This window comes from Cantharellus anzutake (assembly GCF_015039405.1).
Source record: "Cantharellus anzutake strain C23 chromosome Unknown EI90scaffold_200, whole genome shotgun sequence".
Taxonomy (NCBI): domain Eukaryota; kingdom Fungi; phylum Basidiomycota; class Agaricomycetes; order Cantharellales; family Hydnaceae; genus Cantharellus; species Cantharellus anzutake.
Window position 1 is genome coordinate 6,356 of NW_024067150.1, and position 71,732 is coordinate 78,087.

At 47.0% G+C, this 71,732-nt stretch overlaps 4 protein-coding genes and 10 non-coding genes across 14 annotated transcripts; 7 read left to right on the top strand and 7 right to left on the bottom strand.

Moving 5' to 3' along the window:
* Positions 1–18,584: 18,584 nt before the first annotated feature.
* On the bottom strand, positions 18,585–18,666 carry EI90DRAFT_t309. Its single transcript has one exon. It is a non-coding gene; the product is annotated as a tRNA-Ser (tRNA).
* A 228-nt stretch (positions 18,667–18,894) lies between these two features.
* EI90DRAFT_t308 lies at positions 18,895–18,976 on the bottom strand. Its single transcript has one exon. It is a non-coding gene; the product is annotated as a tRNA-Ser (tRNA).
* Positions 18,977–19,183: 207 nt separating this feature from the next.
* EI90DRAFT_t307 lies at positions 19,184–19,265 on the bottom strand. The gene has a single exon. It is a non-coding gene; the product is annotated as a tRNA-Ser (tRNA).
* Positions 19,266–19,336: 71 nt separating this feature from the next.
* EI90DRAFT_t306 lies at positions 19,337–19,419 on the bottom strand. Its single transcript has one exon. It is a non-coding gene; the product is annotated as a tRNA-Ser (tRNA).
* Positions 19,420–19,490: 71 nt separating this feature from the next.
* EI90DRAFT_t305 lies at positions 19,491–19,570 on the bottom strand. Its single transcript has one exon. It is a non-coding gene; the product is annotated as a tRNA-Ser (tRNA).
* Positions 19,571–19,784: 214 nt separating this feature from the next.
* On the top strand, positions 19,785–19,866 carry EI90DRAFT_t300. The gene has a single exon. It is a non-coding gene; the product is annotated as a tRNA-Ser (tRNA).
* Positions 19,867–19,935: 69 nt separating this feature from the next.
* Positions 19,936–20,017, top strand: EI90DRAFT_t301. Its single transcript has one exon. It is a non-coding gene; the product is annotated as a tRNA-Ser (tRNA).
* A 72-nt stretch (positions 20,018–20,089) lies between these two features.
* Positions 20,090–20,171, top strand: EI90DRAFT_t302. The gene has a single exon. It is a non-coding gene; the product is annotated as a tRNA-Ser (tRNA).
* A 220-nt stretch (positions 20,172–20,391) lies between these two features.
* Positions 20,392–20,473, top strand: EI90DRAFT_t303. The gene has a single exon. It is a non-coding gene; the product is annotated as a tRNA-Ser (tRNA).
* Positions 20,474–20,547: 74 nt separating this feature from the next.
* On the top strand, positions 20,548–20,629 carry EI90DRAFT_t304. The gene has a single exon. It is a non-coding gene; the product is annotated as a tRNA-Ser (tRNA).
* A 1,855-nt stretch (positions 20,630–22,484) lies between these two features.
* On the top strand, positions 22,485–24,583 carry EI90DRAFT_3137761 (uncharacterized protein; the record flags this gene model as incomplete). The annotated part of the gene is made up of 6 exons (XM_039064864.1): positions 22,485–22,574; positions 22,632–22,722; positions 23,809–23,939; positions 24,000–24,057; positions 24,109–24,322; positions 24,376–24,583. The coding sequence occupies 6 exons, from the start codon at positions 22,485–22,487 to the stop codon at positions 24,581–24,583; spliced, it is 792 nt and encodes a 263-aa protein (XP_038907922.1).
* Positions 24,584–34,139: 9,556 nt separating this feature from the next.
* Positions 34,140–35,654, bottom strand: EI90DRAFT_3023282 (uncharacterized protein; the record flags this gene model as incomplete). Its single annotated transcript, XM_039057860.1, has 5 exons — positions 34,140–34,321; positions 34,454–35,161; positions 35,278–35,347; positions 35,454–35,504; positions 35,592–35,654. 5 exons carry the CDS (start codon positions 35,652–35,654, stop codon positions 34,140–34,142), a joined length of 1,074 nt encoding a protein of 357 aa, XP_038907923.1.
* A 10,174-nt stretch (positions 35,655–45,828) lies between these two features.
* EI90DRAFT_3023283 (uncharacterized protein) lies at positions 45,829–46,996 on the bottom strand (the record flags this gene model as incomplete). Its single annotated transcript, XM_039057861.1, has 4 exons — positions 45,829–45,948; positions 46,007–46,204; positions 46,246–46,414; positions 46,569–46,996. 4 exons carry the CDS (start codon positions 46,994–46,996, stop codon positions 45,829–45,831), a joined length of 915 nt encoding a protein of 304 aa, XP_038907924.1.
* Positions 46,997–51,364: 4,368 nt separating this feature from the next.
* EI90DRAFT_3137766 (uncharacterized protein) lies at positions 51,365–52,149 on the top strand (the record flags this gene model as incomplete). The annotated part of the gene is made up of 2 exons (XM_039064865.1): positions 51,365–51,612; positions 51,675–52,149. 2 exons carry the CDS (start codon positions 51,365–51,367, stop codon positions 52,147–52,149), a joined length of 723 nt encoding a protein of 240 aa, XP_038907925.1.
* Positions 52,150–71,732: the final 19,583 nt, after the last annotated feature.

The window sequence follows — 71,732 nt, forward strand, 5'->3', positions numbered from 1 at the left end:
CCTCAGCACCCTATGGGCAAGCTACCCTGCAGGGAAGTGTCCACATGCTATACGAGACCGCTGAACTCAACGAGTTCGGCAAAGTCGAAGCTCCAGTCGACATAACAATCGACCCCAACTTCCCCATGAGGAGAATAGCAGGGTCAGAAGTGGCGCATGACGCCGCATACCCTTGGTGGACAAGCGTGAGTGGGAAAGAATTCGTACACTGGTACGAACAGGCTGAAGCCACCTTCAAAAGCGGCAAGGTACATAGAACCCTTTGTGAAAAAGCGAAGGAAACCGAGAAATACTTCTTGGGACTCCCGAGTATCGCAAGACTTGCGGAGGAATATAATTCCCCAGAGAATAAGGGGAAAATCTCCTGGGAAAGTCTAGGCAAAGCTGCCTACTTACAGTCCCAGTTCAAACCACTCAGGACTCCTGAGGAACGCGCTGCAAGAACTGCGGAACGGGAAGCGAAAGCTTCCAAATACCGGGAAAGAGATGCAAGTCTCTGTGCTGGACAACCAGCCCAACGACCATCCTTCCCCATGGGAAGAACGGTAGACCTACCATACTCCACACCTGAGCCAAGCAGCTCAGGAACACAACAACCCGCTCCCACCCAGGGAGCACCCACTTCATCGAGCCCACAGCCCGACAATGTAGCCCAGGCTACATCATCGCATCCGACGCAGCAATTGGATGTCCAGATGAACAACCTGGAGGAAAACCCTCCTCTGGGGCAATGAATCCACCCTTGAGAGAAGGGAAAGTGACACAGTAATACGCCATCGAGGCACCCGTGAAAACACCTTCCCCCAACTCGAGGCCCCACACACAATACTGTATGTGAGGAACCGCAAGTAACAATTGCGGAAATCTCCACTCCATCAAAAGACCTACATCCACCACCACTCATGTGTAAACACCACTTACACACGAACCCTCACAGAACAAGTGAGGAACACCAAAGACATACAACCTTTGGGTTGAAATTCATTTTCGACAAACTCCACTTTTTTTTCTCTTCTCTCCCCGTGATACCAATGTATCGCCGTTCACTTCAAAGTAACGGCCCACACTCATTCATTCCTTAAACCCCTATGTACAAAATCGCCCACTTTAAAGTGGCGACAACAAAAACACTCATTGATAATTCCAACTCAATGTAAATCAACTATTAAAACTCTGTTTTATTCACTATCAACCTTGTATGCATCGCAAATGCAATGCAAGGGGGGAGAATGTCAGGGCAATAGCCCCGAACCCTGAGTCACATGTAAATTAGATACATATAGTCACGTGGGCAAGCGGGAACCTCCGAGTAACCGCTTACACACCACCATAAAATACACTATCTTGTATCACTTACGGCCTTGTGTGCTGAGCCACCCTAAGACCTCACAGAAGGCCACAATGGGATCAGGAGCATGATCAAGTTCCGAAGCTAAGAGTGAAGAGTATTCCTCATCAGTCCCCTCATAACCTAACCAACACACAGTGTAGACGAGGTTACAACCCTGTCTACAGCAATCAATCTTTGAGTCGAGGATTTCTCCAATCTCGAACCCAGGTTGTCCATCGATCACAATTGGCAGAGTGCAGTTCGGGATGACATTAGGAGTGGCTGGTTCGATTTGAGACACATGGAAGACCAGGTGAATGGCTCTCATGGACTCAGGGAGGCAGAGCGTGATGGAGTGACTACCCACATGGGCAATGATCTCAAAGGGGCCGAGATTCTTCTCAGACAACTTCCTCAAAGGTCTGGTGAGTGGAAGTACTTGGCCTTGACGTACCAACCTTGAAATCAGGAGCTGGGATGTGTCAGGGACAGCTCCGAAAGCGGTGAGGTCCCAGTGTGAGGGACTCAATGGGACAGGTGTTGGCTATGTGTAGCGGCGGTCCCATCATGGGGTGAGCATCCCTGACCACTTAGTCTGAAGTGGGAAGTTGAGAAGAAGGCCACTTCTTCTGTTCCACCCCAGGCGCTATTATATACATGCAGTTAGGGTCACATGGGGGAAGCTACATCATCTCCACACACAGCCACACCTCCCTGGGTGTCTCCACGGGAGATCCTGGAGGTGTGCCACTCTGTAGGCAGGAATGCACACAGTGGGTGCAGTGATCGGGGGAGCAGGGTTAGGTATGTAGAGAAAAGGGAAGTCAACCATGGAACAGAAATAGAGAGAAAGAAGAAAAGGGAAAGGAGGAATGGGGAGTGATAGTGGGGGGAGCAGAGTGAGGCAGGGCAGTGCAGGGTGCAGCGCGGGGTCAGGCAGGGTGTGCCCTGACAGGATGCGCCTAGCATCTGCCAGACCCTGATAACGGATCTGGGTGTGGTGCATCTCCTCATGGAGGAATTGGTCGAGAGAGTCGAGATCCACAGTGTACTCCTGTGCATGTAGTGAAGACAGATCTCGCTCTGGATGGATGGAGAGGTTTGGATGGTAGCCCTTGTTGGCAAAGAAAGGGGAGATGCTAGTGGTTGTGCTAGGAGCATTATTGTAGGTGAACTCTGCAAGAGGCAAGAGTTCAGCCCAATTATCCTGCTGATAATTGCAATAGATGTGCAAGTACTGTTCTAGCATCTGGTTCATACACTCTGTTTGTCTGTCTCCTTCTGGGTGATAACTGGAGGTGAAGTGGAGGCAGATGCCGAGGGCTTTACCAAGCGAACAGAAGAAGTGTGAAACGAACTCCGGACCCCTATCGGAGGTGATATGGGAAGGAACTCCATGTTTGAAAAACACATGGAGGAGGAACAACTTTGCCAGCTCCAGTGAGGTGATGGTATCATATGTGGGGATGAAGACACATTGCTTTGATAAGCGGTCCATGATGACCAGCATGGAGGTGAAACTGGAGGAGGAGGGGAGTTGTTCTATGAAATCCATGGATATGGAGTTCCAAGGACATTCAGGGATGGGGAGTTGTTTCAACAAGCTGAAAGGCTTGTGGCAAGGGACCTTGGTGCAGGCGCACAATGTACAAGATGAGACATAGTTCTTGATGAAGGTGTGGATTCTGGGCCAGGTGTAATCTCAACAAATCAGATCTAGCATCCAATTCTGGCCAAAGTGGCCTGAAAGTGGATGATCATGTTTGTTACGCAAGATCCGAAGTCGGAGATAATTCAGGTTGGGAACATAGATGCGGTGATCCAGCCTCAACAGGCCTTCAGCATCTAGTGACCAATGAGATTCAGGAGGTATGGGAGAGGAGAGATGTGATGATACAAAAGTATCTGAGGGAAGTGTGGAGATGATGTCCATGTGCAGTGTCTCTGTATCAACTGTGGAACTAGCTCTGATGACAGAAGCAGCCAGATAGGTAGCTCATAAGGACAATGTGAGAAATTCCAATGAAAAAATGGGCCTGAAGTTCTGCAGATTGACACGAGCATAGTCCATATCCCCTTCTTTGGGATAGACATCCCAACATCTAGTCAACCCATCAGGTTTGGCACCAAGTTTTCCAGGATGGAAGCGGACTATCATGTTGAATTGTGATAGAAACTCAGACCAATGGGCTTGATGCCACATCAGGAGCTTTGTAGTGGAGAAGTATTCGAGGTTCTTGTGATCAGTGACAATGTCGGTTGGGTCTCTGGATCCTTCTAAGTAATGACACCAACCTTTAAACACCTCGTGTATTGTGAGGAGCTCCTTATTGTGAGTGTCATAATTCAACTCCGGTGGGGACAATGTACATGAGTGAAAAGTGACAGGGCGTATCTCACCGTCAGAACAATGGATGGAGAGGATCCCTGATACTGCATAATCGGAAGCATCTGTCTCCATGATGAGCAGAGCATCAGGCACCCAATGAGTAAGGATGGGAGCAGAGGTGAAGGCATCTTTAGGAAGACAGAAAGTGGAGCGACATTTGTTGGAGAAGAGCCATGGATGTGAGCTGCATCAAGGGTACTACAATGTCGGAATACTTGTGGATGAAATGCTGATAGAAGTGTGCAAAGCCGAGGAAGGACTGGATGTCCTTAACCTTATGGGGCTCAGGCCAGTCCTGAACAGCCTTAACCTTCTCTGAAGACTGAGTCCAGCTGGAGATAAGCAGTAGCCAAGATACTCCATAGTATCAGTGTGGAATTCACATTTCTTCGGATTGGCATAAAGGCCATTAGCGCAGAGTCTCCAGAGAACCTCATGGACATGCTCCTGGTGAGAAGCAACGTCCTCAGAATAAGTGAGGATATCATCCAGATACACAACCATGGAAACGTCCAAGAAGTCAGCAAAGATCATGTTGACAAATCGTTGGAAGGCCACAGGGGCATTAGTCAGACCAAACGGCATGACTAGCCATTCATAGGATCCATAGTGGGTGCAAAAAGAAGTCTTCCACTCATTGCCCACAGCAATACAGACCAAGTGGTATGCATGGCAGAGGTTGAGTTTAGTGTAGACTTTGGCACAGCCAGGAGCGTCAAGGAGGTCTGATATGTGGGGAAGTGGATAACGATCCTTCTTCGTGATCTTGTTCAGTCCTTAGAAGTCAATGCAAAGGTGGAGCAATCCATCCTTCTTGCAGACAAAGAGAACTGGTGCTGCATGGGAGGATGTAGCGGGGCAGTTGAAACCAGAAGCTAAGTGTTCCTCCAAGAACATGCAAAGAGCTTCAAGTTCCAGGGGAGAGAGGGAGTAAAGGGTTCCTAGGGGTGGTGTTGTGCCTTCCTCAAGGTCAATCTTCAAGTCGTATTCACGATGCAGCACTGTCAGGGCACACCCCAACATGCCCCACCTGACCCCCGCTCTGCACCACTTCTTCTTCCTTTCCCCTTTCTTTCTCCTTTCTTTCTTTCTTTCTCTCTCTTACATGGACCACCTTTCCCACTGTTCAATGTATCACCAGCGCACATGCCCATTTCACCTCCTGTATCTTACCATCCCTATATCACCATCACCGCCACTGCCATGCTCACCTTGCACCTACAGCAGACCCTCTCGGGATTTCCCATGGAGGCACCTGGAGAGCCAGGGCTGTGTGCGAGGGTGACATGGCACGCCCCACATGATTGATCCCACATGTATATAATAACAGCTGGAGTGGGAACCGAAGAAGTAGCCTTCTTCTCACATTCCCGCTTCAGACTAAGTGGTCAGGGACGCTCACCCCATGATGGGACCATTGCTACACTGAAGGAGCGGAGCTGGATCACCTTATGTAACCAGTTTTCCTATGTCCAATAACAATATTAGAGTTTGTGCTGATTTGCATACTGACTGTGTTTTGGTTGCCAAATATATAATTGTTCACTGTATAAACAACAATAAACACCCCCCAACGATCTCACCTGATGTATAGATAAAATTCAATATTGACTTTACTATTATTTCTAGTCAATATTACACCTAGATATACCACTTTTCAGTAGGACGTGATTTTCCTGATATTTTACTGAAGAAAAACTACTGATAAAATAATTCCACAATAAACGTTACTCAATACAGGAGTAACCAAACTGCTCTTTCTATCGCTTAGAGTGCGTGCTAGTTATCTAGCAGGTTCAGGATCGCTCACTTTTCTCCTGTGGTGTGATAACCAAATATTACTGAGAGATTATTCAATTAAGAAGTCCCTCCACCAAATTCTCACTAATTCTCACTATGACACTTTTGTTCAGCTGTGTCTAACTGACCCTAACTCACGCTTAGAGTGACGTGTTAGTTTCATATTAGCTAACAACTAATATTTGCTTTTATCTTTTGGAGCAAGCAAACCAACCACTGGTGAGGAGAATTAAACTTATATTTCTACCTGAGGTTTGAGAGGGGGCAGAAGCGGCGGCCTTTTATTCTTTTCAGAGGCCTCTCTACTCCCACGCCTCGCACTAGTTACATGTGCTACATGTGTATTATAGATAGTTCTAGAATGATATAGGGGCTTGGGCTGTGTAAGCGTAATAATGGACTTAGGACATGACTCAGCAATAAGTAATTCAGTTCTTTGTCTTTTGGGCCGATCTTAGCGGGGTCTTGTAGTGCTAAAGTTATGCTCTACACCGCCTTAATTACGAACGGTTATCTTTAGAAATGACTTGGCTATAAAGGAACTTTCTAGACTGTTCTCTAATTCACCCCTTTTGGGTGGGGCTGCATCATTACTAATGTTCTAGAGCTTTCCCAATTAATTAACTGATCCGCGGACTTCTGAATCACTTTATGCTTATGATCCGAGATCCAGATCAACAATCATTCCTTTGTTCCGATTTATTTGAGCTTAAAATCAAAAGGTTTTGATGAATCATGGGAAAATATACAAGATCCGGTTTTTTTAGCATTTTCTCCTTTTCTGATGTGATCAAAAACTGTCCGCCCGCGCCGGGGGATACTCTGTCATATGGTATTTGGTCCGCCAGACTTCTGGGCGCCAATATATTTCCCTTGAGTCACACAACTTTTTGTAAGAATTAGCAAATAAATATATATGAATTATAAGGTGTTTCGTTGAAGCTTTTAGAATTAAACAAAATTGTGGATAAAGTTAAGGAACAGTCCTTTCAGATGGTAAAAGATTACAGTCAAAGGTTCTCTGGTTCTCGAGATATCCACATTTCTTTCCCAATGTTCCCTCTTATTCTGCTGTCTATGTGCTTTTTTCTTGTTGTAGGGATATATTCTCCCACACCTATGCCAGGTTCTAGGCATGCTTGTAGTAGCTTAAATCTTATGCTATATGGGTGTGGATAATTATAATGATTTTCTAATGTCCATCCAGTCTCATAAAGATCATGAGATCTGTTAGACATTTGAACTTGTCACCTGATTGTTGACTATTCTGATACATCATTGTAATATTCTTCGAATATTATTCTCCTACAACACATAGCCACTATCTGTCCCACCGAGTCCCACATGCCAGCACCTCACCACTTTTGGAGCTGTCCCTGACAGATTCTGGAGTGGAACCGGAGACTTAGCAAGGAGGGACCTTGGCCTCAGTGACTCAAGGGGAGTGCTGTGCCATTTCTGGTTGTCCTGTTGGTCCTTAATTTCAGACATAGTGAGTGAAGAGTCTCTGGGGGGCATTCTAGTCAATTTTTGACTGAGGGTTTCTCAAGTATGTACAAGCAACTATATATAATAGAGTGTCAGAAACATGAGAAAACAAAGGGGTTCCAAAGGCACCTGAATGGAGACAAAGGGAATTATGGTAGCAGAACTACACCGAGGGTCAAGGGTTAGACTCTATGGTGCATCTGAAAGGAGGTAAGGAGGGCAAGGCCCAGAGGGGCAGGAGGTGTCAGGGACTTGTCCGGGGTCGAGGAGGCCCAGGTGTAGTGCCCAGCGCTGAGAGCCTGGCAGGGTGTGGATCGGGCATGCATACTGACAGGGCTGATACCGGACAACAGTCCCTGGCCACTTAGACTGAAGTGGAAAGTTGAGAAGAAGGCTACTTCTTTGGTTCCCACTCCAGGTATGTTTATATACATGTGGCTTGGGTCACATGACAGGTGCCATGTCACCCTTGCACACAGCCATGACCATCCAGGTATCTCCATGGGGGTCCCAAGGGCATCCAGTGCAAGTGCACATGCTGGGCACAGCAGGAAGTTACCTGAGATGTCCAGGCTGGGTGTGTTGTATGCATGCTGTGGGTGGGTCAATGGTACATTGATACAAAAGAAAGTTGTCCATGTAAAATAAAGAGAAAATAAAGAGGAAATAGAATAGGGTGGAGAGAGGAAGTGGAAGGGGAGAGAGGGAAGGGGAAAGAAGGGAGAAGCAGGGGGAGTGGGTACCAGGGTACTGGGTCAGGTGGGTGCGCCCTGACAGGAGGATGAGGGGAAATGGGGTTGATGACTAACTGGCTCAATGTAAAGAAGCAGTAGTCCAAATAGGGGTGAGGGAGAAGTGTGAAATATACACTACAGGTGGTGAAAGTGCCAAAGGTAGATCCGTGAAGCTTGGAGGTAATGGAGCTTACAGAGGCAGGGTTGAAAGTCCAAGGAATATTGGCAATGGTGTTTATGTGAAATGAGGTCACCAATGCAATGGACTTGAGCCAAGGTGGAGTCAAAGTCTGAGGTTGGGGACATGATGGGATCTCGGAGTGGAGGTACAAGTGGTGTCCAAGTATGGGGTACAGGACAGAGGTGGGAGGTCATACCCTGGTGGAGGTTGGTGGAAGAGAGTCAGGAGGAGAGGAAGGTGGTGTCCGGTCCGAATGTTATAGAGCACAATATTTGTCTGGAAGCAGAGAAGGGACTCAGTAAGGAGAGACCTTGGCCTCAGTGACTCAAGTGGAGCGCTGTGCAATTGGTTTGTTGTCTAAGGTGGTCCTTCATTTCAGTTTAGCAAGGGGGAGTTGTTGGAATCAAGCATGATACATGGATTTACACATGTTTGCACTGATGTTTTAATTCTAGTGGTCTATCATTAACTGGTCCAATCCCAGCCCCGTTGTGGCCTCACTCCTATGGTTTCTATAGGAGTCTCTTAGGGGGACAATCCAGTCGATTCTGGTTCTCTAGTCATCAATTTCAGACTAGGTGTCAGGGCAATAGCCCTGAACCCTGAGCCATATGTAATTATAAGATACATGTAGTCACGTGGGTAAGCGGTAACTTCTGAAAACTGCTTACACACTCCGTAAAAACATCTTTGTATCACTTATGGCTCTGTGTGCTGAGCTACCCCACTGAGACCTCACACTTTTTTAAGTGTATGAGGTGTGTTTTACAACACAACCCACCAAATCTATCACATCTTAACAATTTGACTCAGTAGTGCTGATGGCGCTTAAACATGCCCACAAGGGCAAGGTCATGTCTGCAGCGATGATAAAGAAAAACGAGTGGTTTATAAAGAAACTGCAATCTCCCATCATGGGAGATTCAAATTAGCAGCCATCGTCAGACGACAACGAGGATCAACTCGATCCAGAGAGAAAAACCACCTCAGGGCTGGTCCCTGAAGGTTTTAAAAACTTACATGGAGTAAGTGTGGGGCCTGTCATATCCATCCCCGGCCATCAACTTCCGATCCCTCTGATCCCTCCGGTCTACCTCTGCTCCTTCTTCACTAACCTTGGAGCTCCCATATTCCGCAATCCCCTCGGTACCCCTCGATGGTCACCACCCCCTCCTTTCAATTTATTACCTACACCTCCCTAAGTACGGAGCCCTGAAGACTTCCGGACAGCTCCGACATCCGCTAACGCACTCCCACCTCCGCTGGGCAATACACTCGCCTGCCCTGCAGAGCCCACCTTTGGGCCTATCCCTCCTTTCCGTTTCTGGGTTATCGCCTGCCTTTCTGTTAACCCCATAACCCGACTTGTCGGTAACATTCAGTCGGCTAATGTCTAACCCCGTTATTCGCTGTAACTATATATATATCCAACTTGTACATAGGTTACACTTCAGTAATAAAATCGACTAGAGTTTACCCCCTTTCAGTTCTGGTTGCCAGCTTAGTAAGTTAGGGCATGGACGTGTTACTTGGCACAGCGCTGTAGGAGAAATAACGGCCACGCTATGGAAACCCATTATGGAAATATGTCAGATAAATCACAAAACCTCATACGACAAGTAGATATGAGAAAATAGAAGGACCTGAATTTTAACAAATTTTACGAATTTTTACGAATTATTATGACTATACACGATAAATCGAAAGAAAGAAAAATAGCAAAAATACTTCAAGCTCACTATCAATGAGACGGAATCCTCAGGGGAATTTATAGCAAATATTAAACCAAGAATTAGGACAATCGACCAAGATTTGACTATAAAAATAACCAGAGAACCTCCACGGAAACTACTTTCCCACGTCCACACACGTAGCCAAGGATGGAAGTACCACGGAACAAAGATTCCTCAGGAACTAATGCAAAAGTCAAAGTCGTGTTTATAATAGGAAATGTAGATGTCCCCCAAACGGACCCAATGAGAGTAATTACAGGGGAAACTACCCATAAACGACGGAGATATGACTAAAACTCCTGCAAAACGAGGACAATGTCTAAAAGGCAAGCGCGAAGATTAACTAGTAACGACCGAGACAAGCTTGATAGCCCATTAGAAAGGAAGGGATCTAAACTTAATCCTCCCAAAGTTTCATAATAAAAGGATCATGCGTTAATGAGATATCCAATAACGGGAATAGCGACATCAAAAGTCCAAGCTCAGGGAAAAGACGATGTTTGCATGGGATCCATAATTAAAACATACAACGAAATGTACACAGAAATTATTAAAAATGGGGAACTATAGTTATGCAAATTTTCAGGCCAAACGGTCCAGCCGTTGTGAAGTTATACCCATGACGGGAATATAGAAATCCACATCATGTGTAATGACATGTGAGGGTGGCGATGCGCAGGGAACCGGCCGTCGGAACCGAGATCCGCACTTCGGCAGATCACGAAGACCAATTTCCGTCCAAATAAGGAAGAGCCCGGTCAAAACAAAGCACGGAAAGTGCAAAACAACCTTAGATCATGAGGGAAAAATCTGAAATAAATCACAGAAGCCCATATGAAAGAAATAAACACCCACGCATATCATAAATCCCGAACAATTAAACGAAAATGGCTCCCGCATATGAATGACTATGGGAACGATGCACGTGATTACCGAATGTGCGCGCGAATCTTTGCTAACTCAACGAATACCAGGAAATAGGACACAAACTTAGTACCATTGGAAAGGTGGGAATAAATGAAAATTTATGATACCAAGAACGTGAGAAAACATCCAGAAATGAATGAGATATAGGGACATGAAGTTAGAAACCTGAAAATGCGCGGGAAAACAGCTTCAAGAGGTCCAGAGTCCTAAATAAAATACATAAAAATATGATATCTTCAAGGACGACCTACTATAACAATGAACAATACATATGGAGGATTAGGATGTGATAATACAAAGGGGAATCAGGGAATATGAACGAAGTTCACGAAAACCACTAAACTACGATAGACCATGGCGGGAATTTTAGGGAACGATATTCTAATGGGGTGGAGAGCTATAACACATTTGTTTGAGTAATTCTTGACTACTAGCAACTTTTTCTTTCAGTTTTAAACCTGAATAATTCACTCATTTACCATTTCAGTCTCATTTTAACTAAATGTCACTAAATAAAAATGGAATAAATCAGCTGAAGGTCTCAGCACAGCCGTACGCATAGTAATGCGAAGTTTGAATTCAGAATCATCGAGTCATAGCAAATTTAATGGTATATATATAGAATTTGAAATAGGTAACTGCGGCAAATGCAGCACAGCCAAGTTCCAATTAACCATTAAAATAGCTTAGGCGAGGGAGGACAATAAGAATTCTAGGCGCAGTCTGACCGCAGTAGAACCGCAGTTCAGCGCAGCAAAAGCGCAGTAGAACTATAGCATGAAAATTTCATTTTTATTCAGTTTGAGAAAAATACACTGTAAATAAATCCTGTAAATAGAAGGTAGAGCGTGAAAAAGGAAGGCGACCCAAGGAGTATAAAAGGGAGACCCTTTCTGCGACTTTTCGCCCCCCTTAGAGAAGTAAGAAAATAGAGTATTATTTTTCTCAAGCATTTCTGGTTGTCACTCCAGTGCGAAAAAGTGATATACAGTTAAGATTGCCACTGTAGGAAAGGCAGCAATAAAGGAGAGAAATATTAAGTAGATATTTCAAGAGGAGAGCTGGTTAACACTCCATATTTCAAAGTGTAAACACAAAACAGTTATTTTGCTACTGTTAAAACAAGCAATAAAATAAGACAAAAATAAAACAAACTCAAGGGACACTCCAGACACAATCCAAATTCATTAACTGAATAGAATCTTTGAAACTTCACCAAGTAGAAGATTAAATTCAAGTTTAAATCCAAATTAAACAATGCTACACAGAATTACACCTAGACAAATTGATAAATTCCAATAAAGAAACAGCTCCGCAGGGCTCGGTTTATCTGTAAGTCAATTCTCAGGAACTTTAAAACTAACCCATAAAAATAGAATTAGCCAAAACACTCGGATTGGTACTATATTTACAATAAATAACACTAGTCCACTTCCCCATCCTAACTAAAGAACCAGGGAACAGCTTGGTGGTGGTCACGTTTGAACCTCCCAACTGACCTTCCTTCGTTCTCTCCTTCAGCGCTCCTGGCACAAGTCGCTGAGGCCGAAGCCCTCCACCATGGAGACACTCCTTCATCTCAACCTGGTCTCTGACAGGGCCCAATACCCCTAGAACTCCACATCACATCGATCTCACCCAAGCTGGGGAAGATCTTCCACCTCCTCAGGAGGTGATCGACTTGCACAATAAATGTGTAAGCACTGAACAATCAGCCTGAAAAGCTGATTGGATAGAGTTGCAGGAAACTCCAGGGCCCCACTATCCCCTGGAGTCCTCCCCTATGTCCCCAAGTCATGCCTCAAAGGCAGACAAAGGGAAACAGAGGGAAGAACCTCCGTGTTGGCTCTCTGAAAAACTACTGGACTTGTTCCAGGTTCCGTCCGAATGGAGGATGGAAAATGAAGACCAACTTCTTCTCAGACTAAAGGCCCAAGAAGGCACAAAGAAACACCCTGAGAGCAGGATCTCCCAGAGTGTGGAAGCTCCAAAAGAACTTCCACTGTTTACACTACCCCATGCCATGCCAGACAAGGCAAGGTCATGTCAGGGCACACACCCTGACTAGCCCGGACCTGCACCCGTGTCCGGACCCGCACCTGGACCCACATGTGCACCTCCGCCCTGCACGCTCCACGCGCCGCATGCTCCGGGCCCGGTTCCCACCCTTCATGTGACTTCTGGGTATCCCCGGAAGTTTTCGCCATATTGGGGCCACTGTGGGAAAGTGAGAAGTTAACCTTCTTCTCACTTTCTTACCCACAGTAGGCAAGTGTATCTACTTGCCCCTTTGTTTATACCACTGTCTTACCCACAGTAGCTATGCCCTGAGATGGGCTGTGTTTACAGGCCAGACTGTGGACAGTAGAGAGGGGTCATGGGGACCCGGGGTCCGTCCCCTGACAGGTCACCAACCTCAGAGGAGGTCTCTGAGATCATGAAGAGGAGGCGAACTGAGATGAGGGAGTTTGCTGAGGAAGCCTTATGGAAAAGTAAGGAAAAACCAGCGAATAGACCCCTCCATGAAAGGGAAGCACCCTCCGCAACAGCCTCACCTAAACGAAGCAAGTGTGGAGTTTTTACTCCAAGAACCCCTTCTGGAACCCCCAAAGTGGCAATGTCAACTGGGGAGAGTCACTACTCGCCCAGCCAAATTTCCTCCTGGAAAACTGTCAGGGACTCGTCCAGGGTCGAGGGGGTCCGGGTGTAGCGTCCGGGACCGAGAGCCTGGCGGGGGGCGGATCGGGCGTGCGTACTGACAGGCCCGATGCGGGACAGCGGTCCCTGGCCACTTAGACTGAAGTGGAAAGTTGAGAAGAAGGCTACTTCTTCGGTTCCCACTTCAGGTTCGTTTATATACATGCGGCTTGGATCACATGATGGGTGCCACATCACCCTCACACACAGCCGTAACCACCCGGGTGTCTCCGTGGGAGATCCCGAGGGCATCCGGTGCAGGCACGCGTGCTGGGCAGAGCGGGAAGTCGCCCGAGGTGCCCGGGCCGGGTACATGGTGGGCGCGCTGCAGATGGGTCAATGGTACATAATTGATACAGAGAAAGTCGTCCGTGTAGAATAAAGAGAAAATAAAGAAGAAGAAGTAAGATAAGGAGAAACTGAGGAGGGAAGGATGAGGGGGAGAGAAGGGAAAGGGGGAGGAGGTGAGGAAGGGTGGACCAGCAGGGTACCGGGTCAGGTTGGGCCGGGTGGAGCCGGGTCAGGCAGGTGTGCCCTGACAAAAACCAGGAATCACGCATAATAAATGCAATAAACTTGATCCAAAAAAGATTGAGGAAACGAGCCATAATAGCACAGCTCATCTAGAGATAACTCTAGAAAGAATGGCCAATGCAATCGATGCGTTGACTGACAAAATCAGCAAGCAGATGGACTTGCTGAAGGAGATAAACTCCTCACAAAATAGTGAGGAAACAAAAAATATCCCTGGGCCACAGGCCAGGACAAAACCGGAACTCGTGAAAAATCCACGAAAAGAACAACCAGTGAAAGTACACTGGAGTATCATCAGCAAATCGACAGAGACACTAAGGAGATCCTTCTCCCAAGGATAGGAGAAGACGATGCCGAAAGAAGGCACTGTTCAGAAATCAGGAGGAGAATTGGCACGTACCAAAGGTTCAGCCAAACATCCACCTTTGATGAACCTCTCAAACAGAGAGGTAACACAACCACACTGAAAGGTTTGCTTACTATTTTGGGGACGGTACGTTCCGTTCCTGTTAGAATGGGCGGATGCAGACAACTCCAGAGTGGAATCGGAGACTTAGTGTGGAGGGACCTTGGCCTCAGCGACTCAAGTGGAGCGCTGTGCCATTGCTGTTTGTCCATTTGGTCCTTAATTTCACAGTAGGCAAGCAGGAAGTCTCTAGGGGGCATTTCAGGTCGATTTCAGACTGAGCCCAAAACGAGTATGTACAAGTGCCAATATATATAATGGAGGGGGCAAAAGCACAAGGAAACAAAGGGGATCCGAATCGGAACGAAGACGTCCGAACAGGAACAAAGGGTAGACAGAAGCGGAGCGGTACCGAAGGTCATAAGGCAGGACCTGTGATACGTCTGAAAGGAGGTAGGGAGGGCGAGGCCCAGAGGGGCAGGAGGATGAGGAGAAGTGGGGATGATGACTAACTGGCTAGAATGGGAAGAAGCAGCAGTCCAAATAGGGATGAGGGGAAAATGCAAGAGATACATTACAAATGGTGAAAGTGCTGAAGGCGATCCGCGAAGCTCGGAGGTTGTGGAGCTTACAGAGGTTACAGAGGCGGGGTTGAAAGTCCGAGGAATATTGGCAATGGTGTTTACGTAGTATGAGGTCACCAATGCAATGGACTAAGACCGAGGTGGAGTCAAAGTCCGAGGTAGGGACTATGACGGAGGCTCGGAGCAAAGGTATGAGCAGTTGCCCGAGCACGAAGTACGGGACAGCGGTGGAAGGTCGTAACTTGGCAGGAGGTCAGTGGAAGAGTACCAGAGGGAGGAGAGAGGAGAAAGGGAAGAGAGAAGGAGTGGTGGAAAGGAGAGTTTGTCAGGTCTGAAGGTGAGTATCGGAGCAGACGGGGAAAGCGTAGGAGGGTGACGGAAGGGTGGAGGTGTTGTGAAGGAGGAGCAGAGGAGTAGGAGGAGGAGGAGTAGGAGGGTGGCGAGAGGGGTGGTGTTCGGTCTGAGGTGAGTATCAGAGCAGACGGAGATAGGGGAGGAGAGGGGAGGAGGAGTAGAGGTGGCATGGGAGGTAGAAGGAGGTGTGTTGCCAGGACCGAAGGTGAGTATCGGAATGGGCAGCGGTAAGGTAAGACTCCGGAGGTGGGGAAGGAGGAGGTCCGGAAGTCGGGTCAGGATCGGGTATGCAGGGATATGACAGTTCCCCTGTTTGCCTCAGGCCTCAGGTAGTCCGTCTAAATATAAGCTTTAATGTGCTGTATATTCAACGGGGTAGAGGTAAAAGGCTACCAGGCCTTTACAACTACTCCAAGGTATATATATGTAAATTACATATCTCGGCACAAATAAATAAAGAAATAACCACATCACTATAATGGGAATTATAGCGATGCAACATAATATAAATATCACTATAATCAGAATTATAGTGAAGTAAGGTTAATCCCTTACATCCTCCTCCCTTGCAATATTGAATCGCAGACAGGGTACAAGCATATGAAAGGGAAAGCAAGCATATTAAGGAAGTATAACACTCTACATACAAAGAATGTATGCAAGTGGGGGTACACTCATTGCAGGAGGCTATAGTAGTAGTTTGTAGGCAAAGCCCACTTAGAGTTTCTCCTGGAACATATATACCCAGCTCTTGACAACAGCATTGTCGATGATGAAGTAGCAAGTGTCAATATGACAAGCTAGAGTAACGGTTGAGTCACCGTCGAAAATCCAAAAAAGGAAAGGAAAAGAACCAACAACAGCATTGTTGTTGATGAGAAAAGGCAGTGACACCTGAATTGGTCCGCTGCAGGATTGGGCACATACTGTGCAGTTGAGTTTATAATGCCCACAAGTTTGTGGCATCATGGCTTCCACCCAGCAAGAGATGAAGCAGTCAACCTGAAGGTTGATACTCCAGTGATGGAAGTAACCCACCGAAGGTTAATACCCCAGTGATAGTCAGTGAGTCCAAACCCGAAGGTTGATACTCCGGTGACACAGGTAACTCACCGAAGGTCAATACCTCGGTGATAGCCAGTGATTCCAAAGGTCACTGAGGCCGCTCCTCCCTAGAGTGTTGTCTGGAGAGTAAGATAATAATGAGTCAGCATGATGCTGACCTGCAAAAATATCCACTAAAGAGCGGCACGGGTTTGTTTCTCCTCCCTAGACAGTTGTCTGGGAGAGTAGTTGAAAATTCAACCTAGGAATCTAGGTTAAAAAAATAAGGGAAAATTCCCCCCACACTTGAGTGTGGGCCAGAGGTCTGAGCAGCGACCTGCTCCTCCCTAGATAATCATCTAGGAGAGTGAAGAAGTCATTCTGTCCACAAGAGCAACAGAATGGAAGCATTGCCCATGAAACTGGGCAGGAATGAGCATGTCTGATCATTTAGACACAGGTTTTTTGTTGGGGGTGGCTTGTCCGTCGGTGGGACAGCTTGTTCACTATGAAGTGAACAATAGAGAGAAGCCCTTTCCTTAGAAAGGGCCAGCCTTCCAGATGGGAAGGCAATAAGGAAATGAGCGCGGTGCAGAGAGGCACCGCGCATTTTGATGACCTGGCACTCAACAGCGCCAGGAAAACACAGACCTTCCCTTGGAGGTGGAGTGTCTGTTGGCAAGACAGATCGTTCACTATGCAGTGAATGACAGAAGAGAACCCTTTTCCAAATGGAAAGGCAACAGAGAAATGAGCCCAGTACAAAGAAGCACCACACTTTTGGGGACCCGGCACCCAATAATGCCGGGAACACACAGACTTTCCCAGAGGTGGAGTGTCTGTGGGCAGAACAGATCGTTCACTATGCAGTGAACGATAGATGAGAACCCTTTCCTTGGAAAGGGTTGGTCTCCCTTCCACGGAAGGGGTAGAAAATCATGAATCACCAAAATCGCGATGTAGAATGCGCATCTTGGTGACCTGGCATTTAACAGCACCAGGAAAGCGTCCCTCTTGGCCTGCAGAGGGCCAAGGAGGTGGTTCAGATTCGACTTCCTGCAGAGTGGAGGGAGTAGGTGCTACTGGGTTGTCAAACCCAGGAATTTCCGAAGTGCTGGGCAGCTCTATGAGCTGGCACTTGGCAGCAGCTGAAGCGCTGCCGATTCCATCTATAACCACGATAGATGAGAACCCTTTCCTCAGGAAGGGTTGGTCTCCTTTCCACGGAAGGGGTAGGGAATTATGAACCACCAGGTCTGTGGTCCGGAGCAACAGATACTGCCAGGACCTAGCTGGTGCCCCCCCAAATCCAGCCAGTGAAATTGCTGTGCTATTCTCTGTTCCAGTGTGTGGGAGTTCTGAACTATTCCTGACATACTCTGCGTTCATTCTAGTGTGCAATATAACAGAGAATATCACTGTACCATTTGGTTACAGATAATCCTTCTCTAAACACAGTGAATGCAATGGACTTATATGGAGGTGGGGTCAAAGTCCAAGGTTGGGACCAAGATGGGAACCTTAGAGTGGAGGTGTCCAAGGTCAGGGTATGGAGATGGAATGGGAAGTCATACCTTAGTGGAGATTGACAGGGTAGGAGTCAGGGGAATGGAAGGTGATTGGGCTGGAGGTCAAGTAGAATTTTGGAGACCAGCCAGGGTGTGAGTGAGGTGGGACTCTGGAGGTGATGGAAAGGGTCTGGGAGTTGAGTCAGGATCAGGATTGGGTATGTATGGATATGACATCCACAGCACATCCAAGCACAGTGCTCCATGCAGAATTCCCAGCTCCAAGCATGTCAGTGTTACAGATGTGAAAAAGAGGAAATTGTCCATGTGAAAATAGAACAGAGAACAGAAAAGTGAAAGAAGAAAGAAGGGAAGAAGGAAGATGGTGGGGCATGCCCTGACAGTGACCCAGTAGCATCTTCTGTGTCTGACCCTGAGTTAGAGCTGCCTCTGTGCCAAGGCTGGGCCCTGACAATAATATAACAAGCAGAGAAAGGGTCAGAGTTGGTGTGGTCCAGGAGGTGAGGAGGTCCAGAGTCTGGAGGTAAGAGGTCCAGAGGTTGTCAGGGACTTTGGTTCCTTACCAGCACACCAGAGGAGATTCAAGGAGGAGTGGAAGAGAAAGGGTGATGATGGTGGAGGGAGGTCAGAGCTCACTGTGGAGGTTACAGTTCATAGGCATCAACCAGAGGGGGCAGAGTCAAGTCAGGAGACAGGTGGTGGATGTGAGAGTTGTCTAGAAAGGCAGAGAAAAAGCACATATTCCTCTGCAAAGTTGTAAGACTTCATAATCTACCAACCTCAATCATACCTGATTGGGAGTACCCTGCAAATCACATACTGTTGTCAATACAACACCAGATGGTCCAAAAAGGAGACACTGGCATGGTTTGAACATGCATCCTCAAAGAGGAATTGACTTCTAGTCAACTGCCTTAGCCATTCAGCCACAATGTCCTACACAATGATGATGTAGCCTGTGAGCCACATATTGTTCTTCACCTCATTTTATGCACTAAAACAAAAAGGAGACACTGGCATGATTTGAACATGCACCCCCAGAGAGGAATTGACTTCTAGTCAATTGCTTTAGCCATTTAGTTACAGTGTCCTACACAGTGATGTACTCTGTGAGTCACATATTGTGGTTCTTCAACTTATTTTATCCACTAAAACAACAAAAGGAGACACTGGCATGACTTGAACATGCACCCTTATAGTGGAATTGACTTCTAGTCAACTGCTTTAACCATTCAGCTACAGTGTCCTAGAGTGATGTACCCCAGCAAGCTTCACCTTAATTCATTCAGTAAATGAAAAAGGAGACACCAGCATGATTTGAACATACATCCTCTAAGAGGAATTGACTTCTAGTCAACTGCCTTAGCCATCCAGCTGCAGTGTCCTACACAGTGATGCACACTGTGAGTCACATGTTGTTCTTCACTCACTCACTCACTAAAACCAAAAAGGGAGACACTGGCATGATTTGAACATGTACCCTCTGAGAGGAATTGACTTCTAGTCAACTGCTTTAGCCATTCAGCCACAGTATCCTACACAGTGATGTACCCTGCAAGCCACATATTGTGGTTCTTCACCTTAATTCATTCAGTAAACAAAAAGGAGACACCAGCATGATTTGAACATGCATCCTCATATGAGAAATTGACCTCTGGTCAACTGCCTTAGCCATTCAGCCACAATGTCTTGCACAATGATGCACCTTGCAAGTCTCATATTGCTGCATTTCCCCTGCCAAACAAAGTGACCCAAAAAGAAGACACTGGCATGATTTGAACATGTACTCTCTGAGGAATTGACTTCTAGTCAATTGCTTTAGCTATTCAGCTACAGTGTCCTCACAACAAAAGACCAAGGAAAGTACACCCTATATGTGATTTGCAGTTTATGCAGGACATTGTAGCTGAATAGCTGAAGCAATTGACAGAAGTCAATTCCTCTCAGAGGGTACATGTTCAAATCATGCCAGTGTCTTCTTTTTGGGCCACTTTGTTTGGCAGGAGAAATGCAGCAATATGAATGAGGCTTGCAAGGTGCATCATTGTGCAACCGACACTGTGGCTGAACGGTTAAGGCAGTTGACTAGAAGTCAATTCCTCTGTGAGGGTGCATGTTCAAATCATGCCAGTGTCTCCCTTTTTGGTTTTAGTGAGTGAGTGAGTGAAGAACAACATGTGACTCACAGTGTGCATCACTGTGTAGGACACTGTGGCTGAATGGCTAAGGCAGTTGACTAGAAGTCAATTCCTCTCAGAGGGTGCATGTTCAAACCATGCTGGTGTCTCCTTTTTTGTTTACTGAATGAATTAAGGTGAAGAACCACAATATGTGGCTTGCAGGGTACATCACTGTGTAGGATACTGTGGCTGAATGGCTAAAGCAGTTGACTAGAAGTCAATTCCTCTCAGAGGGTACATGTTCAAATCATGCCAGTGTCTCCCTTTTTGGTTTTAGTGAGTGAGTGAGTGAAGAACAACATGTGACTCACAGTGTGCATCACTGTGTAGGACACTGCAGCTGGATGGCTAAGGCAGTTGACTAGAAGTCAATTCCTCTCTGGGGCTGCATGTTCAAATCATGCCAGTGTCTCCTTTTTGGTTTTAGTGAATGAACTAAGGTGAAGAAAATGTGTGACTCACAGGGTGCATCACTGTGTAGGACACTGTGGCTGAATGGTTAAAGCAGTTGACTAGAAGTCAATTCTACTATAAGGGTGCATGTTTAAGTCATGTCAGTGCCTCCTTTTGTTGTTTTAGTGGATAAAATAAGTTGAAGAACCACAATATGTGACTCACAGGGTATGTCACTGTGTAGGACACTGTAGCTGAATGGCTAAAGGAGTTGACTAGAAGTCAATTCCTCTCTGAGGGTGCAGGTTCAAATCATGCCAGTGTCTCCTTTTTGTTTTAGTGCATAAAATGAAATGAAGAACAATGTGGCTAAGGTAGTTGACCAGAAGTCAATTCCTCCCAGAGGGTGCATGTTCAAGTCATGCCAATGTCCCCTTTGGGCCATTGGGTGTTTTGCTGACAACAGTACATATGTGATTTGCATCATATACAGGTATTACAACTTCACTCCAATTCTCAACTTCAGTTGTCCCAGTCCCATTCCAGTCACTCCAGAACCAGCCTGGTGTCATTCACAATCACCACCTCCATTCCCCCTCCTGATCACCACACCCCCAATTCAGTAATGGACCCTCATCTCCTGTAAGGAATGATGTTCCTTGAGGCCGACCATCTTTATTCCCTTGCTATAAATAATGTACAACAATGTAATTACATATTTATATAACAGAGTGTGACATCAGCAAACTTGGTAGGGAGCTCTGAGTAAATTGAGTCTTTTTGCTGTGCACCCTCTACACATTGGGTGGAGAAAATCAAATGTTTGAATGATTTTGTTCTCCTAAGGATGCAGAAGTGCAAAGATAATATGTATATACATTTTTGGAAATGCATATTAAATGGCCAGCATCATTACTTTTTGTTTTTAAATAATGGATGGTCTTCATATCTCCATGAAATCTGCTTAGTTATTTTGGCACCAGTAGTGCAAAGATAATATGGATATATGTGTGTGTAAAATGGCCATTGTCATTGCTCTGAAAGCTCATATCATATACCTTTTGTGTTTACTAAAATCAGCACCTTATTTGTGTATTGCTATTTACAAAATATGAGGAAAACTCTGAAATTCAAAAATTTGCACTTTATCTTTCATCTCATTTCTTGCTCAAAACTCAACCAATTTTGATGATTCTATGTGAATTGGAAAGCACCAAAGTGTGGCAATGTAACCATGCATGTTATGTAGGGTATAAATCAGTTTTAAAAAAGTGTTCCAAATGAAGTAAATTAAAAATACCACCCAATAAAGCAAACAAAGAGCTGATGTATTCTTCAGATATCATCCAAGCCTTTGACACCAAATTTCCTGTGGTCAAAAAGCCATGGTTATTTGGCTCACCAAAACATGGTGGGACACTTTTCTAACACTGAAACATACATTGCTACATTGCCCCACTTTGGCACTTTCCAATACACATTGAATTATCAAAAAAGTGATTTAATTTCTTTTCCAATTATTCCTAATTTCCTGAAATATCTCTCCCTAACTTATCCTAAATTTTCTGATTTTCCCCCTAATTTCCCCTGATTTTTTGGACATTCTCCATTTTTAGAAAGTCCCCCATTTTCTGAATTTTCCTTAATTTTCCCTGACTTTTTAGAAACCCCCAGTTCCCCCTCATTTTCCTCCCATTTTCCCCTTCATCCCCCCCCTCAATTTCCCCCCCATCCCCCCTTCGATTTTCCCCTCATTCCCCCCCATTCCCCCCTTCAAATTTCCCCCCCATTTCCCCCCTCAATTTTTCCCTCATTCCCCACCTCATTCCCCCCCCCCCAATTCCCCCCCCATGTCATATCCATCCACAGCCATCGACTTCCACTACCTCCACTCCTTCTTCACTAACCTCAGAGCTCCCATATTCCACAATCACCTCGGTACCCCTCAATGGTCACCACCCCCTCCTTTCAATTTATTACCTATGCCTCCCTAAGTACAGAGCCCCGAAGGCTTCCGGACAGCTCCGATGTCCGCTAGCGCACTCCCGCCTCCACTGGGCAATACACTCGCTTGCCCTGCAAGCCCACCTTCAGGCCTATCCTCTTTTCCATTTCTGGGTTATCACCTACCATTCTGTTAACCCCGTAACCTGACTTGTCGGTAATATTCAATCGGCTACTATGCCTTTTGCCAAGATGCAAACTGAGATATGTAATCTGTGTGCCAAGGTGGCCAAAGCTAAGGAGGAAGACCAGGATACTTTGCAAAAGGTATGTATCATGGTTTTCAACCATGTAAGCACAATTCTGTATCTGAAATATTTGTAGAAGCTTTTAAAGAAGCAATGTTGTGTTTTCTCTGCCATCTTTGTGGTTGAGCTGCCAAATAAAATTTGTGGGAAATGCTTAACTGAGCTTGGTATGTACTATACATTCTGCATAATTTGCATCTCATCCTTATATCAAATAATTTATAAGGGAAAGATCATGGACCACTTCCAGTTGAATTTAAACCTCTACCAGCAGGCTAAGACAGCCATCCTTGGTATAAGGGGACCCTGTCAAAAACCCGGATCGTAGGGGAAAAATGCATGAGTCTGAATGCAGGTGGGGCTCAACTAGAGGGGATCTGAGAGCTCCGGTAGTGGACTGAAGCTTCTCCAGGAGGCCCGGTTCTGCTGGATGGTACAAGAGGCTCTAAGAAGGACACAGGAATGTGCCGACTCAGGACCGAGCTTCTGGGATGGGAGTGGCCAAGGTTCAGTGTGCCACAAACAGGCCGGAGCTGAGACAGTTAAGAAGGAAGGTGACTTGGGAGTGGGGAGTTATGGTGTAGGGGATGGTGAAGTTGTTAGGAAGGTGTGGTGTGGTGGGAGTGAGTGGGGTTGGGATTCTGGGATATGACAGACCCCCCAGTTCCTACAGACCAATCCACTTCAAAGCCAAGCTTTGCTATTCCAACAGTCCAAGCCGCTGTTTCTACCGGGGCTGCCATTGATTCCACACTTAACCCCTACTGCAGCATCTATTGCTGGTGGCACTGTCCACTACCAAGCCCAAGCTTCAACTTTTTAGCTAAAACAACATTCACCTGCTCCACCACAAGGATATTCAAGCAGAACCAGTCAATGAAGGATGCAAAAGCTGGTGCTGTGTCATTCAAATATACCTTTTCCAGCAGAGTGGTGCAGTTAATACTGCATCGGTCATGGTGAGCCTACCAGATATAGCTCCCATAAAATTAGCTTTTTATCAGCTATCTACATATGTGTTTATACTTAGTTAAAGAGATTCTCCAACCATCAGCAATATACAGCAAGCACATTGATGCATGAGGCATTCAACCATCTTCTTGTGACATCCTCATCTGCATTTTATGCAGAATTTCAAACAGAAAAGAGAGGTGCCTTCACTAGGTAATAATTCTCTACAGAAATCCATATCACTTGGCTGATCCCTGTTGCAAGGCATGCATTTAAGTATGATATTCATTTTGGCCCAACAGCATTTCAGCATGTTCCAATGGAAGATCTTGAGGGCACTTCTACTGTCCTGGAGTTCTACCAGAAGCACTCCAATGCAACTCATGGTGAGCAAATCCTATCCCTTCGATTTACATTTGATGAAGAAACCTTGGTATGTTACAACTCACTTTCTCTTGAATATAAACTTTGACAAACATATATATATATATAGAAACCATTTGGTGACAATGAGGAGTTTTTCATTGGTCAAAAGCATGAACATTCTCTCAGTATGTGCCTATACCACTTATGATGTTAATAATTGCTCTGAATGTGTTTAGGCTTGGCTAGTGGTCACATAGCAAGACACAAAAGGGTCTCAGTGCTTGAATCTAGCACATTTGATCCTGCCAACATCAACCACTCTCAGAAACTTATACTCATCCCCCCAAAACCTCCTGTTGTATCCTATGCAGATTTCCAGGGACACCTTATGGAAGTTGAATACAGCTACACCACTATCACCATCAATGAGACTGGGAAACTGTCACATCTGTACATACCCAATCCTGAACCGACTCCTGGACCCTCATCCTCGTCTCCTCCAGAGTCCTACCCTACTGCTGTCTGTTCCAATATTCACCTTCGGACCTGACACCACACCTCCTCCTACTCCTCTTCTTACTCCTCACAACACCTCCACCCTTCTGTCACTCTCCTACCCTACCTCTGTCTGTTCCGATACTTACCTTCAGACCTGACACCATTCCTCCTCCACTCCTCTCCCCACTCCTCTCATCTCTCTCCTCCCTCTGACTCTCTTCTGCCAAAACCTCCACCAAGCTATGACCTTCCGCCACTGTCCCATACCCTGTACTCGGACCCTGCTCGTACCTTCACTCCAAGTTTCTGTCATAGTTCCAACCTCGGACTTTGACTCCACCTCGGCTTAAGTCCATTGCATTGGTGACCTCATACTATGTAAACACCATTGCCAACATTCCTCAGACTTTCAACCCCACCTCCATAACCTCCATAAGCTCCGCAAACCCCCAAGCTCCATGGATCATACTCAGCACTTTTGCTGCTTGTAATGTATCTTTCGTGCTTTTCCCTCATCCTTATTTGGACTGCTGCTTCTCCCCATTCTAGCCAGTCAGTCATCATCCCCACTTCACCTCATCCTCCTGCCCCTCTGGGCTTCACCCTCCCTATCTCCTTTCGGATGTACCACAGGTTCTAACCTATGACCTTTCGGTGCTGCTCCACTTCTGTCATCCCTTTGTTCCCATTTGGATGCCTTTGTTCCATTTTGGACCCCCTTTGATTTCCTTGTGCTTTTGTCTCCCTATTATATACAGGCGCTTGTACATACTCATTTCGGACCTTCAGTCTAAAATTGACCTGAAATTCCCCCTAGAGACTTCCTGCTTGCTGCCTCTCAAATGGAGACCAAATGGACAAACAGCAATGGCACAGCACTCCACATGAGTTGCTGAGGCCAAGGTCCCTCCTTGCTAAGTCTCCAGTTCCCCTCCAGAATCATCCGCCCTCGCCCAGTTCTAACAGAAACCTGAGGTTACTCACTCAAGTTCCACAAATGGGCTTTACATTGCTGGTGATTGGCACTCTGTAAAGCATAATGTGTATGGATGGGGTGTTATTGGTGAAGGTGCTACCAAGGTCATATCCCAGAATCCTGACCCTGCACTTCCACACCTCACTACAACACTCCCTACAAGCTTGCCATCTCCTACACTGTTTCCCCCTACAGTCCCACTCCACTTCTGCCCCCACTGTCTCTGCTCTGGACTGGACCTCAGCACACTCACCCTCAGCCATCTCCACCCCAGATGCTTGGACCCAAGTCAGAACCTTCAGAATCCCCAGACCGCTCTGACCTCCCAGTGGATTCCTGTAAGGGATGGACAGGGATGGGATGATGCACACTTTGCATGCATTTCCTCTATTCTTTATTCTTCAATATTCTTCGTAATAAACAATGTAAAACAACTGTATATACATATATAGTGTCTGGGGTCAGGAAAAGGGGCTCAGCTCTTCTCCTCCCCCCCTGTCAAATACTAGCTCCATACAGTCTACGTTATTGACAGCCTGAGGATTGAGGAGTCACCAAGGCCGGCACCCCAACTGGCCTTACAATTCCCAACAATTTATTATATACCTTTAAATCCTTTTTCATTTATTGGAGTCACCCAATATTTCTCAGATGTGTAACTCCAGCTTTGGAGCTATCTGCATTCCTCAGCAACTCTGCCCTTCACCATCTTGATCAGTCATCTCCCACTTCTCTCATGACTGACATCTTCTTTTCATTCAGTCAGCTAACTCCCCCTTACCCACTTCTTGTTCCCATTTATTCTCCAGCCTTCTACTCCACCCCCCTTGACCTGACACCTTGGTTCCCCATTAGAGATATTCGGAACCTTTCAGTATCATCTGGACTTTGACTAAAGTCCTCTCCTCTGCTTTAATATATATACCTGTAGATTAGAACCCATTGTACATTAGTTCTAATCCTCACCCCCAAACTCCTCTATGAGTGATTCATGTCCCCCTCTTACAAGATACCTCAGTCATCTGAAATTAAGGACAACTGTTAGAATTGGGCAGATTCGGACGACTCCGGAGTGGAATTGGAGACTTAGCGTGGAAGGACCTCGGCCTCAGCGACTCTGTCGGAAAAAGTTCAAATCCATGTCAATATATTGCAACGTGATGCAATGACCAAAACGGATATGTGGCGATACAACCGTTGTATTGATCACTTGACGTTGCAACGTGACCCGTGTGTTGCAATGCGGCTTATAGGTTTAAATACATTGCAACGTGATCCACTTGATTTAATACATTAAAAATGATAATACGTCATATATTAGCTCACATAGGAATCGAACACACAACCTGAGGACTGGCGTGAGAACACTGACAACACACAATCACTATATCATACACACTATATTACCGCTCGGCCAGCGAGCCCTTATTACTTAGTAACCAACCCTTGATTCCTCATATAGATATATTAGAGGGATAATGCATAAAGACACCGAACCCAGCTTACATAGTGAATCATCCTGTCAGGGGGGGATATCAGGGTTGGAAACCAGCGCATTAATTGCATCCCCTTTCGGAAATATCCAAAAGGCTGAGCGAGTTCTCACTCAGGTTGAATCACGTGACTTACACATGATCACATCCGGTTATTGTATAGCCATTTAATTAAATTACACCTCAGACACGCTGTACCGTTTTATTTTCCATAATCTTTAACTCATGTTAATGTATATTGTCTTTAGCTACTGTCTATAGGTAATATAACTGAGATCTCATGCTATAAGCTAGAGACTGAGTGACTGTCTATAGATATAATTATCGGCACAGTTTTAACATCAGGTCTCACAAGAGGGATAAATACTGGGAAAATTTTACAGCAGAGAAACGGTCAGGAATCATGTGAGGAAGTTATAGTATGGATGGTGTAGGAAGTCAAGGCAATTCTAACGCAAATTTAACAATGAGAAATGGTGAAGAAGTGGTGGAGATACGAGGAGTTTCAGCCATATACAACACCTAGCTGCTGCTGTGTGTGCGTGGGAGACTTGGTGCACAGACAGTTTCTCTCAGACTTTAGAAAATCCTATTGTTTATGTATAAAATATCTGATTGGCCAGCGGCATATGATGGATCTGTGATAAGAATCCCCAGCCCGATCCGGAGACTCGCCAGGCTAGGATGTGATGTACATAGTTTGGGAGCATAGAAAAATGTAGTTGGTGAGATACAGCCAATTTTGGTATTGTCCAATTTGGGTCCGCATTCATATCTTGGCAACTAAGAGACCCAACTAACTTTTACCCCAATCTGCCCAGCCATTTTTGAGATAATTGGACCCAATTGCGGAACCAAATTAGACCACGTGTCAATAATACTGAAAACGGGCTGGTATCCTGCCTAGAGTTTTGAAAATGGCAAAAAAACATTTATTTTATTGCTACACAAATATGGGGTCAGTTACAATGTCATACACCATGAAATGGCATTTGATATACCTATTGTAACAGTGAGCTGAGGCATTGTGATTCATTGAAATGCGTTGCAATGCATTGGAACGGGCATCATGTGATGCAGTGGATTCGTAACTTTTCCGACATCAGGCGGAGCGCTGTGCCATTTCTGGTTGTCCTAGGGGTCCCTAATTTCGGATCTAGCAGAGGGAAAGTCTCTTGGGGGGAATTCATGTCGATTTCGGACTGAGGTTACAAGTTACTAGGTACATTGTATATAAGGAGGGGTCCGGAATCAAAAGGAACAAGGGTAGGATAAAAGGAGACAAAGGGAGATGGAAAGAGGAACAACACCGAGGGTCAAGGGTTTGACTCAATGGTGTTTCCCAAAGGAGGAGTGAAGGGCCAAGGCCCAAGGAGGAAGGAAGGAGGTTAGGAGTGGGGAATGGCTAGCTGACTGAATAGAAAGGAAGCAGCAGCCCAAATAGGAATGAGGGAGAATAGTGGAATTGAATGGAGCAATGCAATAGTTGCAAGGTCCGACATAAGTCCGGAAAGTCCGAACTCGGAAGTTAAACTCCGGAATATTGGCAAACGTAATTAAATGGAATGAGCTAACCAATACAATGGGTATAAGCGGAGGTGGGGTCAAAGTCCGAGGTCAGAGCTAAGACCGGAGGTTCCAGAGACGGAGACGCAAACGGGATTCCGGAGCAGAGGTCCGGAGTCGGGAGCATAGGTTTTGTGTACTCGTCTGGAAGGTGTCGAGGTTGGGGTCGGACCCAGAATGTTCCGGAGTCGGACCGAAGGTGGTGTCCGAGCCGGAGGTGGGATAACCTCTTGGGAGTCGGCAAGGAGAAAGTGACGGAAGGGAAGTAGGGCTCCGGAAGTCGGAGTTCGGAGTTCCAGGAGCCCGGAGCGGAGGTCGGGATTGTATGGATATGACAACAACTAAGACATAATGGAGGCACAGCACTCCCTTCTGAGTCACTGAGGCTGTGTCCTTCTAAGAGACTCTTGTACTAGCCAGCAGACTCAGGCTTCCTGGAGAAGCTTCAGTCCACTACCTGATCTCCCAGGACCCCCTAGTTGAGCCCTGTCTGCACCTGAATTGGCATGTTTGACAGAATGTAAAAATTACAACACTAAAACAACCAGAAACCATCACAGAAAATTAAACAAAAATCATACAACCTCACAGATAAGAAATAAAAATAGTAATAAAATCATAATTCAGCAAAATGAATTGAAATAAAATATCAGAAAGAACATAGTCAATGAGCTGAGTATCCACATGAACTTTCAAGTCTGGAGATTAAAAGATGGTCCAGAAAATGAAGAAAAACAGCAAATAAAAACAAAAACAAGGTTTCCTGTATCAAATAAAATCTGAGAAATTCACAATAACGTTGTAGGCAGGATAATTGCCCATGCACAGACTCGCTTCCACAACTATAACACCCCTTTCATTCATGCGACAACTCGATACGAATTTGGTACCTAAAAATAGTGCTAATTCGTACGATTCCGACGATATCAAGAACGTCCCAATCGGTGGAGAATTGACAGAGATAATCCTGTACATACCAGATTTTTAAAAAAGAAGTTCTCCCCTCCCCCAAATTCTCTAAGGTGCCAGGACATGCTAGAGTTGGTGTGAGTGTGTGGAATTCCAACAGTAGGAATAAGGGCAGTGGTCTAGCTCACAATGAGTGAGTAGTGGACACTGAACCCGGACCTTGCAGAAATCCCAGAGAACCCACATGGAGTTTAAGGATCGAGAATGTAGTGAGTTTAGTGGAGAAAGTAGGGTTTTGAGGGTTTGGCCCCCACAAGCTTAGTCAGCATCAAGAGCTGTGAGCCCTCTTTCAACATCGGAAAATAGTTTTATGGAGGTACAAAATGAATGACAAAGAGAAATTGGAAGAAAATTACATAATGAAAGTGGTCAGGTATGAGGAAAAGATGAAAGAATTGGAAATATTTATACAAGAAAAGTAGGAAAAAATCTTTATCAGTCTTAGAGTGTTGAAGTATAGGTCTGTGTACAGAAATATTTCATGTTAAAATCTGAAGAATTGAGGGAGAAACAGATTTAACAAAATTAAAACATGCTCGCAGAGAAGACTGGCTCAAACATCCTGAGTTTGTGGTAGAAATGGATAAACTAGAAATGCAAAACTAAAGAGTTTGAGTCCAGGAACAAGGTATATTTATCCAGAATTAATTGTAAGAAAATGGATGAGTTAATGCCAAAGCAATCTGGAGAACCTCAAAATTAAATCTTGAAAAATTCATATCTTCATAAATAATCCTCATAATTTACTGTTGTTTATACCAACAGAAAGCTACACCCTTAAGCTAACAAATAACCCCATGACATGTGACTTAGAACAAAATGAGTAAACAAGGTCATGATGGGTGTTAGACAGTGCAATCAGCTGATTCTCACACCAAAACTTCCAGAAAGTTCTAGAAGCAGAATGGAATGCTGATCGCTTACATAAGAGGATTACCAAGCTTAATACAAGATTACTCAGCAATGTAAATAGTCCTTAGGAAGGTATAAAAGACCACATTTTCTGGTCTGACCCCTCTTCCCATTGAGTCAAGTTGGTTGGAGTCACTCTGAGTTAAAAGTGACAAGACAGAGGTAAAACAACTGAAAATAGTAGGTCTATAGTGTGATTTTTGTGTGGAACAATCAGGTAGACAAGTGAATTGAACCCTGAGAGTTACATACACACACAAACAATTAGTAACACATATAAATATCAATACACAAAGCAACCAAAATGCTACAGTGGTTGAGTTAAAGTACCAATACTAACATATAAGTATCAGAAGAAAGAACAGCCTTTTTGTCAGGGCACATACCCTGACTTAGCCTGGACCCGGACCCGCGTCCGGACCCGCTCCACTTCCCGCACACTTCCTGCGCCGCATGCTCCGTGCGCCGCATGATCCGACCCCGGATCCCACCTCATGTGACTTCCGGGTATCCCCGGAAGTTTTCGCCATATTGGGGCCACTGTGGGAAAGTGAGAAGTTAACCTTCTTCTCACTTTCTTACCCACAGTAGGCAAGTGTATCTACTTGCCCCTTTGTTTATACCACTTTCTTACCCACAGTAGCTCTTTGCCTTGAGACTAGGCTGTTACAGGTTGGGCTGTGGGCTATAGAGAGAGGGGTCATGGGGACCCGGGGTCCGTCCCCTGACAGCAGAAGAAGGTTTCAACCTTCGCCCCTGCCCACCTAGGATGTCCCGCATGGGCCATGAGAGCCCGGACTGAGTCGGAGCTGGGCACGGGCCGAACACGCGATTTTCGAGTGGCAGCCATGCCACGTCATCACTTCCCCCAGACCATTACACATTCATTACCTGCGATACAACCACACTCCCATTCCCTATCCCAGCCCCTTGCAACGCTGTCCCACAGATTGTGTTCCAATCTGTGAGGTTGAGTTGAGGGTCATCCCACCGCTTCCCAGACACCTCGCTGAACGCGCTAAGGAGACATAGCCGCCCGACTGCTGCCGACGTACCGGCCGAAAGGCACTCTGGAAACGGGGTCACCTACCCACTGCCAGCCTCGTAACTGCAGATGCAAGAATGATGACCCACTAGAGACTACCCACCCGGTCCCCCACATTATCCCACCGCTACCCGGACACCTCGCTGAATGTGCTAGGGAGACAAAGCCGCCCGACTGCTGCCAACGAACTGGCCGAAAAGCACTCTGGAAACGGGGTCACCCACCCGCTGCCAGCCTCGTAACCGCAGATGCCCAAGATAACCTGGATGAGACCACCCACCCCCGCTTTCACTTGCGACTGAGAGTCGCATGCACACGCAAGCGCATTTTTTGGATTCATGACGGAGAATGAGCATGAGAGGGAATGGATGCCGCTGGTGAGAGTGCCCAGGATCCCTGCTATGGCCGCTTAGGCATGCGGCATAGAGGGAGGGTTGTGTATCCCAGCCGCATCACGGACCCGCTATGGCTCACGGACCCGACTCCCTGCGGTGCCGGGCACCCAGGAGAGAGTTTGACATTAGAATTTCAATGGAGGATGGACATGAGAAGGGAAGTGTCAGGGCAACCACACCTGACCATACAACCCCAGAACCACCTTCCCTGACCTCCCCCCACTTCCCTGATCCTCCCATCTTCACACACCTTTCGCAACTACAGCCCGCACGCGAACCCGCAGGAAAAATCACGTGGGTCAAGGCGAGCAACTCGCCTTAACCCACGTGACACCTTTTCCACATCGCGGGAACATGCTCGGCTCCTACCCTTAGTCATGTTACGAACTTGAGTTCGAGGAGCTTGGGGTAAGATCCAGCACCTGGCTGCCTGGGACACCGCAAGTGTCCAGTTCTGAGGTAGGGCCGCCCCCGGACAAAGGCCGGGCCCTGACAGGAAGGATAGGAGCTGACGAAGGAGCCCAAGGTCCCCTGCTGTGACCGCTTGGGAATGCGGCACAGAGGGAGGGTGGTGCTCAGCCCACATCAGGTAGCCCCACTGTCCACACACCCGGACTCCCCAGTGTGCAAGATGCACTTGGGGGAGAGTTGTTTTCCACACGCGACCCCGCATGGCCCAGTCTCGGGCCCGACTATCTTTACCGCATACCCGCTACCCACCCCGAAAAATTTTTTCCTTTCCATACTTTCCCCATCCACCCCTGAAGAGGAGCCCAGTGTCCTAGGCAACAGACCACCATGTGCAGAGGAGGGGGGAGAGGGGGTTTTTGAGGTTTAGCCACTTCGGGGCGAAGTGGCATTAGAGGGAGGGTGAGGAGCGGGGTGTAGACCCTACCGGATCCCCTGGGACTCTCCCACTATTGCCGCTACCTCGGCGCTACCACACCCCCGACCCCGCATACCCGGAGGAGCGCAGCCCGGAGGTCAGAGTGCAGGCACGCAGACGATGGCCCAGAGGTCAAGTGCTGCACGACCACCCTCCATACCCGAAGTGGGCGCAGCCCCAAGGCCGGATGTGATCACGGGGACGACACGACTGCAGCTGGGGCATCATGAGATGATGAGGGATGCAGGCTGGAGGTCGCCGAGTCGCAAGCAGATGATGGAGGGTGCTGAAGGACCCAAATTTTTTTTCAGGCAAGTCTTAGGGGAGCGCCGCATATGCGGCGATGGACGACTAGTTTAATTTTTTTTAACTTAACTCTTATTTTTTCGCCGCCTTTTTAACTTAGAATAGTTTTACATTTCCACCACCACATCATCTCCCGCTCCCGCTCCCACCCGCTTTATTTTTTGTTTTGCTTTGTTCTAACCACTTGAGGGATGGGTTACCTGGGGACTAGGGCCACTTCGGGGCGAAGTGGCTTAGAGGGAGGGTGATGTCAGGGCACATACCCTGACTTAGCCTGGACCCGGACCCGCGTCCGGACCCGCTCCACTTCCCGCACACTTCCTGCGCCGCATGCTCCGTGCGCCGCATGATCCGACCCCGGATCCCACCTCATGTGACTTCCGGGTATCCCCGGAAGTTTTCGCCATATTGGGGCCACTGTGGGAAAGTGAGAAGTTAACCTTCTTCTCACTTTCTTACCCACAGTAGGCAAGTGTATCTACTTGCCCCTTTGTTTATACCACTTTCTTACCCACAGTAGCTCTTTGCCTTGAGACTAGGCTGTTACAGGTTGGGCTGTGGGCTATAGAGAGAGGGGTCATGGGGACCCGGGGTCCGTCCCCTGACACTTTTATAGGATTTTCTGTTCTCCTCCTTCAGCAGTTGAATGATGGAAGTCTGCAGTTGATTCCAGCATTTTCAGACCTAGGATATGACTGCCTTGCTTATGCAAACAAGGTTTGCATTCACTAGCACAAGTGACTGAAGGTCATTTCATGGCAAACCTTGGCAGGCCAATGTATGCAATCCCATTCATCCAGTCACAATGTCAGGTGAAGTTGTTATTAATATACTACATGCTACTCAGGGGATAATATAGCCTACTGCATGCACAGCCAATCTACACAGGTGTTTGATCCAGCTATGTGGGGCTGTGCTGGATCAAGGACTTGGATCAAGGATCAAGGATCAGGGATCAGGGATCAGGGATCAGGGATCAGGGATCATGGATCATGGATCATAGGGTTGGATCATGGGGCTGTGTAGTGTCATCAATCATGAGTAAGCAGGCTGGACACAGGTGTACTCTGACATATTCTCATGCTATTGTATATCCATAGTTATACATGTTTGTCATGGCACAAATATACAATAGAAAGGGGAGAATAAGGGGTGGGGCTGGCACTCCTTACAATCCATGACTTGTCCATCCAACACTAATCCATTAGCATCCAAAGTACATCACTGGTCCCAATGATCCCCATGTTTTGCAGCACCAGGATTTTGATGTCTCCACAAGGTTTGTGCAGCACCACAAGTTTTATAAAGCTGTTCCCATGAGCATGATGCCTTCAACAGGCCATTCCAGATAGTTTTATCTGCCTGTTTAACTGGACCAAATAGACATAGACTGGGAGGTAGTCCTGCACACCAGATGTCATATGAAATGCATCCACTACCATGGGGTGTGGGCAGACTTTGGCCAAAGCAAGTGCAAATATGATTCAGATGATGCAAATATTTAGTTTGGCATCATCTTCATGGAGAATTCCTACCAAATAGACCCAACACTGGCTTGTCCATATAACTTGGGTCATTTTTGACCTGGGCCAGAATCACAAAGGAGTTGGTCTTGGCAATATTCTGACTGTCATCAAGAACACCTGCACCACACAGATCAAAGCCTGGCTGCCCATTGGCACAGAGAACAAATGCACCATGAGTTGTTAGCTGGAGTAATTGTTCCACACTGCATGAGTTCCACTGGTGGACTTTAATGAAGTGGTTAAAGTGTGTCATAGCATCCTTAAATGTATCCTGGAACATTGGAGTGGATTTATTTGGAGAAATAGACAGCTTCATTGCAAGCACTGACTTTGATTTTGTGAACAAGGCCTGAATCAATTGGATTATGGGTGTGATGGGAGCATTTGGCACAGCTTGCAGGGCATCAGTTGCTTTATCATGAGCCAGGGTCAAGAGAAGCATTGCAGGCAGCTCCTCTTGTTCACCTTGATGTATGGAAAAGCCACTGAGAACATCTTGCATAACCACAACAGAGTTAAACCCCTTCATCAAACATGCAGCTGCTTCAGCAACTAACAGCTCTGATGGTGAAACACTTGTCATAGTTTCAGGACCTTGGTCCATTTGAAGGCATACATGCAAGTGACCTTCAGCCTGAGTATGCTCTTGTTCTTTGGTGAAGTAAGATGTTGAGTTAAACTCCAGTGCAAGGGAAGTGCTCTGCATGCAATCTCCACCTAGGAAGGGCCAGCTTTCTTCTCTCATTTCCCCTCACTGCTCAGCTGGAGCCTGTGTCACCTAGCACACCTCATGGTTCTCCTATTGAGACCGGCCCAGACCTTCCTAGTCTTACCTCCACATCTACTGGATCCCTTGACCTTAGCTCCAAGCAGCTCAATATCCTGACAGAATACTCCTTTCCTCTATGTTAAATATAGCTCTATACAGCTAACTTGTGGCTGTCAGGGTTCAGCCCTCATCCAGAGGTAACCCAGTGAAAAGACCCAGTATGGATGCTGGAGTGCTCACTCCAGCTCCTAGCTCCTTGTTATAAAAATGGGTAGATTTTCCTGAAAATACCTTTATTGAGTTTATTTTTAAGTCATTTACATTTTTTATTATAAACCCAAGTACCATTGACCTGTCCACAGCATGCCCATGACACACCCAGCCCAAGGGCCTCAGGCAGTTTCCTGCTGTACTGGAGGGAATGGATGTGTGGTGATGCATGCTGTGCATGCTTTCTGTATTCATTGTTTATTACTCTTTATTTATCAATGTAAACAATGTATATAAATTGTGGGGAAAGGTGAAACAAGTTTTCACTCTTCTCCCCTGTTGAATTACAGCTCTATACTGCCTAACTTCTGACAGCTTGAGGATAGCAAGTGTTACAAAAATGGGGCCGGGGGCGCCCATTTTCGTCCGTTCTTGGCGCAGGAAAGTGGAAAGTGGAGGTGGGGTGATTCATTAGGCTTAGTTTCACAGATGTTGTAACATGAGGTTTAACAGATGTTAGCACAGCGGTTTTTTTGGTAATTGTTGATTGGTTAAACTTAATTGCTATATAAATCACATGATACAGAACCCATAAGAGTCTAAAATGAGAAATTCCCATTTCCATAACAGCAAGAGTCAACACCAAGGTCAGAACCTCAACCAACCTTACATGTACCCAGCACACACACTTGTAGTGGATGCCCTCAGGATCCCCTGCAGGGACACCTGGGTGGCTGTGGCTGTGTGCAAGGGTGATGTAGCACCCATCATGTGACCCAAGCTGCATGTATATAAATGTACCTGAAGTGGGAACCAAAGAAGTAGCCTTCTTCTCATCCTTTCCACTTCAGTCTAAGTGGCCAGGGACTACTGTCCCACATCAGGCCTGTCAGTATGCATGCCCACTCTGCACCCCATGAGGCTTCTAGTGCCAGGCACTACACTTAGGCCTCCTCAACCCTGGATGCTGTAGGCAGGATAACCTACTATACCCTTCACTACCAGAATATATTGCACTATACATTCCTTATGGGTTCCCTGTATGCAAGGACCATCTGCCAATGCTCATGGAGCATAAACACATTTTTTTTTGGAGTATAATTCCACATAAGGCATACTGAATTACTCCAGCTGTCATATCCATCCACAGCCATCAACTTCCACCCCTTCCGATCCCTCTGGACTATCTCTGCTCCTTCTTCACTAACCTCGGAGCTCCCATATTCTGCAATCACCTCCGCATCCCTCGATGGTCACCACCCCCTCTTTTCAATATATTACCTACACCTCCCTAAGTATGGAGCCCCAAAGGTTTCCGGACAGCTCCAACGTCCACTAGCGCACTCCTGCCTCCGCTGGGCAATACACTCGCTTGCCCTGCAAGCCCACCTTCGGGCCTATCCCTCCTTTCCATTTCTGGGTTATCGCCTACCATTCCGCTAACCCCGTAACCCGACTCATCGGTAATATTCAATCAGCTAATGTTTAACCCCATTAGCTCCACTCCACTCAGCCCCACCATTTACAGGCCCACCCTCGTTACTATATATACTCAACTTGTACATAGGTTACACCTCAGTAATAAAATCGACTAGAGTTTACCCCCTTTTAGTTCTGGTTGCCAGTTAGTAAGTTAGGGCATGGACGTGTTACTTGGCACAGCACTCCTGGCATAAGTCGCTGAGGCCGAAGCCCTCCACCACGGAGACACTCTTTCATCTCGATCTGGTCTCTGACAGTATTTTATTACTCCCTGACTAGTACACATCTTGTATGGCACCAAAAGCCCCTCGCACTCATTCACAACTATGCACATGAGTTCCCAACTCCGCCTCACCATCCCCAGAACCCTCACAGCCTGGTCCCAGTCGATTGGCGAGGAACCCAGTTGAGTTTCGCAGCTTTTCTAATCTAGAAACCCCTCTCCTGTTGACTCTGATCATGCGTTGTAAGGGGGCAAGGGATCTACCACCCTAACGAGAAAGAGAGGGGGCCACAGAGTTGGGAATGCTCAGGGGAGGTTCGGATGGTGAGGAGGGGGGAGGAGAAATGGTCCGGTGCTATGTGATAAAAAATGATAAACTCATAAATCTCACTGATAATCAAACTAATGGGGAACTCTGCCCCTGCACTATGTCTTGAGCCTCTTTGGCTTCGTATTCGCCGCTCTGGGCACTGGTAACGTCTGCTAGAACTTCATGTTCGTTGGGAGCACCTCTCTGTTTTTGGGGGAGTCCTTTTTTGTAAATACAGGGAAGAGGCAGTTATAAATATGAAAGAAATACGTGGAAATCCGAATGATCCGACGGGTTTAGGACGGCAACAGATCCACAAGGAACAAATAAGAAAAAAGCAATATCAAAGAAATATTGATGTTGTTAAGGAAATAAAGAACCATGGCGATCGGAACAGCCGCTGAACAAAATGCGTCACTCGTAACATCTTTCGACTCGTGTTGACAAGGGCTTTCCAACGATACCAAATTCGTCCGGATCGGTGGAGAATTGATGGAGATACAGAGGAAGCGGCAGAATATGCGGGTGACAGTTGCCCAATTTGGAAACTGATGGTTGTCCGTGGTCGGGAATGGCTTGAAAAAATCGGAAGAAATATGAAAAACGTGGAAGAGATATATGGAACAATGGTAGATGTGTTTCGGGTGCTTGACATCGGTGGTAGAATCGCGATAATCAGCTCGTTTGCGTGGTACTGGCTGTGCCCGCCTACAATGTCAGCCTCAGACAGAGCCATGCTATTGCAGGTGGCTCCGCAGGTGATCCCAAGTGCTTAGGGAAAAGAGGTACAAGTAGAGATGCATGGCACATCCGGCAGCGTGGCACCATGTGAGGTACTCAGCGTTGGATGCATCCATGCTACAAGTATAAGGAAGGAAGTTGTCCATATAAGAAAGGAAAGAAGAAGGAGAAGAAGAAGGAAAAGAAGGAGGGAGGAAGCGGAGGGAGTGGCACAGAGCAGCATGCCCTGACAGGCAATAGAGAAAGCTCACAATGCAATAGGCATCCTTGCTGTCACATCCATCTATGGCCATCGTCCTCCACTACCTCCAATCCTTCTGGACTACCTCCGCTCCTTTGTCACTAACCTCAGAACCTCTGGATTCCGCAATCACCTCCGACTCCCTCGATGGTCACCACCCCCTCAATTCAATATATTACCTATGCCTCCCTAAGTACGGAACCCCAAAGGCCTCCAGACAGCTCCAACGTCTGCTAGCGCACTCCTGCCCCCACTGGGAAATTCACTTGCTTGCCCTGCAAGTCTACCTTCAGGCCTATCCCTCCTTTCTGTTGCTGGGTTATAGCCCACCATCCTGCTAACCCCATAACCCGACTCATCGGTAACATTCAGTTGGCTAACGTTTAACTCCATTGTCAGAAAAAATCTAAATCTGCTTCAATACATTACAACGTGATGCAATGGCCAAAATGGATATGTGGCAATGCAACCATTGTATCGATGTCTTGGCGTTGCAACAGCAGAGGCCGGGATTCAATACATTGCAATGTGACCTATAGGCTTGAAACACATGACAATGCAGCCTATCGGGTTTAAATACATTACAACATGACCCCATCGGCTTGAAACACGGCCTATTGGTTTAAATGAATTACAACGTGACCCATTTGGCCTCAATACATTGCAACAGGGGGGCAACATTGGGACAAAAAGTGGCTCACCAGATGTCCCATGCAGGATCCAAACACCTTACCCCTAACTTAACAGAGTCTATACAATACACAACAGTGCTAATATAGGAATTACACACCATTATACACTTACTGCTCGACCAGCGAGCCCTTACTGATATAGGACCCATACTAGGCTCCCTATATATGGTTAATAGAGTCGGATGTGGTTGATATAGCGATTTTTGTATGTCCGCTCACAGCCCAACCTCTTTGAAGCCTTGTACAGGAACCCCAGGCTCATTCAACCACTGTGGAACATAGTTTATTTCGACTATGTATTTTCTTCGTGCTTTGCCTTTTCTTCAATTCCCACATTATCTGTGCTGTTCTGTCTTCGGCGCCACCCTTCAACTACCCACTCGCTTGCATGCGTGATGATGAGAGAGCGGCAATTCACATAGAGAGACGTTGAGCATCATATAAGAGGTGTTGTCCATGATCATTCATACTGACCGACATTGAACACGATAGCATCCCCACCATTGATCTTATCACTCCCTTTGTTGCAACATCACCTGCTATGGCCATGAACCTCCACCTCTTCAACTGTATCATTTGACTGTTACAATCGACCCGATCAGCAACAGCACCTTCGACCCCTTATTGCAACATCGCTCGTGTGCCTGCAGTGGCCATGAACCTCCACCTCTTTGTCAGGGACGCGTCCGGGGTCGAGGTGGCCCAAGGGTAATGCCCAGCACTGAGGCTGTCGTGGGGTGTGGAGCAGGCATGCATACTGGCAAGCCTGGTCCGGGATGATGGTCCCTGGCCACTCAGACTGAAGTGGGAACTGTGAGTTGTTATTAAAAAGGGGGGCTATGCTACTTACCTGAAGTGGGAACTGTGAGAAGAAGGTTACCCCTTCGGTTCCCACCCCAGGTACCTTTATGTACATGCAGCTTGGGTCACATGAGGTTTGCCACATCACCCTGCATACAGCTGCAGTCATCCGGGTGTCCCCGTGGGGGATCCCGAGGGCATGTGCTGCATGCGTGCGTGCTGGGTTGCACTGCAAGGCCGTCCAGGTCATCCGGGGCTGGGTGTGTCACACACGCATCGTGGGCAGGTCAATAATACATAGGTATGAGGAAAGGTCGTCCGTGTAGATAAAGATAGATGAAAGAATGAAAGAATAAAAGGACAAAGGGATAGAAAGAAGAACAAGAGTTGAGGAAAGGTGATGAAGGGTGGGGGTGGAGGTGAGTGGGATACCGGGTCAGGGTGGGTGGAGCCGGGTCAGGTGGGTGTGCCCTGACACTCTTCAACTGTATCATTTGACTGTTACAATCAACTCAGTATCTTTATACCATTGTTGCAACATTGTGCATGCCCACCTGCCATTGGCCCATTCAACTGTATCATTCAACCAATGGTAACTTCAAACCATTGTTACAATATCGCTCATGCCTACCCCACCACCATGAACCACCTTCGGTCTCCTCAACGATATTGATTGATCATCACAATCAATCCGATCAGCAACAAACCTTCAAATTATTGTCACAACATTTCTTGCACCCACCTTACAACTGCGAACCACCTCCAGCCTCCTCCCCTAGGATAAGAGTGTCAGGAACATGTCAGACGCATATCCAGGTGACCCACGAGGCATGCAAAGTCGTCCGGTGTAGGAGAAATAATATTCAAAGAATAAAACAATGATCTATCAGAATAGTCAACAAACAGGTGACAAGTTCAGACGTTTGACAGATCTCATGATCTTTATGAGACTGGACAGACATTAGAAGATCATTATAAATTATCCACACCCATGTAGCGTGAGATTTAATCTACTACAAGCATGCCTAGAACCTGGCATAGGTGTAATATTCAAAGAATATATCCCTACAACAAGAAAATAGCACATAGACGGCAGAATAAGAAGGAACATTGGGAAAGAAATGTGAATATCTCAAGAACCAGTAAACTTTTGACTGTAATCTTTGTACCATCTAAAAGGACTGTTTCTAAACTTTATTTACGGTTTTGTTTCATTCTAAAAGCTTTAAAACTGACGAAGATATCGCTCAAACGGAGAAACACCTTATAATTCATATATATTTATTTGCTAATTCTTATAAAAAGTAATGTGACTCAAGGGAAATATATTGGCGCCCGGAAGTCTGGCGGACCGAATACCATATGATAGAGTATTCCCCGGCGTGGGCGGACAGTTTTTGATCGCATCAGAAGAGGAGAAAATGCTAAAAAACCGGATCTTGTATATTTTCCCATGATTCATCAAAACTTTTTGATTTTAAGCTCAAATAAATCGGAACAAAGGAATGATTGATGATGGCTGCTGCTTCTGCCCCCTCTCAAACCTCAGGTAGAAATAAAAGTTTAATTCTCCTCACCAGTGGTTGGTTCGTTTGCTCCAAAAGATAAAAGCAAATATTAGTTGTTAGCTAATATAAAACTAACACATCACTCTAAGCATGAGTTAGGGTCAGTTAGACACAGCTGAACAAAAGTGTCATAGTGAGAATTAGTGAGAATTTGGTGGAGGGACTTCTTAATTGAATAATCTCTCAGCAATACTTGGTTATCACACCACAGGAGAAAAGTGAGCGATCCTGAACCTGCTAGATAACTAGCATGCACTCTAAGCGATAGAAAGAGCAGTTTGGTCACTCCTGTATTGAGTAACATTTATTGTGGAATTATTTTATTAGTAGTTTTCCTTCAGTAAATTATCAGGAAAATCATGTCCTACTGAAAAGTGGTAAATCTAGGTGTAATATTGACTAGAAATCATAGTAAAGTCAATATAGAATTTTATCCATAGACAATCTATATGTCAGGTGAGATCGTTGGGGGGTGTTTATTGTTGTTTAGACAGTGAACAATTATATATTTGGCAACCAAAACACGGTCAGTATGCAAATCAGCACAAACTCTAATATCATTATTGGACGTAGGAAACTGGTTACATAAGGTGATCCAGCTCCACTCCTTCACCGCTGAAGTGGGTTGCCATATTTATGTTAGTGTCAGGGCACACACCCTGACTAGCTCGGACCTGGACCTGCATCCGGACCCGCTGTCAGGGCACACACCCTGACTAGCCTGGACCCGGACCCGGATCCAGACCCGCGCCCGGACCCGCATGCTCCACCCCGCATGCTCTGCGTGCCGCATGCTCCGGGCCCAGTTCCCACTTCTCATGTGACTTCTGGGTATCCCCGGAAGTTTTCGCCATATTGGGCCACTGTGGGAAAGTGAGAAGTTAACCTTCTTCTCACTTTCTTACCCACAGTAGGCAAGTGTATCTTACTTGCCTTTTATCTTATACATTTTTTTACCCACAGTAGCTATGCCCTGAGATGGGCTGTGTTTACAGGCCAGACTGTGGACTGTAGAGAGGGGTCATGGGGACCCGGGGTCCATCCCCTGACACCCGCATGTGTGCTCCACCCTGCATGCTGCATGCACTGCATGCTCCAGGCCCCAGTTCCCATCTCTCATGTGACTTCTGGATATCTCCGGAAGTTTTTGCCATATTGTGGCCACTGTGGGAAAGTGAGAAGTTAACCTTCTTCTGTCAAAACTGCAACAATCCGGATGCAGATGGGGCTCAACTAGCTCTGGTAGTGAACCGGAGCTTCTCCAGGAAGCCTGGGTCTGCTGGGTGTTACAAGAGGCTCTAAGAAGGACATGGCCTCAGTGACTTGGAGGGAGCACTGTGCCTCTGTTACATCTCAGTTAGTCCTTCATTTCAGATGTCTGGGGTATCTTGTAAGAGGGGAACACAAATCACTCATAGGGGAACTTTGGGGTAAGTTTTAGTCAAGATTAGAACTGAGGTACAAGGAGTTCTAATCTACAGGTATATATAGAGGGAGGAGGAGAAGGACTTTAGCCAAAGTCCGAGTGATACTAAAAGGTACTGAAAGGTTCTGAACAATATTTTTAATGGGGAACCAAGGTGTTGGGTCAAGGAGGGCAGAGTAGAAGGCTGGAGAATAAATGGGAACGAGAAATGGGTAAGGGGAAGTTAGCTGACTGAATTGAAAGAAGACATCAGTTGTACTATAAGTGGAAGATGACTAATTAAGATGATGAGAGCGGGGTCACCGGAGGATACAGGTAGCTCCGAAGCCAGAGTTACATATCTGAGAAATGTTGGGTGACTCCACTAAATGAAATGGAAAGAGGAAGGGTTTAAAAGTATATAACAAGATGTTGGGGGTCATTCGGTTGGTCAGTCAGTCGGTCAGAGCGATCTGGAGGTTCCAAATGTTCCAACTCAGGAATGAGCTTCTGGGATGGAGGTGGCAGAGGAACAAATGTGCCAAAGTCCAGGCCAGAGCTGATACAGTTGTGATGGAGGACATTGGGAAGTAGGGAGGTATGGTGTAGGGGATGATGAGGTTGTTAGGAAGGTGCAGTGGGGTGGGAGAGTGCGGGGTTGGGATTCCAGGATATGACACAAAGGTCAAGGAACACAGCATTAATAATGACTAGGATTCTCAGGAACGTCCTTATCGCTGCGAACTGACACACAGTCTCCAACAAGCCTCAAGCATATGACCTTGGAAGTGATCATGAATGCTGGGATGAATAAATGGTGTCCAGATGATCCATGGGAGGCTGGGAAATGTGCCTTGAGGTGTCATAACAGGAAGAGTGGAATCATGGGAAATTCAGAGGTGTCAAGTCAGGTGGTGGACAACCAGTGGTTCTGTCATATCCATACATACCCAATCCCGATCCAACTCCTGGACCCCCATCTTCACCACCTCTGGAGTCCTACCCTACTGCCATCCGTTCTGATGTTCACCTTCAGACCTGACACCACACCACCTCTTACCCCTCATGCCACCTCCACCCTTCTGTCCTTCTCCTACCCTATCTGCATCCGCTCCAATACTCACCTCGGACCAAACCTCACTCCTCTCGCCACCCTCCTCCTCTTACTCATCATGACACCTCCACCCTTCCATCACTCTCCTACCCTTCTCCCATCCACTCCGATACTCACTTCGGACTGAACATCACTCCTCTCACCACCCTCCTCTTACTCCTCACGACACCTCCACCCTTCCATCACTCTCCTACCCTTCTCCCATCTGCTCCGATACTCACCTTCGGACCTGACACCTTTCCTCTCCTCCACTCCCCCCCGTTCCTCTCTTCCCTCTCCTTCCTCTGACCCTCTCCCACCAACCCTCCACCAAGTTACGACCTTCCACCACTGTCCCTTACCCTGTACTCGGACACTGCTTGTACCTTCGCTCCAAGATTCTGTCATAGTTCTGACCTCGGACTTTGACTCCACCTCGGCTTAAGTCCATTGCATTGGTGACCTCATACTACATAAACACCATTGCCAATATTCCTCAGACTTTCAACCCCACCTCTGTAACCTCTGCAACCTCTGTAACCTCTGAGCTCCATGGATCATATTCGGCACTTTCGCCGTATGTAATGTATCTTTCGCATTTTCCCCTCATCCTTATTTGGACTGCTGCTTCTCCCCATTCTAGCCAGTTAGTCATCATCCCCACTTCACCTCACCCTCCTGCCCCTCTGGGCTTCGCCCTCCCTATCTCCTTTCAGATGTACCACAGGTTCTGACCTATGACCTTCAGTACTGCTCTGCTTCCACCACCCCTTTGTTCCCATTCAGATGCCTTTGTTCCAATTTGGACCCCCTTTGTTTCCCTTGTACTTTCATCTCCCTATTATATACAGGCGCTTGTACATACTCGTTTTGGACCTTCAGTCTAAAATCAACCTGAAATGCCCCCTAGAGACCTCCTGCTCGCTGCCTCTGAAATTAAGGACCAAATGGACAAACAGCAATGGCACAGCGCTCTGCATGAGTCGCTGAGGCCAAGGTCCCTCCTTGCTAAGTCTCCAGTTCCCCTCTGGAATTGTCTGCCCTTGCCCAGTTCTAACAGGTTCCAGAAATTCCGGAGTGGTGACACTAGGAGAGGTCCAGAGACTGATCTGTAGCACCCAAAGGAACAAGATGTGAAGATTTTCAGCAAATCATACACACATCTTACATTGACACCCCAAGCCCTGAGGCCTCTGGCACATATTAACAGGTAGACACAGTTGTTACATTTGGACATAGATGTTACACATGGACACTTCCATTACATGAAGACAAGAGATTTGAGTTGTGCATTGACAGTACCTACTCATCACCAGGTGCAGCACTGTTGCCTCCATGTCTTCCATGACCTCTGTGATTCCTGTTGCCCTTGGCTCCACCTCTCTGGCCTCTCCTTCCACGACTAACTTCATGAGAACTGTCACTGCTGGGACCATCATCTCTGTGGGCCTGGCCCCTGCGCTCATGCCTTGTCCTCCCTCCCTCATCCAAGCTGACTAGGGTGGTTGCCACTTCAGTCTCTACATCTGGTTCTGGTCCTTGTGCAAAATTGTCAGTACAAAAATATTAGTAAAAGTTGGCTGAACACATGAGGCACTTCAGAGGAAACATTTGGACTTCCTATAGCAAATTTTTAGTGTGAAATTCCACCTGTATAAATTCTTGCAAAGAAATCCGATGGAAAACTCACATTAAGATCCATTTCTTCAAGAAGAGCACTCAGGCCCAAAGAAAGATGTCCAACTTGTCCTGATGTGTGTTCACCCCCTGCCCCTGCAGGAGCACCAAACAACAAATGTTGATACCAATTCATGGTCTCATGCATTGGTTGGACATTGGCAGTTTTCTCTCATTGAAGCACTGTAAAGCTAAAACCATATAGGTTAAGAAGGATATTGACATAGTTAGTGGCACTGGGCTTGCCAGAGCCAGAGGCCATCTCAGTGTCCCCAGATAAAATGAAATAGACCTATTTGATATAATTGGTCAGCATGAGATCATCAAGTGGAATTTCAACTATGGCATACCAGCATTGAAACAATAGCCAAAGTACCAGGCATGATTTCAGTTACCTCATATGTGATGCCTAGTGCCTTTTGTGATGCACATCCTTTGGCAGGCTCCCAATCCTCTAGCTCAGGAGATCCTGGAAGGGGGATGGAAGAAACAGGGACAATGAGTGCAGAAGGACCAAACACAAGGACAATTATTGCCTTGTTGTAGCACTGTGAGTGGAATATTAGGTACCTGCGAGTGGGGTACTCACAGCTGCAACAATTTGTGAGCAAAACACATGCTGACAATGGGATTGGTCATTGTCTGGGAATAAGAACAAGGGCAAGTGGTCGATTGGGTTGGCAGAATCAGGGTTTACTCCTAGATATTCCTGAAGTTGTTCTGGAGTTGGGCCATGGCCTGACTTTAGCACTGGTACACTAAGGTCCATGCCAAAGAGTTGGAGACTTGATTGACGCAACTGATTCATCATTTGTCACCTTCATGCTCCAACAGTGAAAACAAACTAGTTATGCCTAATTAGTGAAAGCTGCAAGGATAATTTCTGAGACATGAGTGCATGCCTTTGCAGACCAAGGCATAGCCCCAGATTGGTCACTGAGCTCCTTAGTTAATATAGGATATTTCATTTCAAAGACTTTGTGAACACAGAATTGATTGAAATTTCCAACAGACAAAAACACTGTTGCTGGTGCCCATGAATGGAAATCACTGTCTAGTTCCGCCATAAGGGAACCCTTTGTCAAAAAGGGAGAATACAAAATAGCATAGAGAGCTGCATATTTTGTGATTGCTGCCTCGATACTTTTGATGGTGGATGCATCACCAGGAGTAGGATCTTCACTATCACTGCCATTATTGGCATCTCCAACAAGTTGATTATCATCCACTTCATCAGTATTGATGGGCAGATCAGTAGGTGATGGTTGCACAGGTGTAGAGCTAGATGGCACCTGGAAGCCACGGGATTGGAAGGTAGTAGAACTAGGTGAGGCAGACATAACAGTTGTGCGCAGTGAGAGTATCATACAGATTGTACACACATCTCATGAGTTGTGGCGTTGTTTTATGGATAGACAAATAGCCAAAATTGAATTTACATTACTTAAATGGCTCACGGTCATAAGGAATGACACTGGACAATGAGGGATAATGGCTCAATCTCAAATTTATGATAACAGTGCAATACAATTGAAGAGGCTGGAAGGGGATGTCAATGTGCATGCCTATTGGTATATGGCGGAGCATGCAATGGGTTAGGAAAATACATACATTGATACAATAATAAAATCCCTATCATGAATGTACTTGGTCCGAGAGCCTCTTAGAGCCAAAACCAGCTGACCACATTGGGTGCTGGGGCCAGCCCCTAGACCCCATCAAGGTGGGCTCTTCGTCATGACCCAACATATCCATCACTTCCATCAACACATCCTAGTGCCACTTGGCCTGTCCTGCCCACTATCATCATCATCCATCCACCCATCCATCCACCCATCACCCTCATCCACACTTCCTCCCCTGCACACGTACCTTCCAACCTAGGTTGCCCACTTCATTGTTGTCCGCTTGCCAGCCAGACAGCTTGCTAGATGGCTGGATGGCCTTTTCTCTTTTGTCTGCTTGTGGACTATTGTTCCTCCTTTTGTTCCTTGCTTGCCTTTTGTTGACCAAGTTTGCCGATATTAACTATTTGTTTCTTTCTTCATTCATTAATATCACGCTTGATCTGCCACTCCTTCTGGGCCGGTCCTATTTAGTTACTTGTGTTTATAATGCATGTAGGTTACACCGGATGTACCTCAGTTCGTATATCAACTTGGATTCCCCCTCTAGACTCCTCTCCTCATTGTAAGGCTTCTGTCTGAAATTGGGACACCAACATAAGAACGAAGCGCAGCGCTCCACCCAAGTCGCTGAAGCTAAAGTCCCGCCCCTCCGACCTTATGAGCCCAGTGAAGGAGCGGAGCTGGATCACCTTATGTAACCAGTTTCCTACGTCCAATAACAATATTTGAGTTTGTGCTGATTTGCATACTGACTGTGTTTTGGTTGCCAAATATATAATTGTTCACTGTCTAAACAACAATAAACACCCCCCAACGATCTCACCTGACGTATAGATCGTCAATGGATAAAATTCTATATTGACTTTACTATGATTTCTAGTCAATATTACACCTATATATACCACTTTTCAGTAGGATGTGATTTTCCTGATAATTTACTGAAGGAAAACTACTAATAAAATAATTCCGCAATAAATGTTACTCAATACAGGAGTGACCAAACTGCTCTTTCTATCGCTTAAAGTGCATGCTAGTTATTTAGCAGGTTCAGGATCGCTCACTTTTCTCCTGTGGTGTGATAACCAAGTATTGCTGAGAGATTATTCAATTAAGAAGTCCCTCCACCAAATTCTCACTAATTCTCACTATGACACTTTTGTTCAGCTGTGTCTAACTGACCCTAACTCATGCTTAGAGTGATGTGTTAGTTTTATATTAGCTAACAACTAATATTTGCTTTTATCTTTTGGAGCAAACGAACCAACCACTGGTGAGGAGAATTAAACTTTTATTTCTACCTGAGGTTTGAGAGGGGGCAGAAGCAGCAGCCATCATCAATCATTCCTTTGTTCCGATTTATTTGAGCTTAAAATCAAAAAGTTTTGATGAATCATGGGAAAATATACAAGATCCGGTTTTTTAGCATTTTCTCCTCTTCTGATGCGATCAAAAACTGTCCGCCCACGCCGGGGAATACTCTATCATATGGTATTCGGTCCGCCAGACTTCCGGGCGCCAATATATTTCCCTTGAGTCACATTACTTTTTATAAGAATTAGCAAATAAATATATATGAATTATAAGGTGTTTCTCCGTTTGAGCGATATCTTCGTCAGTTTTAAAGCTTTTAGAATGAAACAAAACCGTAAATAAAGTTTAGAAACAGTCCTTTTAGATGGTACAAAGATTACAGTCAAAAGTTTACTGGTTCTTGAGATATTCACATTTCTTTCCCAATGTTCCTTCTTATTCTGCCGTCTATGTGCTATTTTCTTGTTGTAGGGATATATTCTTTGAATATTACACCTATGCCAGGTTCTAGGCATGCTTGTAGTAGATTAAATCTCACGCTACATGGGTGTGGATAATTTATAATGATCTTCTAATGTCTGTCCAGTCTCATAAAGATCATGAGATCTGTCAAACATCTGAACTTGTCACCTGTTTGTTGACTATTCTGATAGATCATTGTTTTATTCTTTGAATTCCAGGCTCTTCTATGCCCAGGGCTTACACAGGCACCTAGTAACCTGTAGAATATTCCCAGTTCAGTCTAATCATGTGACTTGTATTCCAACATTCCTTCTCATAACATACGCTCTTCACTGATTTCTGTCAGGGCACACCCCACCTGACCCAGCACTGCACCCAGCGCCACGCCACCCTACTCTGCTCCTCCCGCTACTACACCTCGTTCCTCCTCTCCCTTTTTCTTCTTTGTCTCTATTTCTATTCCACAGTCAATTTCCCTTTTCTCTATGTATCATCACACACCTAATACTGCTCCCCCGATCGCTGCACCCACTGCATGCATCCCTGCCTACAGAGCGGCACACCTTCAGGATCTCCTGTGGAGACACCCAGAGAGGTCCAGCTGTGTGTGGAGATGACATGGCTCCCCCCACATGACCCTGACCACATGTATATAATAGCACCTGGGGTGGGAACAGAAGAAGCAGCCTTCTTCTCAACTTCCCACTTCAGACTAAGTGGTCGGGGATGCTCCCCCATGACGGGATTGCCACTACACACAGCCAACATCTGTCCCATCGGGTCCCTTGTGCTGGGACTTCGCCGCTTTCGGAGCTGTCCCTGACAGCTTCTCACTGTACATAACTTAATCTAAAATGTCATCTGAAAATAGGTTTTGCCCCCCTCATGAACCCCCCCTGTACCCTGTGTTTGGCATTTCCCAAAATGATGTTGGAGTTACAATGATGCATGACTCACTAACCAAACTCACATGATCTTACTTTTCGTTTCTGTTGTATTGATACTGTGACTACATTGTATATAGGTAATTGTTTTGGGCTATTTTCCTTTCCCCCTCAGTTCTTCATTTACGGAGACTAAGGTCAGTATGATTGGTTTTTGTCATATCCATTCCTGGCCATCGACTTCCGGTCCCTCCATTCCCTCCAGTCTAACTCCGCTCCTTCTTCACTAACCTCAGAGCTCCCGTATTCCGCAATCCTCTCGGTACCCCTCGATGGTCACCACCCCCTCATTTCAATTTATTACCTACACCTCCCTAAGTACGGAGCCCCGAAGACTTCCGGACAGCTCCGACGTCCGCTAGCGCACTCCCGTCCCCACTGGGCAATACACTCACCTGCCCTGCAGAGCCCACCTTCGGGCCCATCCCTCCTTTCCGTTTCTGGGTTATCGCCTGCCTTTCCGCTAACCCCGCGACCCGACTCGTCGGTAATATTCAGTTGGCTAATGCTTTAACCCCGTTAGCTCCGCTCCGTTCGGCTCCGCCAATTGCGGACCCGTCTTCGCTGTAACCATATATATATCCCACTTGTACATAGGTTACACGCCAGTAATAAAATCAACTAGAGTTACCCCCCTTCGGTTCTGATTGCCAGTCAGTAAGTTAGGGCACAGATGTGTCACTAGGCACAGCGCTCTTGGCAGAAGTCACTGAGGCCAAAGCCCTCCACTACGGAGACACTCCTTCGTCTCGAATCTGGTCTCTGACAGTTTTAGTTACTAGTTACATTACTTACTCTGTATTATAGCTTCCGCATTAGGTTAGTATTAACCATAGTAATTCAGTTCTTCATTTATGGAGACTGAGCTTCCGCATTAGCCCTCCTATTAAATGACACCCCTTGTCCTCCTATATTCTGCCCACACACAATTTTGGTAACAGTGTACAATATCCATTCAAACTTGAATAGAGTATTTTGTTTGTTGCTACACAAATATGGAGGTCATTTGCAATGTCATACAATGTGCAATGACATTTGGTACACTTGTTGTAACAGTGAGCCAAAGCATTGTAATTTATTGAGATGCATTGCAACACGTTGCAATGCATGTCATGTGATGCAGCAGATCTGCAACTTTTCCGACAGTTAGCTCCGCTCCACTCAGTCCCATCATTCATGGGCCCACCCTCACTGTAACTATATATACATAACTTGTAGATAGGTTACACCCCAGTGATAAAATCGACTAGAGTTAATCCCCTTTTTAGTTCTTGCTGCCAGTAAGTAAATTAGGGCACAAACGTGTAACTTGGCACAGCGCTCCTGGTCTGAGTCACTGAGGCCAAAGTCCTCCACCACAGAGATGTATCCTTTGTCTCACCTCCAGTCTCTAACACTTGCCAACAATCTCAAGGCCACCATTGTTTTGGGTGATCACACACAATGGTGGACTTCTGCATGTGAATATATCGACACTGTCATTGGGATCACATGTTGCAAGGCTTTGTGGAGTTATGGGGACGAGGGCGTCGGGTATAACACATGTAAGGATGTGTTTGAGTGGCTGGACGCTGTTTATGCTGAGTGGACTTACATTCCATTGGTCTGCTTGTATGAGCTTGCACACGAGTGCTATCTGAAGTCTCTTCCAATGGACCTCATTATCCCTCCAGCACTGGCCACTTTCTGCCCATCCCTCTCCCCTCTTCCCTTGATCTTGCCGCCAACTCTGCACAAGCCAACAACGAGTCAGAATCGGACTCTGAAACTGTCACTGTTGTGTCAATACCCATTCCCGAACGTGTCAAATTGGAGATGCCCTCAGCACATCAACATTCTGTTGGTTGTGCGGCCTCCAACACCGATCTGAGTCCCACCGCTATGCGCTCTGATGCCAATGCATCACCAGCTGTGGCTCAGCTTTCATCCCTTCCTGCCAAATCGATGCACACATCACCAGCACTGTCTGATGCATCACCAGTACTGTCCGATGTGTCATCAACATCGTTCAACACATTGTCCAACATATCAGCAACATCGAAACGTCATCGTCGTCGCCAAGGCCAGAAGAAGCACCGATCTGAGCAGTGTTCAACTACATTCCCTTCCCCCATCACTCCTATTCTGTCATTGCCCACCACAATTTAAAATCATCTAAAAATATTCCATTTCCTATTCTGACATATGCTGCGGTTGCTGGAAATAAATTGCAGCCTTGCCTTTCCTTCCCACTGCTCACTGCCCAACCTCACAGTCTGCCAATCAAGATTCATCGAGGTTCAACTAAGGACCCACCTTAGTTTCCATTCACCCAGCATCTCCACCATCATCCCTTCCAGATCAGATTTTGAAGACCCAAAGGTCATTCTAGCTGGGGGGGGGGTGTAAGGAATGGAGGGTGGAGCAGCTGTTTCTTTATTCATCTTTATTCTTGTTGTATACAATGTAAAACAACTGTATTTACATTTGTATGGCTTGAGCTTGGGTAAAGGGTTCTTTACTCTTTACCCTCACCCCTGTCAAATCTAAGCTCAATACAACCTATGATCTTGACAGCCAGAGGACTGAGGAGTCACCCAGGTCGGAACCCACACCGACCTTACAGCTTTGGCCTCAGCAACTTAGACCAGGAGTGTTATAGGAATGGACCTAGAATCTTATGGTCCGTGACTATGAACAATCAAACCTTTGGTCCCTGCACCTTTATTTCATAGTCAAACCCCATGCCAAGCTTTCCCACTGGGTTTTGGTGCTGGCTGGGGAATTTGTTGAGTTTCAAGGGACTTCCCTTGACCATTGTGACTTTTATATTAGAAGTCATATGATGTGTAAGGCAGATGCCGAAAAATGTCTATCTGTTAGAATGGGGCGGAAACGGACGACTCCGGAGTGGAATCGGAGACTTAGCGTGGAGGGACCTTGGCCTCAGCGACTCAAGCGGAGCGCTGTGCCATTGCTGTTTGTCCATTTGGTCCTTAATTTCACAGTAGGTGAGCAGGAAGTCTCTAGGGGGCATTTCAGGTCGATTTCGGACTGAAACAAGACGAGTATGTACAAGCGCCGATATATATAAAGAAGGGGCAAAAGCACAAGGAGAACAAAGGGTGACCGAATCGGAACGAAGACGTCCGAATGGGAACAAAGGGTAGAGGGAGCGGAGCGGTACCGAAGGTCATAGGGCAAGACCTGTGATACGTCCGAAAGGAGGTAGAGAGGGCGAGGCCCAGAGGGGCAGGAGGATGAGGGGAAGTGGGGGTGATGACTAACTGGCTAGAATAGAAAGAAGCAGTAGTCCAAATAGGGATGAGGGGAAATTGCGAGAAATACATTACAAACGGCGAGAGTGCCGGAGGCGGTCCGCGAAGCTCGGGGTTGCGGAGCTTACGGAGGTTATGGAGGCGGGGTTGGAAGTCCGAGGAATATTGGCAATGGTGTTTACGTAGTATGAGGTCACCAATGCAATGGACTAAGACCGAGGTGGAGTCAAAGTCCGAGGTAGGGACTATGACGGAGGCTCGGAGTAAGGTACGAACGGTGTCCGAGTGCGAAGTATGGAACAGCGGTGGACGGTCGTAACTTGGCGGAAGGGTGGTGGAGGAGTAACGGAAGGAGGAGAGAGGGGACAGGTAAGGAAGAGGGAGTGGCGGAAAGGAGAGTAGTCAGGTCTGAAGGTGAGTATCGGAACGGACGGGGGAAGCGTAGGGGATGACGGGAGGGTGGAGGTGTTGTGAGGGGGAGCGGAGTTGTAGGAAGGGTGGCGAGTGGGGCGATGTTCGGTCCGAGATGAGTATCGGAGCGGACGGAGAAAGGGTCGGAGAGGTAAGAGGAGGGGTGTGTTGCCAAGACCGAAGGTGAGTATCGGAACAGCAGCGGTAGGTTATGACTCCGGAGGTGAAGAGGGTGGAGGTCCGGAAGTCGGGTCGGGGTCGGGTATGCACGGATATGACACTATCCTTATCTAATACATAACCCACAAAACCTTGTACTGCAATTGTAACTGCCACACCATTGTGCCACCACTGTAAGCCTTCTCTGTAACATCTGACTTGGTCCATATCGATGTCTACATCGATATTCTTACAATCTGTGAGAAAACCTCAATGGCCCAGTGAGTGCTCAGACACTGGACCTCACCCTTCCTGCTCCCACCCCCCCCCACAGGGTGGTTGAGCCCCCATTCCTACCCTTCCTGTAGTACCCTACTGGGTCCTACAACCCTTCCTCCCTCCTTGGGAGGGAGAGGTGACTCAGGCAGCCCCAGGATGCCTGGCCACGTACCTGCGGGCCCAAATTCCCACGGTCACTCACTACCGTGCACTGGTCAACCAACCTGCCTGTCCCAACAAATCCCACTACTGGTACGCTCCCCTGAGTGCCAAGTAACCGATAGTCAACCACTGGGCTACTCCCTCAAGGAGTGCCAACTACCCATGCTACCGGTACACTCACATGAGCACCAAGTCACCGCTAGCTGACTGTTAGGTGGCTCCCTCAAGGAGCCCCCACTATACCCGCTGCCAGTACGCTCCTTGGAGTGCCAAGTTACCGTTAGCCCACCTGGCCTCAGATCTCCTCCTGCTCTCCCCTCAATGGCTACGCAGCCACCTCCATCCGTGAGCAGAACGGCTCAGGTTGGGTTCCCTGGAACTGTCAGGGTTCAGCACCCTGCCTTAGGGTGCCCCGGACTCCCCACCTACTTTACCCCCTTTTATTCTTTGACTGTTGCCTTGTTGTTGCCTTTGTGTGTTGTGTACATGCACGCGCAGGGGATAGCGTGGGAACTTTCTGAGCGAGCAGCTCGCCCAGAATGTTCCCACGCTTACTGGGCACTGCCACCTGGATGTTCCCTCTGGGTCACACTACACAACTCTAGGAGCTGTATAGTCGTGGGCATGTGACCCATTCCTTTATATAGCAACCATGCGGGGAGATGAGACCTTTACCCTTCTTCTCATCTCATGCCCCGCATAGGCAAGTGTATATATTATCTTTCCTTTTACTATACATCTCATGCCCCACATAGTGTGAGGACAGGTTAGATGGGGGTTGAGGTCAGGGAGCCCCCAAGTCCGAGGCTGGGCCCTGACAGGAACCCATTCCTGTAACAAGGAGCACTGTGCCTAGTTACATGTCCATGCCCTAATTTACTACCTGGCAAAGAGAACTAGAAGAGGGAAACTCTAGTCGATTTTATCACTAGGGTGTAACCTATCTACAAGTTATGTATATATAGTTACATAGGGGGCAGGCCCATGAATGGCAGGACCAAGCAGAGCAGAGCTAATGGAGTTACATGTTAGCTGACTGAATATTACCGACAAGTCAGGTTATGGGGTTAGCAGAGTGGCGGGCTATAACCTAGAAATGGAAAGGAGGGATCAGCCCGAAGGTAGGCTTGCAGGGCAAGCAAGTGAATTGCCCAGTGGAGGCAGGGGTGCGCTAGCAGATGTTGGAGCTGTCCAGAGGCCTTCAAGACTCCATACTTAGGGAGGTGTAGGTAATATATTGGATTGAGGGGGGTGGTGACCATCAAGGGAGTCAGAGGTGAATGCAGAATACGGAGGCTCCAAGGTTAGTGATGAAGGAGTGGAGGTAATCTGGAAGGACTGGAGGTGGTGGAGGACAATGGCCATGAATGGATATGACAATATACACCTAATAATATTTGTCACTTACGGCCACTGCCCTTTGCAGTCCCACTTAAGTCCCCCACTATAGTGTGAGTGTAGCTGCTGAGCACTAACACCTTACCAGGCTAGTCACAGCAACACTCCCTGAACCCACTTTAGAGGCACAAGTTATGGTGATGCAATAGCTTGAATCCACAGTTGGTGTTATAGAGCATGCATAATTGTCCGGAAGTGGAGAAGGGACTCAGTAAGGAGGGACCTTGGCCTCAGCAACTCAAGTGGAGTGCTGTGCCACTGCTTTGTTGTCTAAGGTGGTCCTTAACTTCAGGTTAGCAAGGGGGAGTCTCTTGGGGGGACAATCCAGTCGATTCTGGTTCTAGTCATCGACTCTAGTTGTCAACTTCAGACTAGGGGTACAGGAAACTAAGTACAGAGTGTATATATAATAATACAGGAGTGGAGTCAGAGAACCCAAAGGGAACAAAGGGAACTGGAAGGAGACAAAGGGGGACCGGACGAGGGAACAACCCCAAGGGTCAAGGGTTGGAACTCTATGGTGCTTCCCAAAAGGGCAGGGCCAAGAGGGGAAGGAGTGGAGTGGGTTGTGGGGAATGACAGCTGACTAATATGGAAAGGAAACAGCTGTCTAAATAAGGAAGAAGCAACAAGAGGATTAAATGACACCATACAGTAGAGACTGCAGGGTCCAGAGTCAGAAGTCAAAGTCCAGAATATTGGCTAGATGTAATAAATGAAATGCAATAAGGAATACAAGGAGATAAGATGGAGGAGGAGGTCAAAGTCCGGAGGTGGAGATGTGACTGGAGTTCTGGAGGTGGAGGTGCAATGGGGTTCCAGTACAGGAGTCCGGAGCTGGAGGTGTGGAGCATCACAAGCTCTGGTCTGGAAGGTACGAGGTTGGGATCGGACCTGGAGTAAACCGGAGTCGGACCAGAGGTAGTGTTGGACGTTGTTGTGGGGACAACTCTGTGCACCACAAAAAGTTGGATTCTGTGGAATTTGGCCACCAACATACACCACATACCCTCTGACGCTCCCGATGCTCATTCTATCACTATCCAACACTCCATAAACTCATTCCTTATTTTTTCTTATTTTCCCCATTGTTCCCAACAACCCCAAGCAAAATTCCCATGCCCAACCATGCCACCAATTTCACCCCCTCTCCAGATCTCCATAACCACACATACAACCCAGCCATTTTTCTACCCAATAGTGATGCTGTACCATCCTTCTTCACCCCCGGAGCATTTCCCAGAATGGCAATCCCATACCCGGATGGTTCAGCATGGAGTAGACTCTCACATGGTCTTGACAGCACCTGTCAATGGCCACATCTCAAGAACTACTGCACCAAATGGGATGAATAAGGGCTCGTTGGAAAGCCGGAGACGAGGAGGTTGCTAACGGGAGAATAGGCGGGCGCTGTGGCGAAGTGTTGCAGAGTTAATTTTCACAATTCCTATTTCAGACCCATTATCATATATTCCCCATTCATTCATATTTCTTTTATTGTTTCTTTGTTCCCAATTAGATATTCATCATTTACGGTTGCCTAACAGCCCGTTTACATTCCCCCATTCCATTCATTCCATTTCCAACTCATATAAAAACTAGATAATAGCTTGTACATAACAAGTTAGTACTGAATAGACCCATGAAGGACAAAGCAGAAGTTACATCCAAGTGGCAAAGACGCCATCCACGACCCTAACTCCCCCTCTGAGCTAGTTGCTTACATCTAAGACCCCTCTCATCATAATACTCAGCCTTGACATTCAAGAGAGACGTAGGTGAGTGTTTGTTTGAGGTTTTTGCAGACTCAGTAGCGCCCACGGACCAAAACCTGGCCCCACGAACCACACCCATGCACACTACCACCCTCCCCCTTCTCTCTGTCTCAAGTCTAGGTGATAGACCTGTTACAACGTTGTAGGTGGGATAACCTACTATACCCTACACTGCCAGTATTTTCACGGTTTTACGTTCCTTAAGGATTTCCCATATGCGATGATTACCTACCAATGCCAATGGTGCATAAGAACATTTTATTTCATTTATTACAGGGTACAATTGCACATAACATGCTGGTACTGAATTGGTTCAGCCCAAAAACTACACTTGACTGTCAGAGACCAGGTTGAGACAAAGGAGTGTCTCCATGGCAGAGGGCTTCGGCCTCAGCGACTTGTGCCAGGAGCGCTGTGCCAAGTAACATGTCTGTGCCCTAACTTACTAACTGGCAACCAGAACTCAAAGGGGGTAAACTCTAGTCGATTTTATTACTGAAGTGTAACCTATGTACAAGTTGAGTATATATAGTTACAGTGAGGGCGGGTCCACAAATGGCAGAACCAAGCAGAGTGGAGCTAACAGGGTTAAACATTAGCCAATTGAATATTACTGACGAGTCGGGTTACAGGGTTAACGGAAAGGCAGGCAATAACCCAGAAATGGAAAGGAGGGATAGGCCCAAAGGTGGGCTCTGCAGGGCAAGCGAGTGTATTGCCCAATGGAGGTGGGAGTGCGCTAGCGGACGTCGGAGCTGTCCGGAAGCCTTTGGGGCTCCATACTTAGGGAGGCGTAGGTAATAAATTGAAAGGAGGGGGTGGTGACAATTGAGGGGTACCAAGGGGATTGCGGAATGCAGGAGCTCCGAGGTTAGTGAAGAAGGAGCGGAGGCAGAGCAGAGGAGTCAGAGGGATCGGAAGTCAATGGCCAGGGATGGATATGACAGCGCTACTGGCTGCCAGAAGATGATCAAGGTCTCAAAAATAGAGAAAAATCATAACTATGGATTCCCCGAATTTCGTCCAGATTGACCCAGCTGTTGTGGAACAATGGTGGTGGCGATTTCTCATCTTACCGCAAGGTTCTGCACAATGTTGAAAGGCATGTGAGGGTGGCGGTGTCATAAGTCCCATGCAACGGAGCTGAGATCCATACTTCAGGAGATCATGAAACTGGTTTTCAGCCCAATATGGAAATCACAAGCCATACCGAAGTAAACAAACAACCAAAATGCACTCCAGAGTGCTCAGAAAAATTCAGAAAAATCACAAAGGATGCATATGAAGATCCAATTGACATGGGGACTCTCGCAAACACTTTCCAGGATGTCTAACCCTGTGCACAGGCCAATTTTACGATTCTCATGCCTACCACTCGGTCAAATCTCAACCATTTGGGACAAATTTAGTATCGGGAGAAAGCTACGAACCTGCCATATCCTGGAATCCCGACCCCACACACTCCCACCACACCACACCTTCCTAACAACTTCACCATCCCCTGCACCATGCCTCCCCACTCCCCAAGTCACCTTTCCTCCTGACTGTCTCAGCTCCGGTCTGGTTGCAGCACACCGAACCTTGGCCACTCCCATCCCGGAAGCCTGGTCCCAAGTTGGAACATTTGGAGACTCCAGATTTGCTCCAATATCCCGACAGACCTCTGACATCCCGTGACATACCCCTAAACCATTTCTCCACCCATTTCATTTATTCGAGTCACCCAACATCCTTCGGATATGCAACTCCGCTTTCAGAGTTACCTGCATCCTTCGGTGATCTCACTCACGTCATCACTTATTAGTCACCTTCCATTCTTAGCATGACTATCTTCTTCCTACCATTCAGTCGGCTAACCCCCCTTACCCATTTCTCGTTCCCATTCATTTTCCGGCCTCTTACTCCGCCCTCCTTAGTCCGACACCTCGGTTCCCCATCTAAGATATCGTTCGGCACCTTTCGGTACCTCTCAGTATCATTTGGCACCTTTCGGTGTTGTCCCATTGTCATTCGGACTTCAACTAAGTCCTTTCCATTCCCCTTTATAAATACCCATAGATTAGAACCTGTAGTTCCTCAGTTCTAATCTCGACTAAAATGCTACCCAATGTCCCTCTGAGTGAATCCCGTTCCCATTCTACAAGATACCATAAGAAATACAAGGACTAACTGAGACGTAACAGAGGCACAGCACTCCCTCCGAGTCGCTGAGGCTGCATCCTTCTTAGAGCCTCTTGTACCATCCAGCAGAACTGGGCTTCCTGGAGAAGCTTCAGTCCACTACCGGAGCTCTCGGATCCCCCTCTAGTTGAACCCCGCCTGCATTCGGACTCACGCATTTACCCCTACGATCCGGGTTTTTGACAGAACCCAAGGAATCGAATAGAGAGGTTGGGAAAGAATGCTACAGGTAGGAAAAGATGGATGAGTGTAGTGTGATGGTGGAAATTGGTGGAGAATGGCAATTATTAGTGGATATGGCCTGCTTATCACTCCTGTCCTTTTTTATTGAACTTTCACGTCAGCTGTTGGAGTTATCAGCCGTACTTAACAGTCCACATGGTGTCTGTAACAACAATCCTTTGTTTTATATTTTTCCTTTCATTTGTTTTTCCACATTATTGCTGTTCCATGTGTTTAAAAGCTTTGTACATGCAGGAATGGAAAAGTGACCTCCCTTTTTGACTACAAGAGACTGTAGTGCTGAGAGATCCAAGAAAAAGAGAGAAATTCTAAGCTTGACTCCTTGAGTATTATAAGGAAATCCCTGACAATTATCCAAGATGGACCAGGGGTACTGTAAGGGATTAACCTTACTTCACTATAATTCCCATTATAGTGATGCTGTTCTTTCTTTATTTATTTGTGCCGAGATATGTAAATTACATATATATACCTCGGAGTAGTTGTAAAGGCCCAGGAGCCTTTACCTCTACTCCGTTGAATATACAGCACATTAAAGCTTATGTTTAGATGGACCTACTGAGGCCTGAGGTGAACGGGGGAACGGAACGTTACCATCCCCAAAATAGTAAACAGAACCTTTCAAGTACGTAATTCTTAGCGAGTTTCGTGATTATTTTTGTTTTGTTAGCACCCAGACCAAACCTAGGACAAGCTTAGGACATCCCAGACTCCCTCCCCATGAATTTGCTCACATTTAGGGGGTTAGATCTAGCCCACTTGCAACATTGTGTTGGAGCCAGAGGTAGTGTCATATCCATCCACAGCCATCGACTTCCACTACCTCCGATCTCTCCAGACTACCTCCACTCCTTCTTCACTAACCTCGGAGCCCCCGTATTCCGCAATCTCCTCAGTATCCCTCGATGGTCACCACCCCCTCTTTTCAATTTATTACCTATGCCGCCCTAAGTACAGAGCCCCGAAGGCTTCCAGACAGCTCTGACATCTGCTAGCGCACTCCTGCCTCCACTGGGCAATACACTCACTTGCCCTGCAAGCCCACCTTCGGGCCTATCCCTCCTTTCCATTTCTGGGTTATCACCTACCATTCCGTTAACCCCGTAACCCAACTTGTCAGTAATACTCAATCAGCTAATGTTTAACCCCGTTAGCTCAGCTCTGCCATTTGCGGGCCTGCCCTTGTTGTAACTATATATACTCGACTTGTACATAGGTTACACCTCAGTAATAAAATTGACTAGAGTTTACCCCCCTTCAGTTCTGGTTGCCAGTTAATAAGTTAGGGCATGGATGTGTTACTTGGCACAGCGCTCCTGGCATAAGTCGCTGAGGCCAAAGCCCTCCGCCACAGAGACATTCCTTCATCTCGACCTGGTCTCTGACAGTATTTTATTACTCCCTGACTAGTACACGTCTTGTATGGCACCAAAAGCCCCTCGCACTTGTTCGCAACTACACACATTAGTTCCCAACTCTGCCTCACCATCCCCAGAACCCTCACAGCCTGGTCCTAGTCGATTGGCAAGAAACCCAGTTGAGTTTTGCAGCTTTTCTAATCTAGAAACCCCTCTCCCGTCGACTCCGATCATGCATCCCATTAGGAATTGATCACCAGTTGCAGATTCCGACTTCGGAGACACCACGGAACAACCCATAGACCCCGTTCACTTCTTTGGACTCGGTTCCAAGGTCCCCGACTTCGTCGACCCTCCTCCTGCTGATCCTCCCATTCCCACTGTCCCAACCACTGACAATGCCGAACCTATCCCCAACATGGCTATTGCACAACTAGCCCAAGCCATCGCCAGTTTGGCTTGTCACACCAGACATCCACCACGTCCACCATCCTCCGCTCTCCGGACCAAGGTCCGTGAGCCCAAACAGTTTGATGGAAAAGATCCCCGAGAACTCCGAGTATTTCTGGTCCAATGCAAACTAAATTTCCAGGACCGTCCCCTCGCTTTTGCTAGCGACTGCACCAAGGTCATCTTTGCGCAGTCCTACCTCAAGGGAATGGCCCTCGATTGGTTCGAGCCGGATCTATTATTCGATCAAAATTCTACACTTTGTCCACGATGGATGAATAACTATCAAGAGTTCATCAACAAACTTCAAACCAACTTCGGTCCTCACGACCCTGTGGGTGATGTCGAAGTTCAACTAATGACCCTGGACATGAAGGACGGGCACCACATCAATAAGTACGTTGTCGAGTTCAACTGACATGCCTCTCAACTTCATGGTTACGGAGAAGCTGCGCTTCGTCGTTTTTTTCTATAATGGATTGCTGGAACATATCAAGGATGGTATTGCCAGAGTAGGTAAACCTTCTACTCTTTCGGAACTTCGCACCTTGTCACAAACTTTCAATGCACGCTATTGGGAGCATAAATCTGAAGTGACACATCACCCGAAACCCTCCTCTAACGTTTTCGACAAGTCCACCACTGCTTCTTGTTCCGACCCCGACCCCTCCTCCTCCTCTTTCAACTCCGCTTCCAGTAGCAAGCCTCCAAAGGACAATAAGAAGTCCGAGGCCAGCTCCACTAAACCGGACCTTTTGTCAAAACTTGGAGACAACGGCAAGCTCATGCCACAAGAGCACAAGCGCCATCTCGACGAGAAACTTTGCATGTTCTGCAGTCAGTCTGGCCACATGGTCAAGGACTGTCCCAAGTCTTCTTCTCATGCATCTAAGGCCCGTTCAGCCCAGACCGAGGAGCAAGGATCCGCTTCCACAGAAGCAAAAAATTAGTCCACACCCCCATGGACTCCACACGGACCGGGGGTTGCAATTCTTCCCTCCATGCGCTCAAAGAAGTGCGTTTAAACGCGTCTTCCATCTCCGACTTATCCTCCCTCCATATTCCCATTTCTTTTTCTCTTTCAAATGGTCTATTTTCTCCTCTCAATGTTGACCCTCCAGTTAATGTTCTACCCATTGTAGATAGTGTTGCTGATGTACCACTCTCTCCTCTGCCCCCTCCGACTACTTCCATAGATTGATCCACCTCTTTCCGTTTCTGTTATGGAAATGGGAAATTCCAATTTTTAGCCTCTTATGGCCTCTGTACAGTATATTATCACGTGACATGTATATAATAACAACCTAACGAACAATTATCACCCAAAACACCCGATGTCCATGTTATTGTAAACCCCATTGTTACAACATCTGTTACATTAATTGTAACATCTTCTCAATGTCACGGCCCCCTCCTGCACCCGGACGCTATAGAAATGGGCCAATTAGGCCCCATTTTTATAACAGTTTCTCTTCTTTCTCTTCTCCTGTCTCTTCTCCTCCACCCAATGATAGGACACAAAATAAACTTTTCCACTCCTATGAGAACATACCCGCACTCATAGACTCTGGGTCTTTGGACTGCTTCATCGACGACACATTCGTAAAGAAGTTGGCCTTGAAGACATATCAGATTAAACCCCTACAACTACACCTATTCGATGGTAGCACCAACTCAATCATAACCCATGCCGTTGATATTCCCCTCCGCTTCGCTTCCGGAAACATCACCCCCACGACTTTCTTTGTCACATCGCTGGATGGATCATGTTCCCTAGTCCTAGGACACAACTGGCTTACCCGCTACAATCCGTTGATTGACTGGGTCTCAAGCAGTATTACGTTCCGAACTTCCAAACCTACCAAGACAGTTACTCCGAGCTCTCCCCCATCGTCTCCGGCACCACTGCCATCGTCCAACATCCAACCATCTGATGTTACACCAGCACCTCAGTCACAGGCTCCCATTCCTCCATTACCATCTATCGAGTTTGTCAGCCATTCCGCATTCGCAAAGGCTTGTTGACTTGCAGGATCGGTATCCTTCAGCCTAACCATCCCTTCCGAGGACAGCTGCTTGAGGGCTGCCTCATCCCACACCGATTCCATTGACCTCTCCACCATTCCAAAGGAGTATCACAAGTTCATGGATGTGTTCAGTAAGAGCAAAGCCTCGACACTGGCACCGCACCGTGAGCATGACCTGAAGATCGACCTTGAGGAAGGCACTTCACCACCCTTGGGTACTATGTACTCTCTCTCTACTTCAGAACTTGAGGCCCTCCAGGCGTTCTTAGATGAGCACCCAGCCTCTGGGTTCATTCGTCCCGCTACTTCCGCTCACGCGGCACCAGTCCTCTTTGTCTGCAAGAAAGATGGATCCCTCTGTCTTTGCATTGACTTCCGAGGGCTGAACAAGATCACCAAAAAGGATCGCTACCCACTTCCCCGCATCTCCGACCTCCTTGACGCACCTAGCCGTGCCACAGTCTATACCAGACTCGACCTCTGGCATGCTTACCACCTGGTTCGCATTGCAGCAGGTGACGAATGGAAGACTTCCTTCTGCATGCGCTATGGTTCCCATGAGTGGCTTGTCATGCCATTCGGTCTCACGAATGCACCTGCGGCCTTCCAGCGATTTGTCAACACGATCTTTGCCTGTCAGGAACATGTCAGACACATATCCAGGTGACCTGCAAGGTGCACGAAGTCATCCAGACTCATAAGGTCAGAGGGGTGGGACTTTAGCTTCAGCGACTCAGGTGGAGCGCTGCGCTTCGTTCTTACGTTGGTGTCCCAATTTCAGACAGGAGCCTTACGATGAGGAGAGGAGTCTAGAGGGGGAATCCAAGTCGATATACAAACTAAGGTACATCCGGTGTAACCTACACGTGTTATAAACACAAGTAACTAAATAGGACCGGCCCAGAAGGAGTGGCGGATCAAGCGTGATATTAATGAATGAAGAAACAAACAAATAGTTAATATCGGCAAACTTGGTCAACAAAAGGCAAGCAAGGAGCAAAAGGAGGAACAATAGTCCGCAAGCGGACAAAAGAGAAAAGGCCATCCGGCCATCTAGCAAGCCGTCCGGCTGGCGAGCAGACAACAATGAAGCAGGCAACCTAGGTTGGAAGGTACACGCACAAGGGAGGAAGTGCAGATGAAGGTGACAGGTGGATGGATGGGTGGACAGATGATGATGATAGTGGGAGGGATGGGCCAAGTGGCACTAGGACGCGTTGACAGAAGTGATGGATATGTCGGGTCGTGACATTGCCGACCTCTTGGACGTTTCTGTGGTGGTCTACCTAGACGACATCCTTACCTACTCGGAAGACATGGCTTCACATCAGGAGCATGTCTGAGAAGTTCTTAGGAGACCCCGCAAACACAGCCTATATGCCAATCCAAAGAAATGCGAATTTCATACGGACACTACGGTCAGATACTGCCTTTCTCCCTCTGGACTCACCATGTCCATCAAGAAGGTCAAAGCCGTCCAAGATTGGCTCGAGCCCCGTAAAGTCAAGGATGTCCAGTCCTTCCTTGGCTTTGCTAACTTCTATTGGCGTTTCATCCACCAATACTCCAACATTGTGGTCCCCTTGACACGCCTTACACGTAAAGGAGCCCCCTGGCTATTCTCTGATGACTGCCACTCTGCTTTCAACACCTTGAAAGAAGCCTTCACTTCTGCTCCCATCCTGACACATTGGGTACCCGACGCCCCCCTCATTGTAGAAACCAATGCCTCCGATTATGTGATCTCCAGAATCCTGTCCATCCGTTGTGATGACGGAGAGATTCGCCCCGTTGCTTTCCACTCTAGAACACTCCCAGCACCAGAGCTCAATTATGACACCCATGATAAGGAACTGCTCGCCATCCATGACGCATTCCAATCGTGGCATCACTACCTTAAAGGTTCAGGAACTCCAATCGACATCGTCACCGACCACAAGAACCTCGAGTATTTTTCCACCACTAAACTCTTGACCTGGCGGCAAGCCCACTGGTCAGAGTTTCTCTCCCAGTTCCACTTGACTATCCGATTCCGTCCCGGAAAACTCGGAGTGAAACCAGATGCGTTGACTAGACGCTGGGACATTGTTGTGGGGACAAGTCCATGCAGGTCAAACTCACACATTTCACCCCCTACTGCATCAGGGACTAGGATTGGTGAGTCGTGGTAATAGTGGGAGTTGTAGAGACTGTGAAGGTGGTTATGACGAGTCCAAGATCGTCGGATTTGGTGGAATGGTTGAGGAGATATGACTTGTTCTTTATTTTCCTTACTATTTTCATTCATTCACGCATGTGACTTTCCTTTTATATTTGTATCGGACTCTTCCGTGACAACTGTACAGACAGTTACAGTCATTCACGGGCCAATGGTTCACATTTTGTAATTTTGAGACTATGACATTGGATCAAAACCAAATACAAAATTTTTACGATGGATAGTAGCCAGGCTGGGTATGTACATATTACCGAGAGATATAAAGAAATGGATGAAAAATGAACGAGAATAAAAGCAGACAAGGAAATGGTGCTTTCCCGGCTCAATGGTTCAGTGTGACGTGGTGTGACAATTAGTTCACATGCCGAACCGATAATTCAGTGATATGGCATGAAGCAAGGGTTTGCAGAATATTTGCTCTACTGCTTGAGCTGCTTTTTGCTTGTGCATTCTAAGGGAGCCATTACTGATACTGGTGAAAGCAACAGGCACAGAAAGGAATAAATTTGAGGTGCTGAATTGGGAAACCCGGATGTAAGTATACCCAAGTCTGACAAGTGCTCATTCACCACAACAAACAAACATGGGCACATGCGCCAGTGGCCTTCTGTTCCTTGGTAACACACCAAGCTGTAGGACACACTGTGATGTCATAGCCATGTTTCTGGAGAGTGCAAGATGCATAACTTTTGTGTGGACCATTAACTCGTTGAACAACTGCTATTACTACTTCATTTTATGTCTGATTTGGTCAAATTTTTGCGTAGTCATAGCCATAGTTATAGCATACAAGTGTGCAAAAAAATAAAAAATCCTGGGGTGAAATAAGGATGTTACATGCAAATGAACCATTGAGGGGTGTGAACCATTGGCACGTGAATGACTGTAGTTAGAGGTTAGACAGAGTATCAGCACCGTACTCACAGGACCCACATCTACCTGAGTGATAGAGAGAGACCTACCCCCCTTAGACCTGAGCCACGAGTCTAGATTGATAGACCTGTTACAACGTCTATCCCAAAGAAGGGGATATGGACTACGCTCACGTTAATCCGCAGAACTTCCGACCAGTCTTCACTTCGGAGCAGCTCACTGCATCCTTACGAGCCATGTTCCTAGCTGCCACAGTAATCCGAGCAGCCGTACTCGTTGACACAGAGGCTCTCCATCAAGACATTCTAGCCTCCCTCTCCTCCGATACCACAATCTCTTCTCATCTCGCTTCCCCCAACCTTCCCAATTCCCGCTGGTCCGTTGATGCTGAAGGCCTGTTAAGGCTGGACAACCGCATTTACGTTCTGGATTCCAACAATCTTCGTCTCCACATTTTGCGAGACAAACACGACCACCAACTTTCCGGACACTTCAGTCAAAACTGGACTCTGGATCTAGTACGTCGTGAGTATACCTGGCCAGGCATCCGTAACTTCATCAAGAGCTACATCTCCTCCTGTACTTCTTGTGCCCATGCCAAAGTTCCCCATCATAAGCCTTATGGCTTACTCAAACAACTCCCCATCCCCGAACATCCTTGGAACTCCATCTCCATGGATTTCATTGAACAGCTACCCTCCTCTTCTGGATTTACTTCCATCTTGGTTGTTGTGGACCACCTGTCCAAACAGTGCATTTTCATTCCTACCCATGATACCATCACCTCTCCGGAACTGGCCAGGCTCTTCCTCCTCCATGTGTTCTCCAAGCACAGAGTTCCTTCCCATGTCACCTCCAACAGGGGTCCGGAGTTTGTCTCTCATTTTTTCCATTCACTTGGTAAGGCCCTCAACATCCACCCCCACTTCACCTCCAGTTACCACCCAGAAGGAGATGGTCAGACCGAACGGATGAACCAGACGCTTGAGCAGTACCTGCGCATCTACAGTAACTACCAGCAGGACAATTGGTCTGAACTCCCACCCCCCATGGAGTTTGCTTACAACAATGCTCCAAATGCCACCACAGGCATCTCTCCATTCTTCGCCAACAAAGGCTACCATCTGAACATCACTGTTCACCTGGAGCGAGACCTGACATCAGTACGTGCCCAAGAGTACTCCGTCAATCTCGACTCCCTCCACCACTTCCTTTGCGAGGAAATGCACCTTGCTCAGATCTGTTATCAGGGCCCGGCAGACTCCCGTCGGAGTCCTGCCCCAGCTTTCAAGGTAGGAACCTTGGTCTATGTAAAGGCCAAGTATTTCCGCTCCACCCGACCTTCCAAAAAGCTCTCCAAGAAAAACCTCGGCCCATTCAAGATCATTGCCTGCATTGGAACTCACTCCCTCACTCTCCACCTGCTGGAAAACATGTGAGCCATTCACCCAGTATTCCATGTCTTGCAGATCGAACCCTCCATCCCCAACATCATTCCGAACCGCCACCAGCCACCTCCGCCTCCCATAGAAATCGAAGGCAAGATGGAGTTCAAGATCAAAGAGATACTCGACTCCAAGATCGACCAACATAGATGCAACAAGTTGCTCTACCTGGTCAAGTGGCTAGGCTATGAAGGGACCAACAAGGAGACACAATGGCTCCTTGCTGTTGGAGGAACCGTGTGCTATGGGAGGCCGGACGAGTTTCCGTACAGCCACATTCCCACATCCGAGCGAGGAACTCGCCCGGACAGCCACATTCCCGCGGTAGCGTGACTATTTGGTCACAACACCTTTTGCTTCTTACTTATTTTGGTCACTTTGGACTTATCCGCTAAGACCACAAACTATATTCAATCTTTTGAATTAGTTTCCTTTTCCCTCAGTTCTCACACATATTGCTTGAGACTGAGGTTAGTTACTCTTTTTCATTTCTTATATCTTGTAACTTATTGTATATTACCTTACAGCTATCTACTAGGTAATATAATAGTTCTCGCGCATATTGCTTGAGACTGAGCTATCTACTAGAGCAAGCGGTTATTCCGTTACTTGCCAGTGAACTCGATCATGCCTCCAACCTCGTCAAAGCGTTCCACTCTCGGTACCCAGATAAGCCTGGACCCAAAGCTCCTTAGGAACCCCAACTCCTCTCCCATCTCTTCCTTTCTCTCCACTCCTCACTTCCATCTTCATTTTTTCTTTCCTGTAAGTACAGCTCCCCTCACCTTACTAATTCTGGGCCTTCAAGGGTTCAGGCCTAAGAACGGGATACTGTCATATCCATCCATGGCCATCGACTTCCACTACCTCCGATCTCTCCGGACTACCTCCACTCCTTCTTCACTAACCTCGGAGCCCCCATATTCCACAATCTCCTCAGTATCCCTCAATGGTCACCACCCCCTCTTTTCAATTTATTACCTACACCTCCCTAAGTACAGAGCCCCGAAGGCTTCCAGACAGCTCCGACATCCACTAGCACACTCCTGCCTCCACTGGGCAATACACTCGCTTGCCCTGCAAACCCACCTTTGGGCCTATCCCTCCTTTCCATTTCTGGGTTATCGCCTACCATTCCGTTAACCCCATAACCCAACTTGTCGGTAATACTCAATCGGCTAATGTTTAACCCCGTTAGCTCCGCTCCACTCAGCTCCACCATTTGCAGGCCCACTGAAAGGTTGCTTACTATTTTGGGGACGGTAACGTTCCGTTCCCCCGTTCGCCTCAGGCCTCAGTAGGTCCGTCTAAACATAAGCTTTAATGAGCTGTATATTCAATGGGGTAGAGGTAAAAGGCTACCAGGCCTTTACAACTACTCCAAGGTATATATATGTAATTTACATATCTCAGCACAAATAAATAAAGAAAGAACAACATCACTATAATGGGAATTATAGCGATGCAACATAATATAAATATCACTATAATCGGAATTATAGTGAAGTAAGGTTAATCCCTTACATCCTCCTCCCTTGCGATATTGAATCGCAGACAGGGTACAAGCATATGAAAGGGAAAGCAAGCATATTAAGGAAATATAACACTCTACATATGAAGAATGTATGCAAGCGGGGGTACACTCATTGCAGGAGGCTATAGTAGTAGTTTGTAGGCAAAGCCCACTTAGAGTTTCTCCTGGAACATATGTACCCAGCTCTCAACAACAGCATTGTCGATGATGAAGTAGCAAGTGTCAATATGACAAGCGAGAGTAACGGTTAAGTCACCGTCAAAAATCAAAAAAGGAAAGGAAAAGAACCAACAACGGCATTGTTGTTGATGAGAAAAGGCAGTGACACCTGAATTGGTCCGCTGCAGGATTGGGCACATACTGTGCAGTTGAGTTTATAATGCCCACAAGTTTGCAGCATCATGGCTTCCACCCAGCAAGAGATGAAGCAGTCAACCTGAAGGTTGACACTCCAGTGACGGAAGTAACTCACCGAAGGTTAATACCCCGGTGATAGTCAGTGAGTCCAAACCCGAAGGTTGATACTCCGGTGACACAGGTAACTCACCAAGGTCAATACCTCAGTGATGGCCAGTGATTCCAAAGGTCACTGAGGCCGCTCCTCCCTAGAGTGTTGTCTGGGGAGTAAGATAATAATGAGTCAGCGCGATGCTGACCCACAAAAATATCCACTAAAGAGCGGCACGGGTTTGTTTCTCCTCCCTAGACAGTTGTCTGGGGGAGTAGTTGAAAATTCAACCTAGGAATCTAGGTTAAAAAAATAAGGAAAAATTCCCCCCACACTTGAGTGTGGGCCAGAGGTCTGAGCAGTGACCTACTCCTCCCTAGATAATCATCTAGGAGAGTGAAGAAGTCATTCTGTCCACAAGAGCAACAGAATGGAAGCATTGCCCATGAAACTGGGCAGGAATGAGCATGTCTGATCATTCAGACACGGGTTTTTTGTTGGGGGTGGCTTGTCCGTCAGTGGGACAGCTTGTTCACTATGAAGTGAACAATAGAGAGAAGCCCTTTCCTTAGAAAGGGCCAGCCTTCCAGATGGGAAGGCAATAAGGAAATGAGCGCGGTGCAGAGAGGCACCGCGCATTTTGATGACCTGGCACTCAACAGCGCCAGGAAAACACAGACCTTCCCTTGGAGGTGGAGTGTCTGTTGGCAAGACAGATCGTTCACTATGCAGTGAACGACAGAAGAGAACCCTTTTCCAGATGGAAAAGCAACAGAGAAATGAGCGCGGTACAAAGAAGCACCGCGCATTTTGGGGACCCGGCACCCAATAATGCCGGGAACACACAGACTTTCCTAGAAGTGGAGTGTCTGTGGGTAGAACAGATCGTTCACTATGTAGTGGACGATAGATGAGAACCCTTTCCTTAGAAAGGGTTGGTCTCCCTTCCGCGGAAGGGGTGGAGAATAATGAATCACCAAAATCGCGATGTGGAACAGCATCGCGCATCTTGGTAACCTGGCACATAACAGCACCAGGAAAGCATCCCTCTTGGCCTGCAGAGGGCCAAGGAGGCAGTTCAGATTCGACTTCCTGCAGAGTGGAGGGAGTAGGTGCTGCTGGGTTGTCAAACCCAGGAATTTCCGAAGCGCTGGGCAGCTCTATGAGCTGGCACTTGGCAGCAGCTGAAGCGCTGCCGATTCCATCTATAACCACGATAGATGAGAACCCTTTCCTTAGGAAGGGTTGGTCTCCTTTCCGCGGAAGGGGTAGGGAATTATGAACCACCAGGTCCGTGGTCCGGAGCATCCTGGTGACCTGGCACTTTTGAGTGCCAGGAAAAATGCTCCTCTTGGCGTGAAGAGGGCCTCTGAGGCCCCTTGAATCCATCCTCCCTCAGATCAGGATGAGTAGGGGGTTGGGAGTGTGTAAGGAGTATCTGGGTTGTCAAACCCAGGAATTGCCGAAGCGCTGGGCAGCTCTATGAGCTGGCACTTGGCAGCAGCTGAAGCGC